At 44.1% G+C, this 72,089-nt stretch overlaps 1 protein-coding gene across 2 annotated transcripts; it reads left to right on the forward strand.

The window, feature by feature from the left end:
- Nucleotides 1-24,591: 24,591 nt before the first annotated feature.
- On the forward strand, nucleotides 24,592-58,192 carry ETAA1 (ETAA1 activator of ATR kinase). 2 transcript variants are annotated; one of them, XM_040351254.1, is made up of 6 exons: nucleotides 24,592-24,919; nucleotides 30,845-30,979; nucleotides 36,063-36,136; nucleotides 38,245-38,351; nucleotides 44,823-46,648; nucleotides 57,862-58,192. In XM_040351254.1, exons 1-6 carry the CDS (start codon nucleotides 24,727-24,729, stop codon nucleotides 57,984-57,986), a joined length of 2,460 nt encoding a protein of 819 aa, XP_040207188.1. In that variant the 5' UTR covers nucleotides 24,592-24,726; the 3' UTR covers nucleotides 57,987-58,192. The 2 variants fall into 2 exon arrangements, with proteins under 2 accessions (XP_040207188.1, XP_040207189.1); XM_040351255.1 differs by lacking the exons at nucleotides 24,592-24,919; nucleotides 30,845-30,979; nucleotides 36,063-36,136 and adding an exon at nucleotides 36,560-36,662.
- Nucleotides 58,193-72,089: the final 13,897 nt, after the last annotated feature.

Consider the following 72,089-nt stretch of genomic DNA (forward strand, 5'->3'; position numbering starts at 1 on the left):
CGCAATAAATATCGCATTCGCATGTTGCGATATTTCGATAAAATATCACGAATATTCTGAGCCAATCAGAGCGCTCCTCCAGCATATCTCGAAATTGCGCAATAAATATCGCATTCGCATGTTGCGATATTTCGATAAAATATCACGAATATTCTGAGCCAATCAGAGCGCTCCTCCAGCATATCTCGAAATTGCGCAATAAATATCGCATTCGCATGTTGCGATATTTCGATAAAATATCACGAATATTCTGAGCCAATCAGAGCGCTCCTACCGCAGTTATTAAAAAAATCGCAATTATTTTCGCATTCGCAATAGCGAAAAATCGCAATCAATTAATTTCGATAAAATATCACGAATATTCGAATTTAGCGAATATATCTCGAATATTCGAATATATATTCGAGATATATCGCGAAATCGAATATGGCATATTCTGCTCAACACTATATATAAGTACCTGAAATAAAAAAATAAACAAAAAAAACAGGAACATGGCTCATATTATTTAGAAGGGGCAGAGGTATACAAAAGTAATGTTATATTACAAAGGAGTTCTCCTTTCTCACACACACAAGATGAGCAGCAATCATTAAATCTAAAGCTAACAGCAGTAGCAGGAAATGAAAACAAATATAACAATTGTACAAAACACAGAATGATGGAAAATCAAAGTGCTAGCATAGCATGCACATTGCTAAACCGATATCAAGCAAGACCAAGGATACACTAATTTGTCATACTACATAAAAGCCCATCACATCCCCCTCATGGGGGTGACGAGACATAGCCACTCTCTATGGGATAGCGTTGATTTGGCCTCCAGTCATCCCACAATACCTTGCTCTCCTCCCTTTGCAATCCTTCATTCTATCCGGCCTGGTCCTCCCTGTCCTTGTTGTTCTCTGCTTGGTCTGCAGCAGGCCTGTTTTGAGCCCACAAATTCTTTACGTCTACTTCTTTTAAGTCTTTTATGACACTATGTGAGTCCTATGGTTCTTCCCTCCTCAGAAATGTTTAGATACTTGCAAATTAAACACTTTCTTACCTCATGTACCCTTCTGACTCCACAACCCTAGATTTCACACATTTTAAACAAACTTGCAAATCTGATCCCCACAGACGCATATTAATCTCTGAGCTATACACCCACCCACCCAACAGCGATGCCCCTGTCTTACGTTAGTAAGAGGGAAAGAGATCTTAACCTTACTATAGACCCAGCTTATTGGACCTACATCTGGCAGGCTACTAAATCCTCCTCTCCCAATATTACCACTTTGGAGACAAACTACAAAGTACTTACCAGGTGGTATCTGGTCCCCATCATAATTGCCAAATTCCTCACGTAATACCCACCAGATGGGCACACACCTCCACATTTGGTGGGAATGTCCTGTAGTGTGCTCCTTCTGGTTAAAGTTTTTTGTGATCCTAGCAAAAGTATTCGCAACACACTTACTGCCAAACCCAACTGTAGCTCTCCTGAAGAGCAAACCCAAGGCTTTGGTCCACCGCCAATTCAAACTCCTTCTCCACATCACCACAGCAGCCAAACAGACCATTGCTCAGGCCTGGAAATCCCCATCCCCTATGCATACTCACTGCTCCCATAATTCTCTATGCGTAAGCTCTGTGTCCTAACCCTGCATTAATTATTGATGCCCAAGCCTCCCCTGGGCAGCACTGTGGGATGTTAAGGGGCACTGTGGAGACTGAGCGCTCTCAGGGGGCCTTGGAGCACTGTAGGCTATTATGGGAGGTTGGAGGGCACTATGGGAGTTGAGAGGCACGGTGGGAGGTTAAGGGATCTACAGCTGACTGGAGGCATGGGAGATGGGAGGCCTTGGCCCAAGGGTTGAGAACCATTGCTTTAAAGCGGGGGTTCACCCTATCAACGCAAAAAAAATTTTTTTTTTCTTTTACCATAAAATCAGGCATTGTAGCGCGAGCTACAGTATGCCTGTCCCGATTTTTTTACCCCCGTACTCACCTTGTAATCGTAGATCGAAGATACCGGGGAATGGGCGTGCCTATGGAGACGGAGGATGATTGACGGCCGGCTCTGGCGCGTCACGCTTCTCCGGAAATAGCCGAAATAGGCTTGGCTCTTCACGGCGCCTGCGCATAGCCTGTGCGCAGGCGCCGTGAAGAGCCGAGACCTACTCCGGCTGTCTTCGGGGAGAGTGACGTGCCAGGGCCGGCCGTCAATCATCCTCCCTCTCCATAGGCACGCCCATTCCCCGCGGGAGCCGAAATCTACGATGTCCGATTACAAGGTGAGTCCGGGGTTAAAAAAATCGGGACAGGCATACTGTAGCTCGCGCTACAATGCCTGTCTCGATGGTAAAATCAAGTCAGTGAGGGTGAACTACCGCTTTAAATTTATATTTGGAGACAAATTAGGGTAATGCCCAGACATACACTTTAAAATAAATCTGTGGATATAACAAAAAGGCAAAACTGTTAACAATATATGTTGTCAGAACATACCCGATGGAGAAGTAGTTCAATCACAGAGTTTCCTGCAGGTTCTTTATTCCCTTATCGTGGACATTAGGCACACCCTATGTATATACAATACAATGCCCTATGTGACCTATCAGCCAGCCCAAGCTTTTATGTGGAGGGTCTGCTCCTTTGCTAATGCAAATGGCAACCTTTGAAAATTCCATATTCACTTAGCTAACTCAAACAGGTGCTGAGCAGGAGTGAGTTTAGTACCAACAGGTATGTGCTGATAGCTTATGCTGTTAGCTCCTTGCCGCTGCTGTCAGCTTTGTCATTTTATTTTATCCACATAATCACTTTGAATCAAACCTGTGGGAACAATGAAACCAGCAAACTGCAGCTGCAGCAAATAATTGACAGCCTAAACTGTCAGGAAATACATTTTGGATTAGGATTTGGCCCTCCTGACTTTCTGATAACCATCATTACATTTTGGTTTGGTCTACTTATTGCTCAGATCACACAGTCGGTTTATGTTTAGAGCCCCAGTAGCATGGCCCTAAACATGCACATAAATCCCTGTTGCAAGCAGGCTTATATAATATGACAAATATGACAAATCACATTTTGTAGGTAAACAGTTCATACAGCATTTGCAAATGTGGAGAATCCTTCAGCTTTCCAGTCTTGTACTGCAGTATCGTCCCCCCTGACCTCTATACTTCTGTTAGCCAAGACAATCCCTGCTAAGCCAAAGTGTCCCACTCTTGCCTGTCCTATTTCTCGTATGAATAAAATCATTATATTTAATTCCTAGCATTTTATTAAATACGGTATATAGATTTTTGCTTCTCACACCAGAGACATTAATGTAAAGCCAGAAGGTGCTGTGGACCTGAATGGCCAGGGACCCAGAATAATCTGAGATGATCAAATCAGTGAGTTGTTGAAAAATGACTTCTACATATAGATCTGATCGTTCTATAGAAAATAATGCAGTTCTGGAATCCAGATAATCACGCGTTGAATGGACAATTTTTTTAAGCATACTATCTTTTTGGTAGCAATTTAAAGCAGTTGTAAACTTCGCACGCATGCCCAGAATCACGTCGCATATACTCCCTAAGAAACGTCGGCGCAATGCTTTCAACGTGAACGTAACCTACGCACAGCCCCATTCACGTACCACTTACGTAAACGACGTAACATTCGACGGCTGTTCTGACGTCCATACCTTAACATTGGCTGCGCCTCATATAGCAGCGGTAACATTACACCAGACGTAAGCCTTACGTAAACCGAGTAGCGGCCGCAAGTACGTTCGTGAATCAGCGTATCTAGGTCATTTACATATTCTATGCGTAAATCTACAGAAGCGCCCCTAGCGGGCAGCGTAAATATGCACCATAGATATGACGGCGTACTAACACTTACGTCGGTCGGAGGAAGCTGAAATTCAGGCGTATCTAGCTCCATGAATACCGCGCATAGATACGACGGCGCATCCTCTAACTGCCCGCTAGGGGCGCTCGCGAGCATAGACTGCCTGTTTAGTTTAGATGAATGGTACCATTCCTAGGTTTAAATATCGCTTATTTACATTAATTGCTTATTCTTGCAAGAGCCCTTGCGAATCAGACTGAGTCATTACTTGCCAGTTGTGTTTATGTCTAAAACCTATGCTTGTCTTCCTTAAGTTTCTATACAGTAAACTTACTCCCTTATATTTAAATATATTCACTGTGTGGAGTGTCTTGTCTGGAGGGACCATCCATAACAGCAGGTAATTCATTGTTATATTGTCACTGCATATTGTATGCTTGCTATTGTGACCCCAGCCCAGCAGAGGTCACAATATCCCACTTACCAGACTTCTGATGTGTCAAGGGAGGGTTCGAGCTAGTTAAACAGGGGTGAGCTGAGCCAAAAGAGAGTAGATCCCAAATCAACCAGCGGCTCCTTCGGGGGTAGCGCTACACGTGGGGGCTCGTCTGGGATTTCTACTTCTCAAATCATCTATTATCCCCTAAGACTGAACCCTGCCCTTATCAAGATCAGCCATGGATACAGCCACTGCAACCAAGTGGTGCAAAGGTGAAGGTGTCCCATTAGAGAGAGGCTTAGTGGTTGAGGTACCGGGAGAAGTTTGGGACAAGAAAGAAGCATGCACCGTCCTAGAAACCATGTCCCAGGGCTGGAATTTCTGGGTGGTTCAAGTAGAGGTGGACAAGAATCACCCACACACCTATGCCTTATGTGAATGCGAGGTAAAGTCCCAGACTTCCTGAAAGTACCCAGTGTAAAGACCACCAACGGCAAAGAACTTTTCCTGATACAGCCTGAACAAGAATCAGATGACCCCTCCTCTTCTGGCACTCTAGCCCCCAGTGGGGCCCCCGGAAAAACTGTAAAAGGGCCAGCCAAGACACCCCTTAAAGACCTCAACCCAGAGTTATGTGCTGTTTTAGGAGAGATCGTAGCCCAATGCAAAAAAGATTCTACAGACTGTTTGATTACAGGATATAGAAAACTCAGGGCCTTCTCAGGGAGACACCCTCTACCATCTTCAGAAGATGGTTTTGAAGAATGGATGGACCAGGCCACCCAAGCTCTGGAAGAGTGGGGAATCCCAGAGAAAAATAAGAAACAGAGGATCATGGAGAGCCTCAGGGGGACAGCATTAGAGGCCATACGTAACCTCAAGCTCAGTAAAACTAATTGCACCATGAGTGACACAACCGCATACTCACCATACCGGTTGATGTTTGGCCAGTATATTTGGCATTCGGAATATCCTTGGATCACACCTCTGCAGCCTCCCACAAAGGCTATGTGGACCGCTTGAGAAGGAGCCTAAAGACGGCCTATGAGCAGGCGCACGCTAGCTCTGAAAAACAGGAACTAAGGAATAAAAGGAACTTTGACCTGAAAGTCCGGATCCAGGATCTGCAGCCAGGAGACCGAGTTCTGCTAAGAAACCTTGACATTCCAGGAAAACACAAATTGGCTGACCGCTGGAAGTCTCAGCCTTACATCATATGCAAGAAACTACCTGACCTTCCCGTGTACCAGGTCCGACCTGAAGGAAGTGTGGGCCCTCTAAAGACCTATCACAGGAATCATTTACTGCCCCTCACTGAAGCTGTTCGACTACCCTCGGTCTCTGACTCTCTGGATCTACCTTCCACATCCAGACCCTCTGGACCAGTTACTAGATCTCAAATAATACCTACAGGTTCAGAAGATGAAGAGTCCACAGATGAATGGACAGGGTCTGGTTATGGTCTTCTCAACAAACAGAACCTAGTACTTCATTCCTGCCCTCATCTGAAGTAAAAAGTAGTGGGACACTTCGGCCAGAGGCACCGGAATTCATACCCCAGAATGTGCTTGACGAAGAATTGGAGGATGCTATTGATTTGTACTCTACAGAAGAATTCATGGAGGCCCCAAGCCCACCAAATAGAGATTTAAACGACTCAGGAGATGAGGAGTCTGGTCTGTCAGAAACCGAGGATGATGCTGCTGCTCTTCAGAACATTGAAATAGACCCTGTTCTTCCTAACCCCTCAATGCCGGAAGAACCTAAGGAAAGAAGAGTCATCCATCCTCCCAAGAGACTGACCTATAGCCAATTAGGAGAGTGTTCTGAAGAAGCTATCCTCACCTCCAAAAGATCTAATGGCGCAGGAGGGTCCCTGAGCCACGCTGACCTCCTCTTGGGGTCCCAATAAATCATGTGCAGCCAATAAGAGTTCATCGTAGTTCAAGGATGTTCTGTGGAGTACCCCCGTGGCATCCTGAGAGACATCCTAGCAGGTGATCGGAACTCTGTAGTGGGGTCATAATTTGGAGGTGAGCAGGCATTCCAGCCAGAGGTGGTGGTCACTGAATTCACTGGATCACATTGTTTTTTTTAAATATTATCTTGAACTATCACTTTGCATTGCACAACATTGGAATTCATACACAAAACTGGGACCTTTTTACTGTAATATATTATCGATTGTACTTTATATTGGTTGCACTACACTGATTATGTTATACTGATTTTGGTTTGGAGAGTCACATGTGGACACACTCTGATAGGTGTTGGCAGCAATCACAATAGACCTCAATTTAAGTCCACTGAATATTAATTTGCACAGAATTTTTGCACAGAGTTTCTTCAATATTGTGCTAATTATATATTTTTTCACAGATCCCTAAGTAAGACAGAATCTAGGGTCCAGGCCTTCATCCATTTTACAGCACACAGGGTGTTAGACCCAAGAAAGCCCACCAAGAAAAAAACATGGGAAACACAATTAACCCCAACCTTCACATCCAGGGCAGCGGTAACCACTATCTTCCTACACGCTGCTGATAAAATGCTAGATTGTGAAGATTGCAACACTTTGTGGGAAGTTCACTGATTAATGCAGACTTGATGCTACCACGATCCACTTTTTACCTACTGTATGTTTCCACTGCCGATTAATGTTATATTATCGCTTGTTTTTTCACCACTTTTTTGCTTTGAATTGTCTTTCAAAACTTTAATAAAAAATAATGAAAGTAAATCTCGACGCATACGGTTTATTCAGATAAAAAATATGTGCTAATTCACCTGTGGATTTATGCGGTCTGTCTCCATTGAGGTGATTTCCACTCACTTTCTGTTACAGATACACAGCAAAAAAAAAGAGAAAACCACCCGAAGTGCCCAAAATCCGACCATTGACAACCATCTTCAGAACAGCTGTAAGGTTTAAAGGAGTTGTAAAGGCAGAAGTTTTTTGTTTATCCCAATGCATTCTATGCACCCCCCTAATTACCTACCTGAGCCCCATCTCTCTCCACCAATGTCCACGATCTCCTCAGCCATCCAGGACACTCCTCCTGATTGGCTGAGACAGAGCAGTGGTGCCATTGTCTCCCGCGGCTGTCAATCAAAGTCAGTCAGCCAATCAGGGGAGAGAGGGGGCAGGGCCAGGTTGGGACTCTGTGTCTGAATAGATACACGGAGCTCTGACTCGGCTTGGGTGCCTCCAGTAGTAAGCTTCTGGCTGAGGAGCACTCAAAGGAGGGAGGGGCTAGGAGCAGCAAAGAGGGACTAGAGAAGAGGAGAAGAGGATGCTCCAGGATGCTCTGTGCAAAACCAACTGCACAGATGAGGTAAGTACTGCATAACATGTTTGTTATTTTATTTAATTTTTTAAACAAGCCTTTACAATCACTTTAAGCTTTCTCCTCAATCGTGTCCTATTAACTGTGACCACTTGCATAGGAAACAAGCATAAACTTTCCCAATGGGTTGCAGATAGCAACAAAGAATAAAAATATAATATAATTGGGTAAGCCAATGCATTTCAAAAGGATATAGGGGGCATAGTGCTGGAGAAATAAGGATCAAGGGTGGAGAAATAAACGATTAGGGCTAGTAAAAGGACTAGGCTATAGGATCCGTGATATAAAAGGTTTTAACGACTGATGTATTGACTGTTCTAGCTAGAGTTCAGCAATGCAGTGGCACTTTTATTGTTCTTTATTTCCCTGGGGACTGCTTCTACGGGTCCCAAGAACCAAAACGATGTCCAGCATTTTCTAACACAAATTGCAAGATAAAAGACGCTTTCCCCGACTTGTTCATTCCCCGACTTGTTCATTCCCCGTCTTAGTTGGGGTAGGCGGTACACTTTGATTGGGGTGGGTCAGCCACGCCCTGTGACCTTTGACCTCTGGGAACCCGCCTTCTGACCTTTGACCTTTGGGGGAGGTCCCTGTTCCAATTCCTGAGTCCTAGCCATATTCTTCAATTGGAAACCCTAACCCTAACCCTAACCCCTAACCCTCTAACCCTAACCCCTAACCCTAACCCTAATTGCAGTAGCCCAGGCCCCTCTCTTCTCCCATGATTCAAGCAGCACAAATTACAGAGGTTCTAACCCAACCCTTAAATATCAAAATCTAGGAGGTTGATAAAAGAACAGTTTTTGGTAAAAGAAGGAATCTGTATTTTTATCTCTAATTATATGTTCACAAATAACTGTAATTTGCAGTTGGTAATGAAAATTATACTACTTGTTCCAATTGCTTACATTTCCATACAGCATTTGCAAATGTTACATCATTTGTAAGTAGAAAAGCAGAGAAGAAAATGGATTAAGATTGCTAAAACATAACAGGAAATGTATACAGTTCACCACAAGCTAGGTTTTCATGCAAGATGCTTTCAGACAACCTCACTTTTGTTCTCCTTCGCTTGTTACATTTCCGACCAATCACACTGATCATTTTACCGATTCTGCATGTAAATAGATGATAATAGCTGAACAGCAAAAAAAAAAGGTTCCCACAAATGAAGTCCATAAAAAAATCACACCAAAAAAGTTTGACTTCATTAGATGACCTGAATAGAATGTAATCTTGAGCCAAAGTTTGTAAAACTAAGAAAAAGAAGAAAAAAAATAAATAAAAGTGAATACTTGAAACATATGTTACTAAATGACTTAACTCCCCCATCCAATGGTTTCCTGTGCTTTACAATAAAAGTGGTTTGAAAAACACGCATGCAGCCAGCTGTGGGGTGGAATGCCCGACATATGTTCCTACAGGAAGACTTCCTTATTGTCCGTGTAAATATGAATCAACCCCAAAGAATGGTCCAACCTTTTGATGAGCTGTCCTTTGACTTTGTAATTTTTCTTTTTGTAGGAGCGAACACAGCTGTTATGTTCAAAGATGATGATGTTAAACGTTCAAAAGCAGAGGAGGGGAAATTCAGCACAAGGAAAGATAAAATAAATAACTAAAAAATGTAATGTGCATCCTAAGCAATAAAATAATAACCTTTTGGATCTCTTACATCTGCACATTTGTAGACAGTGTTTATGTCATCCCTTAACAGGCATGGATTTCTTTCAACGTGTATTTTACATTAACGCAATTGTAGCCAATAACCCGTACTGTTTGGCAAAGGTTAAGATTTTTTTTTTTTTTTTAATGAAACAAAAGTCCAATGTATGGAGTTTTTTTTCTTTACTTAAAAGACATGCAATGCAGAGCTCTGGGGTGTTGATTTACAGCCTATACATATTGCGGTTTAGTAACTGCTTTATCAGATTTTGGACCACGCTACTGAGATTTGAAGCTTTCGTACTTTGGCAGGAAAACCTAGCTTTGTCAATGGAGAAATGTTCTCATGCTAAGCTATACAGTCAACAACGTTCACCTTCTCTGAGCCCTTCTGGCACATGATACGGATAATCCACATCTTGTGCCAAAAGTTTGTTTTTCAAAAAAAAACTTAAAGGATGCTTGCTGGAACAATAGCTATGAAAAGGCCAAATTGCCAAATGTTGTATATATATATATATATATATATATATATATATATATATATATGTGTATCAAAGACTGATATAAAAAATAAAAAAATAGAAATAAAGAAAAGTCAAAGAATAAGAGGAGACTGCTCTGTAATAAGGTTACCAGATGGTTTAGGGCCATCAAAGACAGCTGAGCTTGTTATGGTTCATTAACTTCTCCTACTGAATTCTGGAACTTGATGTCCTTCTTGTCTTAGGGAGATAAAGAATGAGGGCTTAAAAGCATGAAAGTTAAAAAGTCATAACTGACTTGCTGATGATGCCGTGGAATTTCGGAGACAAACTCTTATCAATAGCGCACAAGGTTTATTTCAAATTTAACATGACTGCTTTCCAGATGTACATAGGTGGAGATTCAGTGACAGCTTTGAGATGGGAGGTGTATGGCAAACATATGTGTATTGGTAGCTTGATATGTAATCATTTTTAAATTGAGGGGGTCATACTTGCCATCCAGATCCTAAATAGCAAACACAGGATAGCTCAGGCAATGCATAGAAATACCTTGAGAATGCAATATTTTTTCATCTTAAAGGGGAGTTCCACCCACAATTTCACTTTTTAAATATAAATACCCCTGTAATACACAAGCTTAATGTATTCTAGTAAAGTTAGTCTGTAAACTAAGGTCAGTTTTGTTAGGTTGTTACCAAATTTAGATTTAGTTTATAATCTAGAAATAGACCGTGGCCATCTTAAGTGTGGGCATCATGAAGCCAGACTGTATGACTTCCTGGATTTCAGCTTTGCATATCTGGCACATGCTCAGTGCACAAGCAATGTAATAGGTTTCAGTCAGGTTTGCAAGGACTACTGGGAAACATGATGCCTATCCCAGAAACCCTTGCAAATAGCCTAGGCAAATAAGGAGGAGGAAGTAATGAAGGACTACAAAATAAAGGTATTTACAAGCAACAAATTAAATAAAATGGGTGGAACTCCACTTTAAATTACTGTACAAGGTAGGTGTACGTGAATTACTAAGAATCTGCTCCATTCAATAAATTTACCTAATTCACTGAACATCCAGTTTGATTGATTTTTTACTCCATAGCTTTCAAAAGAAAATCAGTATCTCCCACTCCATATTCACACCAGCACCAGAGGCATTATTTATCAATAATACACTGGATAAAAGCAGATTTTTGTACTCACTGTAAAAAAAAAAACTGAAGCAGTTTATTGGAGGACACAGCACCACCCACCTGGTATATGCCCTGTCTCTAGAAGTTTCAACACAAACCAAATCCATTCAAAAGGCACTGCTCCCCCTACTCCACTGGCTTCCACTCACCCAACAAATAAAATTCAAAGTACTAACAATAATTTACAAAGCCATCCGCAACTCGGCCCCCAGCTCCATCACTAACCTAGTCCCAAAATACCAACCAAGCCTCTCTCTTCAGTCCTCCCAAGACCTCCTGCTCTCTAGCTCCCTTGTCACCTCCTCCCATGCTCGCCTCCAGGATTTCTCCAGAGCTTCTCCCATCCCTTGGAACTCCCTACCTCAATCTGTACGACTGTCCCCTAATCTACCCATCTTTAGATGATCCCTGAAAACTCTTCTCTTTAAAGAAGCCTATCTTGCTTCTAACTAACACTGTTTTGCTTCCTCCATCAGCTTTTTCCCCACAGCTATTACCTTTTGTAACAATTGACCCTCCCTTTTTAGATTGTAAGCTCTATTGAGCAGGGCCCTCTGATTCCACTTGTATCAAATTGTAATGTAACTGTAATGTCTGCCTTTATTTTGTTAAGCACTGCACAAACCTGTATAATAATAATAATAATAATAATAATAATAATAATAATAATAATAAAAGTGGCTATACCCTTGCACATCCAGCAGTGAAAGAAAAAGACAGTGACACAACATAACCTTTCTGAAAAAAATATCTTACTATAGTAACATACCTAGCACACTAAAGAACCCAAAACAAATGGGTGGAAGCTACTGGAGAAACAGAATACAAAAATCAATGTCTCTCCTGGAATTTATTGAGGGACACAACAGACCTTTGAGGATTCTAAACCATTCCCCAAATGAGGAGAAGGAAAAATAACATCGAAAAACAACTCATCAGTATGTATGTGATGTGGGCCCCAGGCAGAGCATTGTGCACTCGTACTGTGGTACTAGTCCTGACTCCTGGTGAGGTGATACTAAAATCTGGGGGCCACAGGTCACCCTATCACCCTATCACCACTCTAAGTCTGTCCCTCTTATGTGGTCAGGCGCTCTCCAAGGAGATTGGTGAAGAGTTATGGGTGACTGCATCACGGGTCAGGTAGGGGGCCCCTTAGCAAATTTTGCTTAGGGCCCCAGGGAGGTCAGAATCGGCACTGAGTATCGTGGTGTGACTGAATTAGTCAGCTGCAGGTGAGACCTTGCACCCAAAACTGGCATCAACTGAAGTATTAAGATAGATAACTTCATAAGTATGTAAAATATTCCCCAGGTAGTGGCCCTGCATACCTGAAATGAAATGCCTGGTGTTAAAGGACCAAGGAAGGATCTATCAGTCTGGTAGAATGAGTAATGAAATGGTACTTGGGCGTCTGTCTCTCTCTATATATGCCTAGAATACAACCGGTTGAATCCAATGTTAAATAGTTGAGGATCTTTGTTGGGTGCTTCCAAGATAAAAAAAAAGGGAGTCTGTTTTATGGAAAGGAAGACAGAGACATTTTGGCTGCCCTCACAACATCCAGGGAATGATGAGAATAAGATGGTGAAAAAGACAGCAGTACAATATCCTCATTGAGTTGAAAGGATGATACTACCCTTTAAAAAAAAGAAAATGTTGTTAACCACTTAAGCCCCGGACCATATTGCTGCCTAAAGACCCAAGGGGTTTTTACAGTTCGGGACTGCGTCGCTTTAACAGACAATTGCGCGGTCGTGCGACGTGGCTCCCAAACAAAATTGGCGTCCTTTTTTCCCCACAAATAGAGCTTTCTTTTGGTGGTATTTGATCACCTCTGCGGTTTTAATTTTTTGCGCTATAAACAAAAATAGAGCGACAATTTTGAAAAAAATTCAATATTTTTTACTTTTTGCTGTAATAAATATCCCCCAAAAACATATATACATTTTTTTTTCTCAGTTTAGGCCGATACGTATTCTTCTACCTATTTTTGGTAAAAAAAAATGCAATAAACGTTTATCGGTTGGTTTGCGCAAAATTTATAGCGTTTACAAAATAGGGGATAGTTTTTTTGCATTTTTTTTTTAATTTTTTTTTACTACTAATGGTGGCGATCATGGATTTTTTTCGTGACTGCGACATTGTGGCGGACACTTCGGACAATTTTGACACATTTTTGGGACAATTGTCATTTTCACAGCAAAAAATGCATTTAAATTGCATTCTTTATTGTGAAAATGACAGTTGCAGTTTGGGAGTTAAACACAGGGGGCGCTGTAGGATTTAGGGATCACTGTGTGTGTGTGTTTACTAGTGTAGGGGGGTGTGGCTGTAAGATTGACAACATCGATCGAGTCTTCCCTATATAAGGGATCACTCGATCGATGCGCCGCCACAGTGAAGCACGGGGAAGCCGTGTTTACACACGGCTCTCCCCGTTCTTCAGCTCCGGGGAGCCCGGGGAGCGATCGCGACGGAGCGGCTAAAAACAAATAGCCATGCCGTCGTCCTGGATCGCATGTCCTCCGCATGTACCGGTGGGGGTCCCGATCGGACCCCCCACCCACATCTAGCAGAGGATGTACAGGTACTGTTACGTCTCTAGAACACTTCAATTAATGCCATTAGGCGTTCTTCTCGTGTGGGACCACTTATTCCAATGCTGGACAAACCTGAATTCACTTCTGGCCTCACTGCTTTCCTCCAGTTAATGGCCCAAAGCTCTTTTCTTATTTGTTTGCCTTTTACCACGGATGGCCTTGAATCCCTGGTCTAGCTTCTCGCTGATCATCAGTCCTACTCAGGACGATGGCTTCACTATTTATAATCATGACACATAAAGGCCCCATGCACACGAGACGCTGCTAAACTCGAGTTCAGAGGCATTTGGGCATTTTTTTCTACTGCCCCTGAACTCATTTAATGTTATCCTATGTGTCCATGCACACAATCACGTTTTTTGGCGTTTTAAAGCAGTTGGGTTTAGGGCCGTTTTTTCAGACGCAAAATTTTGGGTTCAGAAGCATTTTTTTTTTTGGCGTTTTAAACTTTGGGAGGGTCTACAATGTCTTTCAGATAAGCACTGACAGCCGCAAATGCGGTAAAACGCCGCTAATCGCGGCGCAATTCTCGGCAAAAACGGGCGTTTTAAACGCCGGTTTTTGCCTTTGAAAACGTGAGTTTAGAGGTGTTTGTAATTGCTTCTCGTGTGCATGGGGCCTTATGAGCATTTTAGAGCTCAGGGCCCGATACAAAGAGATTTAACTTCTTTTGAATCCAGTGTAAAAACTATTGATAACTCATGATTTTGCCAATTTCTACTAACCTATTCCATTCCTTGTTGGCTGCTCTACATTGCAGAATGGGAGATTGTGCCGGACTGTGCTCCCAAAGTGGAAGATTGGAATATCTGCTTTCTCTTCACTCACAAATCTTTGGTCTTTAGCACAAGGAAGGAACAAAATTTCCAATGTCTAAAGCCTCGCACACAAGATTGGGTTTCCCGGCAGGAAAACTGACAGGAGAGCATTTGGTCGGGAATCCCGGTCCTGTGTATGCTCCCTGGCAGTTTTCCCGTCAGGAAAAAATCAGAGAATCCCGACAGAAAAATAGAGAACCCTGCTCTCTATTTTCTCGTCGGGATTCCCGGCAGTGTTTCCTGCCAAGAAAACCGGTCGTCTGTATGCTTACCTGTCCCAGGTAAACCCGCGCATGCTTGATAAGAGTTTGACGCATGTGCGGTAGCATACAAGTTTAGTGTGGGGTGTAGCAAGATGGCGGCGACAGAATTGAATGTGAAGAGCGCCGGCTCGTCGTCAGGGCCGCCATCAGGGGGGTACAGGCAGTACACCTGTAAGGGGACCGGAGGTCCCCAGGGGCCCGGATGGCAACCCCCTTTAAAAAAAAAAAAATTCTTAGGGGTCCGGAGGCCCATAGGGCCTCATATGGCAACTCCCCTTTTTTTTATATTTTTTTTCTAATATATTTTTATTTTATTTTCTATTAAAGGGACATTTTTATTTATTTATTTGATAATATATACATTTATTATTATTATTATTATTATTATTATTATTAAAGGGCCCAGAGGTCCCCAGGGCCCCGGATGGCAACCCCCCTTTTTTTATAAATAAAAATAATTTTTTGTATATTATTTTATTTCTTTTTTTTCTTTTTTTTTATATATATATATATTTTTTTTTATTAAAGGGCTCAGAGGTCCCCAGGGCCCCATGTGGCAAACCCCCTTTTTTTATTTGTTATAAATGTTTATTTTTTTATTTTTGTTTTTATATATATATATATATATATATATATATATATATATATATATATATATATTATTTTTTTTATGTTTTTATTAAAGGGCCCAGAGGTCCCCAGGGCCCTGGATGGCAACCCCCCCCCCCTTATTTTTTATAAATGTTTATTTTTTTTTATATATATATATTATTTTTTTTATTAAAGGGCCCAGAGGTTTCTTTTTTTAATTATTATTATTAAAGGGCCCAGAGGTCCCGGATGGCAACCCCCCTTTTTTGTATTTTTTTTTTATAAAAAAATAATAATAATTTGTATATATATATATATATATATATATATATATATATTTATTTATTGTTTATTAAAGGGCCCAGAGGTCCTCAGGGCCCCGGATGGCTACCCCCCTTCTTTATATATATTTTTCTTTATTTCTTATTTTTTTTGTAAAGGCCCCCCCCCCCCGCTTCTCAATTTGCAGCAGCCCCCCCCCCCCACTTCACAATTTCAGGCGGCAGCACCCTCCCCCCCCCCCCTGGATCTCTGCTCCAGGGGGGCCCATGCCTAAAGCTGTGTAAGGGGCCCCATAATTCATGATGACTGCCCTGCTCATCGTAGTCGATGATGTGATTGCGTTCTTGCCATTCAGAACGGCGGTTCTTTTGAATGGCCGTCTGGAAGCCTGGCTTTGCAAGACAAGCTTGCCAAGAATCCCGTCAGGAAAACCAACGTTTTTTTCCTGACGGGATTCCCTGCCGTGTGTACAGGGCCTACCACTCAGGTATCGATTCCTGGTCATTCTTTATAAGATGTTCCCCTCAGTTCTTGATGTGTGCTGGTGATGCAGAGTGACTGTAGGTATGATGACACATATCTTTGGGCCTGCTGAGCAATCCAACAAGCCCCCACCTGAAATTGTCCTTCTTTCCATTCTATCAGGGGCACTCTCTGCCATTGGAAGAGGGAATCTTTAAATCTTATTGCTGCCGGGGCAAGTGCTGAGACCTAAACAATGGAATTAGATGTTGACCACCTCAATTAAAAAATAGGTAACAGGTGTTTCAAACACCTGATGTCTCTTTTTTGAGACAGAGAAAGGGACTGCCTTTGTCTGCAGCCTCAGCTGTACTGCAGATGAATGAATAGAAGTGATCTATATAGACTGGTTTCTATTTATTCAAACATTAAAGAATAGTAAATACAGTTTACTGTGCTTTAGGGATGAATGAACACAGGAGTCATTGATACTGATCTCTCACTGTGTTCATTCATGAAGGAGCTGGTAAACTTGAGATGTTTCCAAGCCCCCCCCCCCCTCCTCCATCCTGGTGCAGAGGCTGGAAGGGAGAGCAAGCAGGGCTGCTTCTGAATTTCTTGATGGAGCCCAGGACACAGCCATCTCGGGACAGCTTAATAAATAGCGTGACTGTCCCAGCAAATTTGGGATATTCGGGACAAGTATTTAGCTGCAAAGAAACAGTACTGTGTTCATGAGCATGGGCAAATGTGCCATGATTTCCAATGCATAGGGGTGCCATTAGCTCCTAATGGCACCCACTTGCCTGCTAAACAGCATTTTTGCATGAAATTTAAACAGTCCAGCGCCTGCAAAGATGTGAATCTAGCCTAATGACGCGTACACACGATCATTTTTCGGCATGTAAAAAACGCTGTTTTAAAAAAATGTCATTTAAAATGATAGTGTGTGGGCTTCACATCATTTTTCGGGTTCTGAAAAGCGACAAAAAAAATATTCAAATATGCTGCATTTTTTAACGACGTTTTGACCCAAGGGGTTTTTACAATTCGGCACTGCGTCGCTTTAACAGACAATTGCGCGGTCGTGCGACATGGCTCCCAAACAAAATTGGCGTCCTTTTTTCCCCACAAATAGAGCTTTCTTCTGGTGGTATTTGATCACCTCTGTGGTTTTTATTTTTTGCGCTATAAACAAAAATAGAGCGACAATTTTGAAAAAAATTAAATATTTTTTTTTTTACTACTAATGGCGGCGATCAGCGATTTTTGACTGCGACTTCGGACAATTTTGACACATTTTTGGGACCATTGTCATTTTCACAGCAAAAAGTGCATTTAAATTGCATTGTTTATTGTGAAAATGACAGTTGCAGTTTGGGAGTTAACCACAGGGGGTGCTGTAGGAGTTAGGGTTCACCTAGTGTGTGTTTACAACTGTAGGGGGGTGTGGCTGTAGGTCTGACGTCATCGATCGAGTCTCCCTATAAAAGGGATCACTCGATCGATGCAGCCGCCACAGTGAAGCACGGGGAAGCCGTGTTTACATACGGCTCTCCCCGTTCTTCAGCTCCGGGGAGCGATCGCTCCTGAAGCCACGGGAACCGCCGCATGTACCGGGGGGGGGGTCCCGATCGGACCCCCGACCCACGTCTAGGCAGGGACGTACAGGTACGCCAATGTGCCTGTCCGTGCCATTCTGCCGACGTATATGTACGGGTTGTAAAAAATGATCGTGTGTGGGCTAAAATGACGTGAAAAACCCGCGCATGCTCAGAAGCAAGTTATGAGACGTGAGCGTTCGTTCAGGTAAAACTAACGTTCGTAATGGAGTAAGCACATTCATCACGCTGTAACTGACAGAAAAGCACGAATCGTCTTTTACTAACACAAAATCAGCTTAACCACTTGCCGACCGCGCACCGCCGAAATACGTCCACAAGGTGGCTCTCCTAGGCAAAAGCACGTAATATGACGTCCTGCCTATTAGCCGCCACTAGGGGCGCACGCTCGCCCCCGACTCCCGTGCGTGTGCCCGGCGGGCGCGATCGCCGCCGGGCACACGCGATCGCTCAGTACAGAGCGGGGAACGGGAGCTGTGTGTGTAAACACACAGCTCTCGTTTCTGTCAGCAGGGGAAATGCTGATTTTCTGTTCATACAATGTATGAACCGAGGATCAGTGTTTCCCCTAGTGAGGCCACCCCCCCCCCACAGTAAGAACACACCCAGGCATACTTAACCCCTTCCCCGCCCCCAAGTGTTAACCCCTTCACTGCCAGTGGCATTTTTATAGTAATCCAATGCATTTTTATAGCACTGATCGCTATAAAAATGCCAATGGTCCCAAAAATGTGTCAAAAATGTCCGAAGTGTCCGCCATAATGTCGCAATACCGAAAAAAAAATCGCTGATCGCCGCCATTACTAGTAAAAAAAAATATTAATAAAAATGCCATAAAAATACCCCCTATTTTGTAAACGCTATAACTTTTGCGCAAACCAATCAATAAACGCTTATTGCGATTTTTTTTTACGAAAAATATGTAGAAGAATACGTATCGGCCTAAACTGAGGAAAAAAAATGTTTTTTTATATATTTTTGGGGGATATTTATTACAGCAAAAAGTAAAAAATATTCATTTTTTTCAAAATTGTCGTTCTATTTTTGTTTATAGCGCAAAAAATTAAAAACGCAGAGGTGATCAAATACCACCAAAAGAAAGCTCTATTTGTGGGAAAAAACGGACGCCAATTTTGTTTGGGAGCCACGTCGCACGACCGCGCAATTGTCTGTTAAAGCGACGCAGTCCCGAATCGCAAAAAGTACTCTGGTCTTTGGGCAGCAATATGGTCCGGGGGGTAAGTGGTTAAGCAGCCCAAAGGGTGGCGCCATTCGCATGGAACTTCCCCTTTATAGCGCCGTTGTAGTGCCGTTAATGATGAAGTTGGGAAAAAAACGCTGTTTTTTCTAGAGGCTGAAAAACGTCATTTTTTACAAGCAGAAAAATTATCGTGTGTACGCGGCATAAGGCCTGGTTCACACTGATGTGACAATCGCGCCGACTTTGGAGTATCCATTTCATTTAGGGATGTTGGTAACACATACAGTCTCTTTTTGATGTTATTTTATGACTTTGGAGCACTTGTCGCATCAGAAGTTGGACCCCATGCTGTGCAATGGAAGCGTTCTAATCGGTGCAACTTGAGTGGCTCCGACTAAGGAAAAGGTCCCTGCACTACTTTTGGTTCGACCTGCATTGACTTCTGTTAAAGAAGTTGCATGCAAGTCGTGCCGGAGTCGCACTGGGGTCTGACTTCGAAGTCGCAGGAAGCGTGAACCCAGGCTTACTGTGTGAATGGGCACAAAAACTCACCGGCCACTTTATTAGGTACACCTTGCTAGTACCATGTTGGACCCCCTTTTGCCTTCAGAACTGCCTTAATTCTTTGCGGCATAGATTCAACAAGGTGTTGGAAACATTCCTCCGAGATTTTGGTCTATATTGACATGATAGCCTCACGCAGTTGCTGCAGATTTGTCAGGTGCACATCCATGTGATTCTCCCATTCCACCACATCCCAAGGGTGCTATTGGATTGAGATCTGGTGACTGTGGAGGCCATTGGAGTGCGGTGACCTCATTGTCATGTTCAAAAACCAGTGATGAGATGATTTAAGCTTTGTGACATGGTGGATTATCCTGCTGGAGGAGCCATCAGAAGATGAGTACACTGTAGTCATAAAGGGAAGGACATGGTCAGCAAAAATACTCAGGTAGGCCGTGATGTTTAAACAAAGTTTAAAAGAAGAGTGTACTAAGTAGGGATGAGCTTCGAGTTCGAGTTAAACTCATGTTCGACTCGAACATTGCCTGTTCGCCTGTTTGGCGAACAACGAACAATTAGGGGTGTTCGCGGCAAATTCGAAAAGCCGCGGAACACCCTGTTAAAGTCTATGGGAGAAATCTAAAGTGTTAATTTTAAAGGCTAATATGCAATTTATTGTCCTAAAAAGTGTTTGGGGACCCGGGTCCTGCCCCAGGGGACATGTATCAATGCAAAAAAAAGTTTTAAAAACGGCCGTTTTTTCAGGAGCAGTGAATTTAATAATGCTAAAAGTGAAACAATAAAAGTGTAATATTAGTTTAAATTTCGTACCTAGGGGGGGGGGTGTAAAGTCAGCATAAAGTCAGTGTACCCCATTACCAATTCACATAGGGGGGGCCAGGATCTGGGGGTCCCCTTTGTTAAAGGGGTCTTCCAGATTCTGATAAGCCCCCCGCCCGCAGACCCCCACAACCACTGGGCAAGGGTTGTGGGGATGAGGCCCTTGTCCCCATCAACATGGGGACATCCTCCCCATGTTGAGGGCATGTGGCCTGGTGCGGTTCAGGAGAGGGGGGGCGCACTCTGTCCCCCCCTCTTTTCTGCGGCCGGCCAGGTTAACGTGCTCAGATAAGGGTCTGGTGTGGATTTTTGGGGGAACTCCTTTTTTTTTTTAATTTGGGGTAGAGTTCCACTTAAAATCAACACCAGACCTGAAGGGTCTGGTATGGATATTTGGGGGGAACACCACGTCATTTTTTTTCTTTTAATTGACGGCGGGGTTCCCCTTAATATCCATATCAGACCTGAAGGGCCTGTTAATAGAATTTGGGGGGACCCCCAGCTTTTTTATTTTTTATGAATGAATCATCTCTGTAATTGCCAGAGCCGACAATTCATTAGAGCCGCAAAGCCGGTTTTAAATGCCTTTTTTCCTTTCAGAAATGACACTTTGAGCAGAGACAGTTCTAAGTACGGGAAACATGCGCTTTTTCACATGCTGACTTTACACCCCCCCCCCCAGGTACGAAATTTAAAGTAATATTACACTTTTATTGTTTCACTTTTAGCATTATTAAATTCACTGCTCCTGAAAAAACGTCAGTTTTTAAAACTTTTCTTTGCATTGATACATGTCCCCTGGGGCAGGACCCGGGTCCCCAAACACTTTTTAGGACAATAACTTGCATATTAGCCTTTAAAATTAACACTTTAGATTTCAAATGTTCGAGTCCCATAGACTTTAACGGGGTTCTAAAGTTCACACGAACATTTGGTGTGTTCGCAAGTTCTGATGCGAACTGAACAGGGGGTGTTCGGCTCATCCTTAGTACTAAGGGGTCCAAAATATGCCAACAAAATATCCCTCACACCATTACACCACCACCAGCCTGAACTGTTGGATACAAGGCAGGATGGATCCATGCTTTCATGTTGTTTACACCAAATTCTGACCCTACCATCTGAAAGTTGCAGCTGAAATATAGACTCATCAGACCAGGCAACGTTTTTCCAATCTTCTATTGTTCAATTTTGGTGAGCCTGTGCGACTTGTAGCCTCAGTTTCCTGTTCTTAGCTGACAGACGTGGCACCTGGTGTGGTCTTCTGCTGATGTAGCCCATCTGCTTCAAGGTTTGATGTGTTGTGCCTTCAGAGATGGCATTCTGCATACATGGGTTGTAACGAGTGGTTATTTGAATTATATTTTCCTTTCCATCATCTTGAACCAGTCTGCCCATTCTCCTCTGACATCAACAAGGCATTTTTCTCCACAAAACTGCCGCTCACTGGATATTTTCTCTTTTTTGGACCATTTTCTGTAAACCCTAGAGAAGGTTGTGCGTAAAAATCCCCTTTTTTCCCTATTCTGATGCTCAGTTTGAACTTCAGCAAGTCGTCTTTACCACATCTAGATGCCTAAATGCATTGAGTTGCTGCCATGTGATACGCTGATTAGTAATTTGTGTTACCTAGAAATTGAACAGGTGTACCTAATAGATGGGCCGGTGAGTGTAGACAGTTGTTTTGAATGTGCTCTAGCAGTGAGCTGCGTTTAGCCACTTCAGAGAAATGCAGGTCACAGCAGATAGTGTATGGCTAGGATCACACATATGCGAATTGGATGCATTTTGAACTGCATCCAATTCGCATGACATATGAAAGAACATTGCTTGCTATCGTGCCTGTTCACATACGTCCGGTGCAGCCGAAGTGCGGATTCAGTGCTAGCCGCATCTTTGGGGTGGTGAAGGAGCTCCTTCCCATTGAAAGCAATGGGAAACCACGGCTACACCGCCGGTGACTTGTCCTTAAGGTTCCCCTAACGGGAAAGTTCCTTCAAGGACTGCGCAGGCGCAAACTTGCCAACGGAAATCTCCGAACCTCGCCCGGCATCCAGGCTCATTCTTTAACATCCCAGTGGATTGGAGGATGTTAAAAAAAGAGCCAGGAGGCCGAGCGAGCGGAGCGAGCCGTCCGAGCGAAGCGAGGACGTGAGGCCGACTGGCCACTTTCCTCGAAATCCACGTCGCCTTGAATGCCGGCCGAGGTTCGGAGATTTCCGTCGGCAAGTTTGCGCCTGCGCAGTCCTTAAAGGAACTTTCTCGTTAGCCGGAACCATATCGACAGATCACATTGCGCCTGCGCAGGAACTTTCACGATAGCCGGAACCATATCGGCAGATCAGATTGCGCCTGCGCAGGAACTTTCACGATAGCCGGAACCATATCGGCAGATCAGGGGCAATGCGCCTCTGCAGAGGCGCATTGACGGCGGTATTAACCCTTTCTCGCCCGCTAGCAGGGGGTAAAACCGCACCGCTAGCGGCCGAATACCGCAGCGAATTTAGCGGTAAAGCTAAAAATAGCGCCTATTTACCGCCGCTACCACCCCAGTGCGAAAGGGGCCTAAATGTAACCATATTGCTACACTTAGAGGCTCCTCTCTTCTTTTTTATACTCAGTTGTGACGTGACACTACTCTTATATCAAGACATCGCTTGTATATCAAGGCAAAAATGTATTAAAACATTTTGCTTGTCTTGCAAAACGCTCTCACACCAAGTTACTCTCAAACAAAGGTTTTACTGTATTTGCACCCACTTACGGGCATAGACTCCCACGGGAGTCACGCCCCTTCCCGTCCCGCTGTCTTCTAGGAAACACAGCAGGGACCAGTGAGGACGGCGCTGCGCGACTCGCACATGCGCAGTAGGGAACCGGGCAGTGAAGCCGCAACGCTTCACTTCCCAATTCCCTCACTGAGGATGGCGGCGGGGGCAGCCGAGAGATTGCTCACCCTCGTCTGCTGACATAGTGGGCACCCTGGACAGGTAAGTGTCCATTTATTTAAAGTCAGCAGCTGCAGTATTTGCATATTTGTAGCTGCTGGCTTTTAATATTTTTTTTTAGGTGGACCTTCGCTTTAACCACTTAAGGACCGCCTCCTGCACATATACGTCGGCAGAATGGCACGGCTGGGCACAAGCACGTACCTGTACGTCCTCTTTAAGTGCCCAGCCGTGGGTCATGGGTGCGCGCCCCGGTCCGAAGCTGCGGGACCCGCGGACCCGATCACCGCTGGAGTCCCGCGATCGGTCCCCGGAGCTGAAGAACGGGGAGAGCTGTATGAAAACACAGCTTTCCTGTTCTTCACTGTGGCGCTGTCATTGATCGTGTGTTCCCCGATATAGGGAAACACGATCAATGATGTCACACATTCAGCCCCGCCCCCTTACAGTTAGAAACACATATGAGGTCACACTTAACCCCTTCAGTGCCCCCTAGTGGTTAACTCACAAACTGCAATTGTCATTTTGACAGTAAACAGTGCATTTTTATAGCATTTTTTGCTGTGAAAATGACAATTGTCCCAAAAAAAATCAAAATTGTCCGATGTGTCTGCCATAATTTCGCGGTCATGAAAAAAATCGCTAATCGCTGCCATTAGTAGAAAAAAAATGTTTTTTTTTAATAAAAATGCAATAAAACTATCCCCTATTTTCTAAACACTATAAATTTTGCGCAAACCAATCGATAAACGCTTATTGCGATTTTCTTTACCAAACATAGGTAGAAGAATACGTATCGGCCTAAACTGAGGAAAACATTTTTTTATATATATTTTTGGGGGATATTTATTACAGCAAAAAGGAAAAAATATTGCATTTTTTTCAAAACTGTCGCTCTATTTTTGTTTATAGCGCAAAAAATAAAAACCGCAGAGGTGATCAAATACCACCAAAAGAAAGCTCTTTTTGTGGGAAAAAAAGGACGCCAATTTTGTTTGGGAGCCACGTCGCACGACCGCGCAATTGTCAGTTAAAGCGACGCAGTACCGAATCGCAAAAACTGGCCGGGTCCTTTACCTGCATTTTGGTCCGGGTCTTAAGTGGTTAAGAGCTTTTTTTCTTACTACTTTTCCTTTACATTGGCTTTTAAAATGTTCAAATGCAGCAATTTTGAATTTGGATGAAAGGTTTAGCGCTGGGAAACACTTTTTGAAAGATAGAAAAAGGGCATTTTATATACAACTTTATAGATCAGACCAAAATTAGGCACAAATGAGGAGGAAAGAGGGACATTGCTTCAAATCAGGGACAGTCCCTTGCGATATATGAAGCTCCTATGACATTTTATTGAACAGGTTTACTTTTCAGGGTGCATACACTCTGTTCTATGATGGCACAGACCATAGCGCGCGCCACACGTACTCAAACCAGCCGCGCACTGTACGCTGCATGACGTGACACGCTTTGCCCTTCCAGCTTCCAGCTAGAGACACTTCCGCCCGGTTTCTCCACCAATCAGCGCACGGCTCGCGGAAAAATGGCGGCGCCGTAGTAACGGGCTGGCATATTGTCGCTGGCTTGGGCCGTGTTACCGTATTACAGGCAAACCGTGTGTCCGGGGGTGCCATGGCGAGCCGGAGGAGGCAGGTCGCTGAGAAGGCCCGGCGGACGTGTGATGAGGAGGAAGAGAGAAAAGAACCGGGCAGCGGCGGCGGCAGGAGCAAGAGACTGAGCCGGGCCCGGAAAGCTGCCGCTGCCAGCCTGTCCAGCCCGGTGGCCTCCACCCCTGTCACCTCCAGGAGAGAGAAGGAGGAGGAGGGTAATGGCGGCCTGTGCTCATGTTGTGTACAATGTGGTGCTGGGAGGTCTACAGACAACACTGGGGATAAAGTGTTTCTGCAACAGATCTACAAGGACAGGATCACCAGGAATTCCACAGAAATCCCCCCGTCTTCATGCATCGCACCCCTTAGTCCGGTTTAATGATCCTGGTGGCAAACCCCCCGACAGGAACGCTAAACTGGGCTGAGAAATACGCATTCTGCGTGTCGCTAGATCGCTGTGGACGGCGTTCTGAAGATCGCTGGGGGCGGCGTTCTGAAGATCACTGAGGACGGCGTTCTGAAGATCGCTGGGGGCTGCGTTCTGAAGATCGCTGGGGGCGGCGTTCTGAAGATCGCTGAGGACGGCGTTCTGAAGATCGCTGGGGGGCGGCGTTCTGAAGATCGCTGGGGGCTGCGTTCTGAAGATCGCTGGGGGCTGCGTTCTGAAGATCGCTGGGGGCTGCGTTCTGAAGATCGCTGGGGGTTGCGTTCTGAAGATCGCTGTGGGCGGCGTTCTGAAGATCGCTGAGGACGGCGTTCTGAAGATCGTTGGGGGCGGCGTTCTGAAGATCGCTGTGGGCGGCGTTCTGAAGATAGCTGAGGGCGGCGTTCTGAAGATCGCCGGGGGCGGCGTTCTGAAGATCGCCGGGGGCGGCGTTCTGAAGATCGCCGGGGGCGGCGTTCTGAAGATCGCCGGGGGCGGCGTTCTGAAGATTTGCCATAAAAAAACGAGACGTGATCACTGGGGATGAGCTTAGATCTCAGTCCCAACCCACCAGAAAGATGTCGCCTTTAGGCCCCATACACGCAGAAGTGTTTTCTCAGCTCTACTAAACATCTTTCACCCCCTGTTCACACCAGGGTGACTTGTCATGTGATTTGACAGGTCCAAATCACATGACAGGTCGCACCCAATTGTCAGCAATGGAACCGTTGAAATCAGTGCAACGCCAAGTTTGCGGCGTCGCACCAATTCGAAATGGTTCCTGCACTATTTTTGGCAATTGCATAGACATCGGTGCATGAATGTCATACATTCAATACAGATGTCAGCCAAGTCACACTGACATGCAGCTTTAAAATCGTGCAATTTTATTTTATTTTTTTCAAAACCGCATTTAGTGTGAACCAGGGCTTTCTCCTGGCAGCAGCGTTTTGGCAGAAAAGACTTTTGTAAACATGTCAAGCACTCGGGTGTTGATTCATTTAATTGGTCAGAATAGAAAGTTATTCTGGACTTTGAAATTAAAGCCGAGTTCCACCCAATAGAAGTTCCGCTTTTAGTGTTTATTTTCTGTCACATTTGGCATGTCAGTTTTTCTGGGGGGAGGGAGCAGGTACCAAGTTTTGACAGGTTTCCGCTCATATTGCCTAGCCTAGGCAATCCAAGCAGAAGCCCTCCTCCCTGCAGTCTTCTGGGACACGTCAGAAGACTGCCGGACCATTTAGGAGGCGCAGTGCGCACCCAGCTTTGAAGCCGCAAGCTGTCACAGCTGGGTGCCCACAGTTGAAATGCTGGCACCAGGGATAGAAGCCCATGGGAAGGGACGGCTTGGGTGACCACATCACTGGATCATACATATATGCAGTGCGGCAAAGGCAGTGAATCCCATGCATCTCCTGCACCGCATTCATGCGAACCACAGCTGTTGTCAATGTTAACCACTTGCTTACTGGGCACATAAACCCCCTTCGTGCCCAGGCGAAATTTCAGCTTCCGGCACTGCGTCGCTTTAACTGACATTTGCGCGGTCGTGCGACGTGGCTCCCAAACAAAATTGGCGTCCTTTTTTCCCCACAAATAGAGCTTTATTTTGGTGGTATTTGATCACCTCTGCGGTTTTTATTTTTTGCGCTATAAACAAAAATAGAGCGACAATTTAAAAAAAATATATATATATTTTTTACTTGTTGCTATAATAAATATCCCAATTTTTTTTGGCCGATACGTATTTTTGTAAAAAAAAAAAAAATCGCAATAAGCGACTGGTTTGCGCAAAAGTTATAGCGCCTACAAAATGGGGGATAGATTTATGATTTTTTTTTTTTTTACTTGTAATGGCGGCGATTTGCGATTTTTTTTTTTTTTTGTCAGGGCTGCGATATTGCGGCGGACGTATCGGACACTTTTGACACAATTTTGTGATCATTCACATTTATACAGCGATCAGTGCTATAAAAATGCACTAATTACTGTATAAATGTGACTGGCAGTGAAGGGGTTAACACTAGGGGGTGAGGAAGGGGTTAAATGTATTCCCTGGGTGTGTTCTTACTGTGTGGGGGGAGGGGGGTGACTGGGGGAGGTGACCGATGCTGTGTCCCTATGTAAAGGGACACAGATCGGTCTCCTCTCTCCCTGACAGCACGTGGAGCTCTGTGTTTACACACAGAGCTCCACGTCCTGCTGTGTTACCGACGATCGCGAGTGTCCGGCGGACATCGCGGCCGCCAGGCACTCGCATCGGCTCCCGAACGATGCGCCGGGCACGTTGTTTCCCCGCGGCGCGCACAGGGAACAACAACAACAGGACGTCCAGGGACGTCCACCCGGCACTTGAGAGCCGCGCTGTGGACGTCTTTCGACCATAGCGCGGATCTCAAGTGGTTAAAGAGGAAGTCCAGCCTGGGTGAAAGAAATTTAAAGTCAGCCGCTACAAATACTGTATCTACTGACTTTTAATATTAGGGCACTTGCATGTCCAGGGAGCCCGCAATGTTGACACCCCAGTTGATCTTGGGATTGACTCCCGGGTGCTGCCACCGCTATTCCCGGTAAGAGAATGCGCCTTGCACTTTCTAATTGGTCCGTTGATGGGGGAAGGAGGAGGGGGGGACGAACTTCCGGGAGATCGGGCCACGGCCCTGTCTCCGTAGGTGGAGAAGGTGACCTGTCAAAAACAGGTCCTCTGTTGCCCCCACCCCCCTGCTGCCCACTTTCACCCATAAATACAAGATTTTTGTCTGATCCAGCTGACCTTGGCAGATGATCTTTACTTGCCTGTTTTCATCTTTAAAAGAAACATATCAAGGGAGGAATATGGAAACTGCCATTGTTGGCATACATATGGAAATGCTGATATGCTTGCCTGGTTTTTAGTTCTTTGAGTGACAGACCTGCTGCAAGTGTGGAAATGAGGAGTTTTGAAATAATTGGTCCTGGGCAGTGACATTTGGAAGTGCCACAAGTTACCGCTCTAGTGAAGACTATGCTATATCTGGATTGCTGCTGTTTACTATACAAATAAAAGCTTCATTTATGGTGGATACTACACACAGCACTGTTCTTCCATCACTGCGACTAAAGCAGGCCATAGATGACACGACTTTCTTTTCTATGGTTGCAGGAAAGAAAATGACTACATTCCCCCATCAACACAGTCGGTGTTGATGGGGGAATCCCCCCCCCCCCCCCCCAGAGCTATTGTGTTCTCCTGGCGGGGGAGCTGTTCCTGTTGGCAGAACACAGTGATTATTGCTAGCAGCTATAGCCACTGGCAATAATCGCATTCTAAAAATGTGACATGCTGGTTGTACCCAAGTTGATCAATGGATTGACTTGGGTACAATCAGCCTGCTCTTAGATGGTTGGAATCTCGGCCTGTCCCTGCTGAACCTGCCAAGATTCAAACAGTCTATGACCAGCCTAAGGGTTCTATCTCTCATACAGTGCTCAGTCATGCTGCGTGTATTATATGGCATTAAAGCGGAGCTCCACCTTAAAGTGGAACTCCCACTGATCGGAACCCCCCCCCTGCTGTCACATTTGACACCTTTCAGGGGGAGGGGGGTGCAGATTCCTGTCTAAAGACAGGTATTAGCACCCACTTCCGGCCACACAGTCTTGGGCAGACTGCGGGCATGACGTCACCTCCTGCCCCCCCTTGTTGTGTTCTGGGACAAGTACACAGCGGGAGCCAATCGGCAGGTGTAGCGCGACTCGCGCATGCGCCATAGGAACCGGGCAGTGAAGCTGGAGCGCTTCACTTCCTGGTTCCCGCACCGAGGATGGCAGGCAGCAGAGTGACGAGCGATCGCTCATCCTCTGCTGCGGATGGCGCTGGACTCCAGGACAGGTAAGTGTCCTAATATTAAAAGTCAGCAGCTGCAGTATTTGTAGCTGCTGGATTTTAATATTTTTTTCCAGCGGAGCTCCGCTTTAATAAAGCTGCTTGAAGTCATCGATAGAGGTAACCTATTTAATTTGTGGTGTTTAAAAAAAAAATGTTTTCCTGGAGTTCTGCTTTAAGTTGGGTCAACATGATTGCAAGGTGTAACTAGCATTATGGCAGCTCAATTGGTTCTTTCATGGGCAGTCATTGGTCTTCCTGCTAACAAAAATAACCAACATGCTGCCTGGGAATAAGTCCTAATACTTGCCCGCTGCCCGTGCCACCATTTGCCTTTGTATTTAAAGTGGAGTTCCACCCAAAAGTGGACCTTCTGCTTTGAGTACTCCTCGCCCCCTGACATGCCACATTTGGCATGTCATTTCTTTTTCTTGGGGGGGGGGGGGGGGTAGTGTGTACCAAGTTTAGAGTGGGACTTCCTGTCCCACTTCCTCCTTCCTGCTCCTGGCCTCCCTTTCTGCAATCTTCTGGAACACGTCACAGGTCCCAGAAGATTGCCTGGCAACTAGCAGAGTGCAGTGCGCGCCCGGCCATGAAGCCAAAAGCTGTCGCAGCCGGGTGCCCACAGTTGCTATGATGACGCCGGTGAAGAGGCAGGGGAGAGGAGCAACACTCTGGGTGGCCACATCACTGGACCGTGTGACAGGTGTCTGTTTTTTTTTAATAGTCGGCATCTACACTTTTTGTAGCTGCTGACTTTTAATAAAGGAAACAACTTGTGGAACTCCGCTTTTAAGTGATATTGCTGTGGTAGAATCTTCAGCTTCCAGCACTTATGGTTGTGTTGGATTCCCAACTTCTGCTGCACTCTGTTCTTTAAACTGGCCCCCATGTCACCATTGTGTTCTGCAGTGATGTGCCACAAAGCACAGATTGGTACTAGGCACCTGATGTACCTGGATGTGTTGGATGCTGAAAATTCTTGAAGCAGTGGTATTTGTGAATACAAAGGAGAGTGGAGGTGGAGACAGCAGGCCAGTTAATGTATTAAGACTTCATTTAAAGGGTCACTAAAGGATTTTTTTTTTTAGCTAAATAGCTTCCTTTACCTTACTGCAGTACTGGTTTCATGTCCTTATTGTTCGTTTTTGCTTTGAAGTAGCTGTAATTCTGCTGTGATCTCCACACTTCCTGGTTGCCTGTTTCCTTATAACCATCATACTGGGAGATTTTCACGGTGGTCTAAGCTGTCATTACTGTGTGTCTAAAACTCCTCAGAACCAATCAGATTCATTTTAAAAACAAAACACTGCCCTGGATTTGTTTGTTTTTGTTCTGTGAGTCTTCCTGACTCACCTCTCACCCGGAACTTCATGTAAGTACCTTTAAAACCGAACGTGAAACTAGAGGTACATTATATGATAGATTAAATTCAATTTTTAATCATTTTTAAAAGGAATCAGTTAACTTTTATGTCTCTATACCCTGTAAACAGTCATTTCAGCAAAAAAAAAGGTTTCCTTTAGTGACCCTTTAATGCAACTTTGCTTTAACAATGCTTTGCTTTACCCATGCAGTTCTGCCTTTTCCCCCAGCAGCTTATTACTCCTCTTTCCTTCACCAATTTGTTTGGTACAGCCAGTATCTCTAAGTATTAGGAGTGTGTGATGCACTCAGTGGCAGCAATGTTACATGGGGAGAGACCACATCCCTGCATGATCTTTACCTATAGTAACTTGGTGATTACACAGGATGGCTTCTGCCTCTGGGTATGAGGTTAATAATGTGAACATGTTGCTTTGCCCTGCAATTTGTATTTTTTCTGCACTAAATTTGTATTCTTTAAAACAGAAAACTGCACCAATAAGAGGACTCCACAGTTGCTGTCTAAGTGCAAAGCATGGGACTTTAATTCTCCATCCAGAGATGCAGAGCAACATCAAGAAATATTTTGGGATCCCAATTCACCGACTTGTTTTAAACTAGGTAGCACTGTGTTAATCATTTTTCTTTTATTACTCTGTATATTGTTTTTCAAAGAATTACTTATTTTGATACATTTTTACTAAGGCCCCTTTCAGACTGGGGCGGGAGCTGCGGTGGCGGTATAACGCCGCTAAAAATAGCGGCGCTATACCGCCGGAATTGCCGCGGGTATCAGCCGCTAGCGGTGCGGTATTAACCCCCGCTAGCGGCCGATAAAGAGTTAATACCGCCCGCAATGCCCCTCTATAGAGGCGCATTGCGGGCGGTATTGCCGCGGTTTCCCATTGTTTTCAATGGGAAGGAGCGGTAAAGGAGCGGTATACATGCCGCTCCTCTCACCGCTCCAAAGATGCTGCTGACAGGAGATTTTTTTGTCTCCCGCCAGCGCATCGCCTCAGTGTGAAAGCCCTCGGGCTTTCACATTGAGTCTGCAGTGAAGGAGTTTTTCAGGCGCGATAGCAGCGCTATTTTTAGCGCTGTACCGCCTGAAGAACTCCTCAATGTGAAAGGGGCCTAAAGCCTGTACATGCAGTCTTCAGTCTATTGCTAACCTGATCTGGGTCTTATGCCAGTTTTCAGCAGGATTAAAGAGGTTGTAAAGGTAAAAAAAAAATCCCTAAATAGCTTCCTTTACCTTAGTGCAGTCCTCCTTCACTTACCTCATCTTTTGATTTTGCTTTTGAATGTTCCTATTTCTTCTGAGAAATCCTCACTTCCTGTTCTTCTGTCTGTAACTCCACACAGTAATGCGAGGCTTTTTTCCTGGTGTGGAGAAAGCCTCTTGAGGGGGGAGGGGGCGAGCAGGCAAGTCAGGACACTCTCTACTTTGCAGATAGAGAAGGGAGCTGTGTGTTAGTGGGCGTCCTGACACTCCTGCTCGCCCCCTCAAGAGGCTTTCTCCACACAAGGGAGAAAGCCTTGCATTACTGTGTGGAGTTAGACAGAAGAACAGGAAGTGAGGATTTCTCAGAAGAAATAAGGACATTTAAAAGCAAAATCGAAGGGTGAGGTAAGTGAAGGAGGACTGCACTAAGGTAAAGGAAGCTATTTAGGGAATTTTTTTTTTACCTTTACAACCCCCTTAAATCATTGCAGCATGAACCCTGGGTGGCCAGTTGTTCATTCTGTGTAGCAGTAAAATTATTGGGAAAATCAAATAAAATTAACAGATTTAGTTGGAATTGGAAATGCTGAGGTGGTTAAGTGTAGGTCATGAGACTAATGGTGATGTCTTCTGAGTATTTTTTTGTCATGCTCGGTTATTGTTGTGTTTCAAGGGAGTAGACATTGCGGAGAATTCAATAAGGAAACGTTTTCATGGTTTGAGCATGATCTGCATTTAATTCACACGAAAGTTGTGCACCAGCTTTGACACCAGATTCTCATAGTCCTTTCAGAATATGTCTGTCTGCAACAGATTCTAAAATATTTACTGATGATCAAACTGGCATTGGTTAAAGGATAAATTCACCTTAAAAAAAAATGCAATTTTTTTAATTTATTATTTTATTTGCAGGTAAAAAAAAATAGCATTTACTGTTTTTTGTTTTTGTTTTGTTTTGTTTCTTAGAATCCTGTAAAGCACTGCAGGTGAAATGTCAGGCTTCTGCAGACTGCCAGTGTAGCTGTCTGCCCGTATCTCCGATATTGGAAGGCAGTTACTTCAGTCCAGGAAGCTCAATTGACTACGAGTGCACTCTCCAGCACCCCTGCAGTAAATTGAGACCTACAAGTTGTCAGCCACAAAGGCTGATGGTACTTGTAGGCATTCATTGACAGAACTATGTTGGTGAATGATGCAGCCATGTGTGGGGAAGTCCAAATTGTTCTCAAAGTTGTGACAGCGAGCATGGGGAGAACTGCAGGAGCGGGAACATGTAACATGTTCACAAAGGTGAACTTCCTTTAAGACCAACTTTTTGTACGGCTTTCTGCACATGGTTTGTGGGATGCTAGGATGTCAGCAGTCACCGGCTTCCTATGAACTTATGACTCCCCTATAGCCCCCTTCAGCTGCTGGCGGCGATATTCCCTTGCTGACAGATGAAAATAAAGGGATGGGATGCTGGCTTACAGCATTGGCCAAAATTTGGACAACTGAGCAGTCTTCTTTGTTTCCAATTCTTGCTGCCCATGCTGTAGCCGAAGAGAGAGAGAAATGGCATATTTTAACCTCCACTAGTCCCTACTCTCCCCATCTCCACCAGCATTTCTTCCAATGCTGACTGAGAGCAGTATGGCTGTCAGCTAATAGCCAGAAATTGAAGCTGCATGGGAGAGAGGGTATGTGTGGGAGAAATGGATGGTGCTGAACTGCAAACTTTGGAGACAGCAGGGCATGGAGCTGTAGACAGACAAGGAGCACAGCTCAGGGATGTGGATTTCTCTCTCGTTTCCCTTGGCTCTCCTGCAGGAAGTGTCCTGCAAAGAAGTGGATAGAATGGGGGAGACTGAACACAGCTGCGTATAATGTTGGCTGACATCATTGTTCAAATATGGCCATATTTGGGTAATTGCAAAAGCCAGCACCCCGCCCTTTTGTTTACTTTCAGCTATCGGCTGGGTAATCTAGCAGTTGGCAGCTGAATAGAGCCTTGGAAGTATGTTGTCCATTGCTAGGGCAGGGCTACAAAGTCAACAACATCCTCGTAGAAATGGGATAAACATGCACTGAGGACGGAGTGTTTGTGGTATATATACTTGAGCCCCAGAGCTGCCCCCTCCATGTGACAGATCTTTGTACCTGTTCTGACAGGGGGAAATCTGTAGCGCATTATGTACTCCTGGAATCTGTGCATGTTAACTATGATTATTCCAAAGAACAATTTTTTTAATTATTGGCTTTCTGTACCTATGCATCTGGAGTTCTGTGCGCAGACACAGAATTGTTCCCGATAAAGATGTATGGTTTACCAGTTGAGTACCAGCATGTTTTATATGCCAGGTTTTTTTTTAGTTTTCAGTGCTGTGATAGTTTGACATGGTGATGCAAAACTGTACCCAAATGAATTTTATAAAATGTATTATTTTTTTGCACAGAGCTTTCTTTTGGTGGTATTTGATAGTTACAAAATCAATCCCGCAGTCATTGGTGGTTAGTGGCACTTTGAAATCTCCTCCACCTTCACCTTTGATCTGCCATTCCCCCTTCCTGCTGTGTTTATAAACATTAAACCAATTCACAAAAAAATAGTTTTTTTTCTCCCTTGTGAATGAGTTGAATGTTTGTAAACACTACTAGTTTTTACATTTTGATGGCTGTAATTGGTTCACAACGATAACAAAGTGCAGAGCCACTCTGAGTGACTCTGTACATTGTAACTGATCTGAGCTATCCTGTGACAGCAAACAGCCATGTTTGTGTGGACTGACCACCTGAGTGTGATTTTAGAAATTCATGTCCACCTCCTGCTGGTGTGTTTTTTTTTTCTTTCACAAGACAACGGTAGAAATGTAGTTGAGCTATGACTAAGCATTAGTTGTTAATGCGAAACGCGTCAGCTGTCTATCCCACTGTATGCTGTTGTGTGCTGTGCATTTTTTCCTTTTTACAATAAAGGGCACGTCTTTTTTCAACAAGACTTTTTGGAGTGCGGCTGTCCATCCATTCTCCCACCTGCTTAGAAATGTGGTTAAAGATGAACCACTGGCATCTCCACTATTGATTGTCTGGAACATGTGGAGATGCGTCACATGACTCCTCCCAGCCTCTTGAACCCTGTAGAGCCCTTGACTATGTGTGTTCATGCATATGTACTGAAAGTCTCCACCAGACCCCGGGGGCTGCGTAGAGCCCTGTGTGTGCACCAATGCATGCTACCCTGCAGCACAGAAAACTTAAAAGGCAACTAAAACGCAAAAGAAAAAAGTACAGGCGCATAGAACATGCAGATTCTGGTGGTTTAGATCACAAACCTAAGTATACAGTTGTATGCAAAAGTTTTAGTATACAGTTGTATGCAAAAGTTTAGGAACCTCCCTCCCTCTCCGCAATCATCTTGGACACGTCAGGTCACAGGTGATTGCTCTGCCAATCACGGTGCGCGGCTCGCGCATGCGCAGTGCGTGTCCGGCTGTGAGGTCACAGCCGGGTATCCACAGTGACAATGCCGGCGCCATGGAGAGGAGGGGGAGACGAGAGGGGCTTCGTTCCCTCGCATCGCTGGAGCCTGGGACAGGCGAGTGCCCGATTATTAAAAGTCAGTAGCTGCAGTATTTGTAGCTGCTGACTTTTGGGTTTCATTTCCACTGGCGTTTTTACAGCCACTGTTGTTAGGCTTTTTTACAGCTTAAAAACGCCTGTCCATGTTTATTTTGTAAAAAAAAGAAAAGTTTTTTTTTGTGAGCTGCAGCTTTAAAAATGCCGCGGTCGCGTTTTTGAGCGTTTTTGCGCGTTTTTGAGCGTTTTTTAACGTCTGGCGATTTTACAGCTCTACTCTGGAGCTTCAGAACGCCCTGGTCCTGCGTTTTTTTTACAGCTCAAAAACGCCTATGCCATTTGCAGCTCAAAAACGTCTATGTGGGCATGATGCCATAGAATAACATGGACAGGCGTTTTTAAGCTGTAAAAAACGCTCAGAAAAGTGGCTGTAAAAACGCCAGTGGAAATGAAGCCTAAATTTTTTTTTTTTTCTTTTAGGCGGAACTCCCCTTTAAATACCTTTTCTCATGATTGGATGCACCTGTCTATGAAGTTCAAGGCTTAATGAGCTCACCAAACCAATTGTGTGTTCCAATTAATCAGTGCTAAGTAGTTGCAGGTATTCAAATCAACAAAATGACAAGGGTGCCCAAATATATGCACCTGTCTAATTTCGTTTTGATGCCTATTGCGCATTTTTTGTTAATCCAATAAACCTCATTTCACTACTGAAATTTTACTGTGTCCATTAGTTATTTAATAGATCAAAACAAAATTACTGATCCAAACACCCAAATATTTATAAATGACAATCATAAAAATTGTCAGGGGTTCCTAAACTTTTGCATACAACTGTAGCTCACACCTTTGCTCCCTTTTACCCCCAGCCTAGACATCTGGACTTCTCATTTACTGACAATATCCTTCTATATTTTTTCCCAGACAATGGAAAGAAAAAGACTGCAAGCAAATGTACTGTTGAGATTTCTGATATTGTTAACAGAATTGCGCCAAAGGTAACACAGTAAATGTAATTTGTAACCTCCAAAACTTTCCTTAATATTGGCTGGAAAAAGCACATGCTATTGTTTCCGGATTCAAAATTTTTAAAGTGGAAGTCCAGTCCAATTCAATATCGGCCTTATACACCTTGCTGCCCAGACCAATTTTCAGCTTTTAGCGCTGCCGCGTTTTGAATGACAATTGCGAGGTTATGCTACACTGTACCCAAACTAAATTTTTTATAATTTTTGTTCCCACAAATAGAGCTTTCTTTTGGTGGTATTTGATCACCTCTGGGATTTTTATTTACTGCTAAACAAATAAAAAAAAGATGGAACATTTTTTTTTTTTTTTCCTGTTACAAAACTTTGTAAATAAATAAGTTTTCTCCTTCACTAACAGGCACTGACGGGCACCAATGAGGTGGCACCGATGATAGGCACTAATTTGGAGACAGTCACATGACAAGTCGCAGCCCATTGATTTTAATCGTACCCGTTCCCATCCATGCGATTTTTGAAAATCAGCGACTTTGAAAAGGTACCTGCAATGCTTTGATGTGACTTTGATCCAGAGAGCAAAAAGTTGGATCAAAGCTGCATTTAAAGTCGCTCTCTAAATTGTGCAACTTTGGGGGTTGTAATACTGGAATCGTAGACTAAGACTCCGTTTCTACTAGTATAAATTGTCATGCGACTTTGGACACAAAGTCACATAAGTCACAGCCCATTGATTCAATGGCACCGTTCCCAACTATGTGACTTTGAAAATCAGCGACTTTGAAAAGGTACCTTGCAATGCTTTGATGCGACTTTTATCCAGAGTGTAAAGTTGCATCAAAGTCGCACTCTAGCAATAGGCTATGTTTCCACGAGTGTGACCCCAAAGCTGTGCGACTTTGCAGCTTTGATCCAACCTTACACTCTGGATCAAAAGTTGCATCAAAGTAGTGCAGGCACTTTTTCAAAGTCGCGTAGATGGGAACAATTGCCTTTGAAATCAATGGGCTGTGACTTGTCATGCGACTTTGTGTCCAAAGTCACACTAGTGGAAACGGAGCTTTAAACTCAATACTCGCATGTAGCTCCCTCAGCTGGGCATGTGCCACGCTATGCACACAGTGCCACACCATGCACACAGTGCCATTCAGAAACAACCACGTGGTTCTACGCTGTAGAAAATCTTAAGCATGTTGTATTGTAATCTATCTTACAATTTCTAACAATCAGAACATATTTCCAAAGCCCCTCTCCCTCCAAAACTAGGCTATGAAGACAGGAGGAGATCGGGGGTGGGGGTGGGCAGGTCTAGTCATGTCTGTCTAAAAAGGAGAGGAGGGATGGGGGTGTGTAGAAGAGAAGGACAACGTTTTTAGAAAGTGAGAGGCCCCCCATGAAGAATTCAGAAATAATTCTCTAAAGAGCAGGAAGAAACTGATCTTCTGGCTTTGATTAGACTTTCTAAGCTTGGCAATCGACTATACAGAAAATTAATAATGTCAAATAAAATAAATAAATATATTTTACATATAATTAATAGAACTTTTATTATTTTTGACTGGACTTCCACTTTAAAGTGGTTCTAAAGGCTGAAAGTTTTTTTTTTTTTTTTTTTTTTAAACCAGCCCCTACAGATAGTCACCTGAGCTCTATCGCTATCCAACGATGTGCATGAATGTCTCGGCTCTCTGGGTACTCTCCATTCTCATTGGCAGAGAGAGCCATTGGCTCCTGCTGCTGTCAATCACAGCCAGTGAGCCAATAGGAGGGGAGAGGAGGCAGGGCCGAGCCACGGCTCCATGTCTGAATAGACACGCAGAGCCAGTGGCTCAGGAGCACGCCTGCTTCCTGCTTGGGTGGCCCTAAAACAGGCAAGTTCACCTTTTGGGGGGAAAAAAATTATGAATGCCCATATTTATGCCAGGTTATGCGTACAGCTGTCTACCCACACCTCTCACTGTTTTTTTTCTTTTACTTTAAATGGCAGCGCGTAATGTGCGGCAGGAGGTAATTTTGGCATCCACTGAGTTCTGCTCCAAGTACTATACTTCTGCCTCTGCCTCATATGCTTTTCAGTGAATGAAATGTTGTCTGCAAAGTAATATGAAAAATATCTCTTCCAGGAAAAAAAGACCACCGATTCTGATGCTGCCTACTTTGGTGTCTGGATAGGGGATGATGCTATTCCATGCACTCCAGTAGTAACCCGAACTAGAACTAAATTGAATAGGTAAGTCTCTCTTTTCTTTTAAAATTAATCTTTTTCTTTTACATTTTTTGACGGACACATCTCTTCCTTTTTTCTTGACTGTGGGGTTATAGTGTCATCTTCACTGGTAGGACACATTGGTTCCACAGTTTTTTTTTATTTTTTTAAATTTTTTCCTGGGATTTCCCTCAGAAGATCTTTAACCAACAGCTGGGCTGCATGACAGACTGAATACTCCTGGATTCGGTAGTCGCCCCAGCTTGGCTAGCAAGTGCACACAGACCACCAGCTAAGTGCAGAGTCGTTTGTAAAAAGCCCCATCCTTGGGTGCAGTGGCAGGCTGCCTTTAAACTGTTTCTGCTCCTCCCATTGGTACTGAAAAGTGTATTTTTGATCACTTGACATCCTGTGCAACCCCTTCCCTCCTTTTCTTGGTTCCTGTCTGGTCGTGTGGTGCCCAGCAGCCTCCACTGATGTGCAGTGGCCATCTTGCCTGGGGTCGGCTTTTATCTAGGTGAACCTCCCTTCCCTTTTCATAGTTGTATGTGGGCTCTGGGGTTGTAGGGGTGAATAGATTGGGTCTTCTGCTCTGTTGGGATTACCTTATGCCTCTACTGCTATGGGCAGGGGGTGCTCTGTGGCTCCTGTGCATGGCAAGTGGATTCTGTTGGGCCTCATGCGGGTATGCACACCACATGGTCGAGCGGCTCACAAATTTAGAGTGCGGTTTGCGGCCTACTGGAGCAGGTAGCTGTGCCTGTCATTATGCATTAGGGCAGGGGTGTCAAACTCAATTTCATTGTAGGCCGTATCAGAATTATGATTGTTCTCAAAAGGGCCAGTTGTGTCTGTAAGATTAGATGTCCAGCGCATCCCCTTCCCTTACATTAGATGTCAAGAGCCACCCCACCATCCGAAGTTGAGTCCCCCACTCTCCCTTACATAACAGTGCATCCCCCTTTTCTTTATGCTGCTGCTGGAAAGAAGCTGGATGCATTGCTTAAAAGCAGAACGTAGGGGTCTAGAGGGAGGAACAGAGGAGGGCTGGAGCTCTCCTGCAGCTGCAAGAGAGGTGCGAGGGCCACATGAAATGGCCTGGAATGCTGGATTCGGCCCGCGGGCCTTGTGTTTGACACCTGTGCATTAGGGTGTTCATTCTTTGCTGACGTACCTTCCTCCCATGCCGTGTCTCTGGGCTGGTGGTGGAGGTGCAGGTCTGTATTCCTTTTGAAAGGCTGCATCCACCATTTTACTTGAGGGCATTCCCCCTTCTGCTGTGGTTACTCCTTCCTGCCTGCGCTTTGCCTCCTAGTTGGGGCAGAGTTGTGTTGTCCTGTGTACTTCCTCTGTATTGTCAGAGCATTGGAGGTGGTTGCTGTCTGTTGACTTCCTGCACATCGTCCACCTGGACATGCAGTGTGAATTTGTCTTACCAGCGGTGCAGAGTTCCCTGCACTGTGCCAACTGGGGGCCTATGTATTTACCCTCCATGCCACGTTTGAGCAATTTTTTGCCTGCTGAGGATCAATTGTATGTGAGCCTTCGAAGGCTGTTTTTCTTCTTACTCGTGCCGCCAAGGGTTTTCTTTCCCAGGCTTGTTTTGATACTTATGTACACAGAGTGGGTACGTCTGGAGCATCCTTTTGTAGTCCTCAGGCATTTTGCAGTACGTCTCCTTTTGAGAAGGCCCTTCTGGAGCAGTGGACCTCTCCTCATGTCATGGACTCTCCCTCTAGGTTTCTATTAATACCAGTGGGGGAGTTTCCTTCCTTTCAGGTCCCTAATGACAGAATCGGTCGCCTGCTCAATGTTTAAGGTGGCTGGCTTGGTCCTTTGAATGGGTTTGGCCATGGCCTTTGTATCACAGACTTCGTGTTGGTCTTTGAACCAAACATCTTAGAAGACCAGGTTTGAATTCCCCCTTCAGGGTGAACAGCTCCTCGGTGCCCCCCTTTTTTTTTTTGCATGCAAGTTCTGTTTCATGTGTTAGCCACCTTGGAGGCAGTCCCATATGTATAGCTGTATATGAGGGTCCTGCAGAAGAAAATCTTATCGAAGTGAGACAATCCCCTGGGCCCTTTGACTACCAGATAAATGTGGGACAATCTGTCAGAGCCTCTTTCAACTGGTGGCTTCCATCTCCTTTGCTTCAAGCCGGTAAATTATTTCTTCCTCTCAATTGGACAGATGTCTGACTGGAGGGGAAGGGGCAGGGGTCCTTTGTTGGCCCAGGGCTGTTGTATGCTGGAGGAGTCTGCTGCTTTGCAGGCACCCAGTCAATCACCACATCAGTGCTGGCCTATACCTGGCACCAGGGCAGGATGAGGAGCTTTGCTATGGCACTGGAGGCCTCGCATGCTTCGATAGGTAGATTTTTACATTCTGGCTCTACCTCCGCTGTTTCCATTTCAGATGTAGAAAGCTGGCAGTCAGACTACCTCAGCCGTCAAAATGCTGGATCAAGATTGGTCTCTGCACATAGATGTTTTTTATCAAAACTGTTGACACCCCAGACATGGATCTCCTGGCGTCCTGTTTCCACAAAAAGATGTCAGGATTTGTGGAAAGAGCAACAGATCCCTGGCAGATGCAACAGATGCTTTGTGGACACTGTGGAACCATAATTAAATCTTTTCCACCTTTTTCCACTCGGGCTTCTCCCTCCCTATGCTGCACAGGAGAAGGGCCATAGGGATCCTGGTCCTTCTGGTGGCTAAAGATTGGCCTCAGTGACCCTGGTCACTAATGCACCCTGGCAGATCTTCCTTCCCATGGCCCAATCTACCACCCTGTTTGGCATCTCTGGCTTGATGTTCTGGCTATGATAGCCAGGTTTTGAGAGACAGGGGTGGTTGGGCTCCATTTATTCCTCCCTTTTTGGGGGTGCATACATCCACCTCTCTGAGAATTTGCCACCGTACTTGGAAGGCTTACTTTCATAGTGCTTTTGCAGTCTCAGAATTTTTGGCCTATTTCTAATGGAGTGTTGATCAAGAGCTTGCCTATGTACTATTAGGTCCAGAGTTCTGCCCTTGCGGTTTCCTCCAACTTCACCCTTACTGCATAGTCCTTGATCGTACCTTTATTCAAGGGGTTTGATATGTAGCTCTAGAGCCATTTCCGTTGCTGCTGTGGAACCTTCACCTCCTTCTGTCAGTGTTTCTGAAGCCCCTCTTCAAGCCTGTTATGGATTTTCCCTTTGTGACTCTCTCCCAGGTGGTAGCTTTTTAGTTGCCATCTCTTTACACACGTGTTGGAGCTGGTCCTGTAGGTTTTCCTATTTGCTTTTACACAGTGGTGAGATTGTTCTCCGTCTGCGTCCCTCCTTTCTTCTGTAGGTGGTATCTGATTTTCAACTGATTACTTTGAGCACTTTGTCTGAGTACATTGTCCTTCATGCCCTGTGTCTGAGCCCTTTGCATTCCTCAGGTGGTTCAGGCTATTTGTGTGCATCTGTTTGCTATGGCCTCTTTCGGAGGTCGGAGTCTTTTTTTGTGATTACAGACGGCCCAAATTAAGGCGACTTACTCTGCCTTACTCCATGATGGATCAGGTAGACAACTATGCAATTAAGGGTCAGGATTCTCCCTTTCCACTTAAGGCGCACTCCACCAGGGTAATTGGTGCCTTTCGGCATCAGGCGGCTTTGTCAAGTTTGCTAGGCTGCTACCTGATCGTCTGTGCACACCTTACTTAGTTTCACAAATTAAGGTTTTTGGTTCCTCTTCTGGGGAGTGTTGGGTGAGTTTGCATGTCTTTCTCTGGTTGCCCACCTCTCAGTGAGGCACAGCTTTGGGATGTACCTACTATCGAGAATAAGTAAAAGCTGTGTCCATCAATTAGCATAACAGAAAACTTTTTTTTTTTTTTAATACTTACCATAAAATAAATTTCTTTGACAGACACAGCACCCACCCCTCGCATATGGTTCCTTGTACTGATTGTGACAAACTGAGCTGCCTATAGCGGGGGGGGGGGGGGGATTGACTACTTGTTCTTTCTTTTTTTTGCCTAGTGCCCCACTCCTGAATGTGGTACTATAACCCTACAGTCAAGCATAAGGAAGTGTCTGTCAGTGAACTCAGAGAAAGGGATTTTACGGGGAGTAACAAAAAAACTTTTTTTTTTTTTGTCAGCAGTCACAGATAGAAAATGACCATTCCCATTTCAAGATACTCAATCCCTCATAAATACTAGCTTAGTTTTATGAAGTTCTGAAAGGCTCATATAGGCAGTTCAATAACTGTCCCTGCTGTGAAGAAAAACTTTTGTTTAGAGATTATATGTGGGTTAATTGAGGTCTTAGCAACCGTTTTGGGAGCGTGCACTCGAGCGTATGATTGTATGGAGTGTCTAGTAGGCCTAGGAAAGGGGGTTCCTTTAAAGAGAGCCCACTGTCTTGGCTTGGTGTATAGAGACATTAGCCACTTACTAAATTCTGTCAAAGGTATGTAAAAGGGCAATGCATGCATCTTATTTGAATGGTTCTAATAGTACCTGTTGACAGAGTCCTTTATGGCACTGGTTCACCAAAATGTTGAATTTTTATTGAGTGGTGGAGAAAAGGAGCGGTTAGTGTTCTTGGTGTGTGCAATATATGAGGTGGGAAGGTTGGCAAATCCAACAAAGGGGGTGAAACGAGGTGAACGATGACGACTTTCTTTCCCAACACCCTTGCGACAATGATCTGCTATCGGAGCCCCAAGAATTCCCAAGAGGGAACATATTACATTCTGCACACAATACAGCTCTCATTGCCTGTTGCTAATCCCAAGCACAAGTGGGGCTATGGGAAATGCTGAATATTACACTGGAGTTTTTAAGAGTTATGGCCACTGGGGAGTGTTAAACATGTTAGATTCACAGCTATACACGGCTAAAGTTATAGAAGTCTTCCTGTACAAATTAGAAAAAGCTATGCTCCACAGTTTGTTCTTTAACCACTTAAGACCCGGACCAAAATGCAGCTAAAGGACCTTGCCCCTTTTTGCGATTCGGCACTGCGTCGCTTTAACTGACAATTGCGCGGTCGTGCGACGTGGCTCCCAAACAAAATTGGCGTCCTTTTTTTCCCACAAATAGAGCTTTCTTTTTGTGGTATTTGATCACCTCTGCGGTTTTTATTTTTTGCGCTATAAACAAAAATAGAGTGACAATTTTGAAAAAAATGCAATATTTTTTACTTGTTGCTGTAATAAATATCCCCCAAAAATATATAAAAAATGTTTTTTTTGTTTTACTCAGTTTAGGCCGATACGTATTCTTCTACCTATTTTTGGTAAAAAAAATCACAATAAGCATTTATCGGTTGGTTTGCGCAAAATTTATAGCGTTTACAAAATAGGGGATAGTTTTATTGCATTTTTATAATTTTTTTTTTTTTTTTTACTACTAAATATCAGCGATTTTTTTCGTGACTGCGACTACTAAATATCATCGATTTTTTTTCGTGACTGCGACATTATGGCGGACACTTCGGACAATTTTGACACATTTTTGGGACCATTGTCATTTTCACAGCAAAAAATGCATTTAAAGCGGGGGTTCACTCAAAAATAATGTTTTAACATTACATTCAGCCGAGTTGTCAGATTGACAATCGGCTGTTTTTTTTTAAATTTTATCCCCGTACATACCATATTTTCACCACCGCTTCCGGGTATGTCTTCTGCGGGACTGGGCGTTCCTAATTGATTGTCAGGCTTCCGGCCGTCACATACAGCGCGTCACGAGTTGCCGAAAGAAGCCGGACTGCGAGTCTGCTCTATACGGCGCCTGCGCACCGACATTCGGCTTCTTTCGGCAACTCGTGAAGCGCAGTATGCGACGGTCGGAAACCTGTCAATCAATTCGGAACGCCTAGTCCCGCAGAAGACATACCGGAAGTGGCGGTGAAAATACGGTATGTACGGGGATAAAATTTAAAAAAACAGCCGATTGTCATTCTGACAACTCGGCTAAATGTAATGTTAAATTTTTTTTTTTTTGGGTGAACCCCCGCTTTAAAATGCATTGTTTATTGTGAAAATGACAGTTGCAGTTTGGGAGTCAACCACAAGGGGGCACTGATGGGGTTATGTGTTCCCTGAAGTGTGTTTACAACTGTAGGGGGGTGTGGCTGTAGGTGTGATGTCATCGATTGTGTCCCCCTGGGTACTATTACAGGACATACCTGTACGTACATGTGCCCAGCCGTGCCATTCTGCCGACGTATATGTGCAGGAGGCGGTCCTCAAGTGGTTAATGGTATAGACAGGCCTCATTTACTAATCAGGAGGTGGCATTGGGCAGCACAATTTTTTTTTTTTTTTTTACAAATAACTTTAGCAAGCTATATCTTTTGAAGCACCTTTTCACTGAAAAAAAGCGTGCATGCATTTTATTGATATACTTGTTTTGGTTTGTGGCAGATTAATTGTGTGATCATGTTAATTTTACCAAACCGCTTGAATTGTGGGGCTTACTTTCCCATTTTGGTGTTTACTGTTGCAGATCTAGAATTCTGAAAACAGAAGAAAAGCTGATGGAATTGGCAAAGCAATTAGACAGGAATTTGGTTGAACATAAAGACCAGAATGATGACTTAATAGAAAAAGGTCTCAAAGCTGATAATGTTGGTAATGCTCAGGAGGATGAAGATAACGTGTCCATGGAGTACATCCCTGAAGAAGATGAAGTATCTCTAGCATTGAAATCTGTTAGCCAAAGCTCAGGAGTAGCAGCTGAAAAGAGCAGTCAGAAGCCTGTGGACCAGGAGGCTGAAGAAGAACTTAATGATTTGTTTGATTGTTCTACACAGAAATACAGCGGACGGTTAAGCCAAACTTTGTCACATGTTTCCACAAGCAGTATTCAAGAGTTGGTTTCTGATACAGGGAAAAATCAGGTACTGACAAAAAATACAGTTGCACCTGAAAGCAATAAAAGTTCAGATCTTTTTTCTTTCATTTCAGAAGAAAATTCAGATATGCTGCAGTGTGAAAAAAATTCCAAGCAAGCTGTGTCTAGTGGAAAGGAGCCCGTCCAATCCTCAGATATGGCTCATTCAGTATCAAATAGCCAGGATGACTTTGAAGATGAATGGGGAGATGACATTCTTGAAGACGATTCTTTTGTGATGCAGATTACTCAAAATCCTGAGTTAATTGCTACTCCAAAAAGTAACTTGTATTCAAAAACACCAAAAGGTGCCAATTCAGATACTGTAAGGGGGCAAGAAAGTGCTGGCTACGCAGCTAAGGTCATTACCTCTAATAAGCCAAATACTTTTAAATTTGTACCCCAAAAAGTAAACAACATTGAGGGGAGTAAAATGAAAACATCTGACTTAAAGAGAACTGAAACTTCAAATATGAGAACAGACAAAAGTACAAGAGACAAGACAATTACCAGCGCACATTCTCTAGGGTCATCGCAGGCCCAGGTTACAAAACAAAACGCCTCTGCCCTAAAATCTTCAACAAATCCTTCCTCTAACTTTGGAGTATCCAAAACGTACACCTTTTCATCAAAGCCCTTAAGCTCTAGAAAAGAAAAGGATGAACTAAGCAAAAAGGTTATCCAAGTTGTACAAAACACTCATGCTGGCTCTAAAAACAAGGAGTCTGGTTACTCTGATGAATGGGATGACCCTAAGTTTTCTGATGAGGTCTTGGATATGTTCTGTGAATCTGATAGTCTATGGGAAGAGAAGGACGACGACGATGATGACCTATTGTATCAGGTCTGCGATGATGTGGAAAAGTTAACTCAGGTTCAAGCATCTGAGGGAAATACTCAGTTCTCTAGTTCAAGTCATACGGTTTCCACCAAGAGCGTTGTCACAAATTATAAAGCTGAAGCCCATGTTACTACAAACTGTTCTTATGCTTCAAATAAATCCAGTGAGTACGCATTAAGTTCTAATACAATAACTGCCAAAAGTGTTTCTCCTGCATCTGTAAGTGGAAACTGTTTAACTACTTTCCAAAGGACAAACCAGGCTTCTGCGACATTCAGCAGGTCAAACTCTATGCCTTCTGTGGCGGACTCTAAAAATTATCATGAGCCTCACTCACAAAGTGTAAATAATCCACAGTCCACCACAACCAATGCAAAAACTTCCCAAGCACCTTCAAAGTACTCTTTTACAAGAACTAAGCCTTCTCAAGCACTGTCTGTCCACACAAATGAATTTCTCCCTGGAAATGAGAGCACTTCTAAAAGGCATCAAAATTATGTTGATGGTAATAACAGAAATCACTGTTTGCAGTCGCAAGTGCTTCCTAATCAACAGTTAAAACGGCATCTTTCAGAATCAACGATACAAACATCAAAAGGTATGGGAATTACTGTTAAGCGTTGTTCTCTGGCATTTAGGTGCTGCTGAAAAGTACAGGCACACCATCCAGTCCTGCTGCTAGCAGCCTGTTAAACCCTGAAAGGCTGACAGCTGTTGTGACTAGATGGTGCATTGAACAATACTTAATGTGGTTGTAAACCCTTACAGACCACTTTGACCTACAGGTAAGCCTAGAATTAAGGCTTACCTGTAGGTCCAAGAAATATCTCCTTAACCTACACGGTTAAGGAGATATTTTCAAGAAAGACGGCACCGATGTCTACGGCGCATGCGCCGTATACAACGGCACGCAGGCGCACTAAGCATGCCACTACTAACGGCATCATGACATCATCGCTGCTCCGGCCAGTCACAGCGTCGGAGCAGCGATACCTGGAAGTCCCTCTGGTTATCATGGCGGTGACAGAGGTGGTGTCCGAGGACCGCTGCGTGGGCATCGTTTTCAGGTAAGTAATGCATAATGAACTAGTATGCTGTGCATACTAGCTCATTATGCCTTTTGTCTTGCAGGGTTTTTTTTTTTTTTTTGAGAGAGGGTTTACTTCCTCTTTAAGTGCTTTAGTTTAATGCGATATGCGCCCAGGGCCAAATGCCCAGAATACAGACTGCTTGTATTCTGGGCATTCATCCCACTTGCTGCACTAAATGTAAGTACCACTCAGTGCCCCATCCAGCTGTAGCAAGTGTCAGCTTCTCATAGTTTGACAGGCAGCGGATAACAGGGCTTGTACATTCCACCCACTCCTAAATACTGGCGATTCATGCATCGGGGGCTACACGTCCAGTTTGCATAAGGCCTTAGTACAGTTCTTTGAAGACCCATATGAAGTCCAAGCTGCAGAATTATTCTGGCGCATACCCCGCTTGTATTGTTACCGTCATTGCTACTGTGTAGTTAAGATACAGAACTGGTCAGATTTAAATCCATCTATGGCATGGGTGCTCAACCTGTGGCTCTCCAGCTGTTGCAAAACTACAATTCCCATAATGCCTCAGCCTTTGGGAGACATGCTTGTACCTGTCAGCGGCTTGCAATGCCTCATGGGAATTGTAGTTCCGCAACAGCTGGAGAGCCACAGGTTGAGCACCCATGATCTATGGGCATGAATTCTGTAGTGACGTGATCATATTCAGGCATAATTGGGGCATAGCAGAATTCGCCTGGAAACGTAATGTCACCTTATATGATAGACTTGGTGTTATCCCCTGATATTTATTTATTCTCTAATTATAATGCTGGGGACTGGTCATGTGACTATACCAGAGAGATCATCCCAATCAGAAAGTGGAAAGTAAGAGTTTCAATGTGTGAAATTAAAAAGAAATGGCACTAGGTAAGACTTTGCATTGATGATTGTTGAAAGGTTTGCAAAGTACTGCTGACAAAAGAGTGGGGGGGGGGGGCACTTCAGAACGTAGTTTGTTGGCTGTCTGATCAGACACTTTAGTTTTTGGGAAACATTGACATTTCAATCTGAGTTTACAGTGACTGTAAAAAAAATAATAGATATAAAGTGCAGCCAGCTAGGCACACTTTCAGCAGCTGTCGTTCTCTTTGCTAAAACTGAATACTAACCATCCAGCACTTCCTGGCAGTGACTGTCTAACTGCCTATGCCCATCTCACACTTGGCTATCAGACAATCTGGCAACCTGTCATTATAACGGGCCAGTAAGAATGTGGGGAAATGAGAGGGAACAGTTAGAGTGAGAACTGCTGTAGGTACTCCTAGATGAGTTCACTTTATATCTGTAGTGCATCCAGAAAGTATTCACACCGCTTCACTTTTTCCACATTTTGTTGCCTTATTCCAAAATGGATTAAATTCATTATTTTCCACAAAGTTATACAAACAATACCCCATAATGACAATGTGAAAGAAGTTTGTTTGAAATCCTTGCAAATTTATTACATAAGTATTCACAGCCTTTGCTCAATACTTTGTTGTACCTTTGGCACAAATTGCAGCCTCAGGTCTTTTTGAGAGTGATGCTACAAGCTTGGCACACCTATATTTGGTCAGTTTCTCCCATTCTTCTTTGCAGGACCTGTCAAGCTCCATCAGGTTGGATGGGGATCGTCGGTGCACAACCATTTTCGGATCTCTTCAGAGATGTTCAATTCGAGATTTTCCTAGCTTGTGACGGAAAATATTGATTATATGAAGACAGGAGGCGAGTATCTTATGCATTAATCCTTCTTTATTAATGCTCACAGCAGAAGTGTAAAACCTTTAACGAATGTAATAAAAGAAAAAACTGGTAGAACCACACCTCCCAGCAGTCCCATGGCCTAAACCACTCCCATTCTAGTCTCTATAAATGGACTGCTCCCACTAGAATCTTCCTCTTTCTTTGCGTGAGTACGAGGTGTCGTTTCCTAATCTCCGATTACCGACTCTTCGGCCAGCCGGCCCACGATTTGTAACCGAAGACTTTCAAAGGAGGAAGGTCGTAGGCCCCGACTGTGTCGACCCACCGCACTTGTTGATTGAACCGAACAGGGGAACATCACCCTAACCATAGGTCAACCGAACGAACGAATCCAGGTAAACGAAAAATCAGTAGCCTGAAATAGAAGACCCAAAACATGAAAGGGTTGGGAAGGGAGGGAAGATACTCGCCTCCTGTCTTCATATAATCAATATTTTCCGTCACAAGCTAGGAAAATCTCGAATTATACATCAGACAGGAGGCTCATATCTTATGCAAGTTCAAAGCTAACACAGCATAAATGTATATACCAAGAAAAGGTCAAAACATACATAGCAATCAAACATCATAAAACAGACATGGCAACATGATCCTCCGGTCTGAAATAGAAAAAACGGAAGACTGATTCAGAAGACCAATCAGCCGCCATTAATAGCTCAGAGAGTGAGCCTCCGGTCGCCATCACCTTGGTAGCCATGGCCCCTCTGGCCGAGTGTGCTCCAAACAGCGTGATGTCTATACCCGCCAACGCCATGGTGGACCTAACCCAGCGCGCTAGAGTGGCGGTTGTGACCGGATGATGAGGTCTGATGTAAGAAACTAATAGTTGGGAGGAGTCCGGACTACGTAGATCCGCGGTGCTAGCTTCGTATGCTTGTAGGCATCTAACCACACAGAGTCGTGGGTGTGTAGGGAAAAAGGGATAAAAAACCGAGTGCAGGCCGGTCTTCGTCCTGCGGACTATCGTGAACTTGACGCCTTGAGGTGAAAATTGTCGCCTAGAGATGTCCAAGGCTCTAACGTCGGAAACGCGCTTTATAGAAATCAGACAAAGCAGGATAGTAAGTTTGAATGACAGCATCTTGAGAGACAGCGACTCGTTGTCTTCCCAGCTCGAGAGCATGGCAAGGACCCTGGAAACGTCCCAAGTGGACTGATACTTAGGCCGCGGGGGTCGTTTGAACCTGATACCTCGCAGGAGTCTGCAGATCAGGGGGTGTTTGCCGACAGGCCTGGAATCCACTGGATAGTGATAGGCCGATATGGCCGACCTGTAAACATTGATGGAACTGTAAGCCTTGCCAGAGGAAAAAGACTCCGCCAAGTAGTTCGCAATGATGGTTATAGGGGCACGCAAGGGATCAGCTTGCCGTTGGTCACACCAACGTACCCAAAGTAGCCAGGCTGATCGGTATGCCGACCGAGTCCCCGGGGCCCAGGCCATGGTGAGGAGGTCTCTAGCCGAGCTTGAAAGGCCGTCACCCGGGTCTGGCATCCAGAGACCAGCCATGCTAGGAGCATCAGATTGCCTTCTTCCACTAAGGGGTGAATGCCCTTGGTCGGGTGTAACAGGATACGAGGGAACTGGGGAAGGACTCTGGGGTGGTCGATGATCGAGTCCAGCAGCAGAGGGAACCAAGGTTGAGCTGGCCACCACGGTGTGATCAGAACCACCGTTGCTCCCTGATTGGCGATTTGCCGAAGGACCCTGGGGATCATTGAGAACGGGGGAAACGCATAATGTGTACCCCCTGTCCAGGAGTGGCGGAAAGCGTCCACTGCCGAGGACCCTGGGTCCGGTCTCCAACTGAAGAAGTGGGGCAGTTGGTGGTTGAGGCGAGAGGCGAAAAGGTCTATGCCCAAAGGTCCCCAAAGTAAATTTATCTGGGTGAAAACCGAACGGTCCAAGCCCCAGTCGCTGGAGTCTACCAGATATCGAGAGTTCCAGTCTGCTACTGTGTTGGAGACCCCCGGGATGTATTCTGCTAGCAGAGAGATGTCTCGAGACAGACAGAAATGCCAGATCTCCGCGGAGATGTCCGCTAGAATCTTGGATCTGGTACCTCCCAGGCGGTTGATGTATTGAACCGCTGAAATATTGTCCATGCGTAATAATACGCAACAGTTGGTCCGTGTTGCCAGGAAACTCGGAATGGCGAAGAGAGCCGCTGAGAGTTCCAAAGCGTTGATATGTAACAGGGATTCCTCCCTGGACCAGATCCCTCCTGTGGACAGTAGCCCCAAGCGGGCGCCCCAGCCATGTCGGCTTGCGTCCGACTCGATGACAACATCTGGTTGTGCATTGAAAATTGTCCGGCCGTTCCACTCGGTGGCGTGGCGGAGCCACCAGCGTAACTCGACCTGAGCTTCTGGGGATATGGACACTTCGTCCGCGTAGCGGAGGCCCCGTCGCAGGTGTAAGATTTTTAACCTCTGGAGGGCCCGGTAATGTAAGGGGGCCGGGAAGATGGCCTGGATGGATGCAGCTAGTAGGCCGACTATGCGTGCTAGAATGCGTAGGGATAGGAAACCCTTGCGCAGAACCGCCCTGATCTCTTTTCGGATTAGAGCCAATTTCTCGCTGGGAAGTCGCAGGATAGCGAGTTGGGTGTCTATTGAGAAACCCAGAAATTCCATCTCCTGTGCAGGGACGAGAACCGATTTTTCTCGGTTGATTACGAAGCCCAGGCTTTGTAACAGGTCGATGGTCCAGTTCATGTGACGATACGCCAGATTCCTGGAGTAAGTCATTATGAGGAGATCGTCCAGGTAAATGATCAGACAAACTCCCCTGCTCCTCAGCGCTGCCACGACCGGTTTCAGGAGCTTGGTAAAGCACCACGGGGCTGAGGACAGGCCGAACGGTAGGCACGTAAATTGCCAGATGCGACCCCACCATCTGAAGCGGAGGAGATGTTGAGACTCTGGATGCATGGGAACCGTGAGGTAGGCGTCCTTTAGGTCTACCTTCACTAACCAGTCCCCTGGGGTGAGTAGGTCCCGGAGGCAGTGAATGCCTTCCATCTTGAAATGCCGATAGGCGACATGTTGGTTCAAGTCCCGGAGATTTATGACCGGGCGATAACCCCCCCCCTTCTTCTTGACCAGGAAGAGGTTGCTGAGGAAGCCCGGGGATGGGGTGACGACTTCGGTGATCGCATGTTTGGCTAACAATTCCCGAAGTTCGGTGTCTATAAGGGTCACATTTTGTTCTGAAAAATGGATAGGAGGTGGTATTATCCCCAGAGTCGGTGGGGAAACCAGGTCTATTTGGAAACCCGTTACCGTGTTCAGAACCCAGGGATCTGCCGTAATCGCAGACCAGGCGTGCGTAAAAAACATTAGGCGGCCTCCCACCGGTATGAGGGGAAAGGGAAAGAGAGTGGTACTCACCGGAATACGGGCGTGAACGAGGGTATCCTCTTTGGCCGCGTCCTCTCCAGGGTCTTCCACGGGGGGGGAAGAATGGTGCCGGTTGCGCGGTGGTGGTATAGTGGGCGGGAGCCTGGTTATAGTGTGTTTGGGCAGAAGACCTCTGAAAGGATCTGCCCGTGTTGTATCGGCCGGCAGAACGGCCCCTGTTTCTGCCGGCCCGGGGAAAAACTCTGGCATTGTTGGTTTTCTTCAGGGATGTTTGTGCCTTGTCCAGGCTGTTGAACATGCCAACAAATTTATTAATGTCCTTTATTAAGGACTCGCCAAAAAGCATGCCCTCTGCTGAGGGGCCTGGCTCGGACTCTGCTAAATGGGCTAGTTGCGGGTCGAGGCGCATGAGAATTGAGCGCCTGCGCTCGACTGAACAGGCGGTGTTGGCGTTGCCCGTAAGGCATATGGCTCTTTGGGCCCAACCGCGCAGTTGAGTTAGGTCAACCCCTTGGCCAGTTGTTGCGGATTGTTCCGCCAGATTCAGAATCTTGGTCAGAGGCCCGAACAGGTCCAGGATACGATCCTGGATATTATTGAAGGACCGATCGATCCCTTTCTTAGGCATCTTTCCTGTTTTAAGCAGGTATTTCATTAGTATAGGGTCCACTGTAGGTGTGACAACCGCTTTCATAGGGATATGCGGGCGGGGGCACTCCGCTCTAAGTTTGTTGCGATTGGATTTATCCAATGGTCTCCGTGCCCAGAGCTCTACATACTGGGACACATGGGGCAGGGGAGACCAGTCCCCCGAGCGGGGATGTGAGATAGTGTCAGGATTGAAAAGGGGTTCCCCCATGGCGTCTAATACGTCTTTGCCCTGGTTGTCAGGGTTGGCATCCGGGAGGATTGCCGAAGCCCCCGCATCCTCTTCCTCATAACAATCAGACCCTGAGACCTCTGATTTATCCGACTCGGCGGATGAATCGTCGTCTGACTCTATGATGTAAGAGTCTGGTTTGGCTCTCTTAGCGGAACCATGCCTTTTTGTTGACTCTCTGAGGCTCAGAGGTTGAAAAGGGTCTGTAGGATGCGTGGGGTGGCAGTCCGTGGAAGGATCTGCTCGCAGCATATTGTTAGCTTCCCCTGCCGGGGAGTCATAAACCGTCACCACGTTCTTCCTTTTAAAGGAGGATTTTCCCTTCTTTGTGGCCGGTTCTGTGCCGAGTGGTACAGGCACAGGGGGATAGTTGGATTGGGAAGCTCCAGAAGCGGCAGTTACTGCTAGTGCTGCTTGGACAGACTGGTTAATAAGATCCTGTAATTGGGAAGTACTGAGAAGGTGAGTAGGTTCCAGGACCAATTCCTGCCCTGTGGGGGAGGGGGAGCCCTCTTCAGTCATGGTAATGAAAGAGAGAGGCAGCGGTGCAAGGGTTAATAGTGCACAGAAAGTTTGCAGATATCTGTGAAAATAATATATATATATGGCAGGCAAGCACACCTAAAGGTTCTGTGAGGATTTTGGGGTAATAGAATGTGGGCACAGGGTAAGGATGGGAATTAAATTCCCAGGAGAAAATGCGGTGAACAGACTATACCAGGCTCTCCCTCCGGTCACCAGCGCCGACTGGCACGCGACGGGAGGAGAGCCTGTGAGCGAATGCGCTCTGGGGGCGAAGTCTCGCGAGACTACGGCCCCCAGGCGTCTATTGGTTGGAAGGTGTGAGAGAGCACGTCTCCCGGGTCCAGCGCGCGAAGCGATAGGACGGCGGGGGCGGCTCTGCAGGAGTAGAGCGAGGGGAGGCTCCGCCTACTTGGCGACGCGCGTTCGTCCTATGGAGGGGAGAGAAGGGGGAGATCTGACAATATCAGCGGTGCCAGCGGAACGGAGGTAAGGAAAGATATAGAGAGGCACAGAAAAGTGCTAAGGATAAAGAGGTGTAAGGTACAGTACACTAAAGGTAAAAAGAGCTTGGAAAAAAGCTAGGTATCAAGGAGATATGGGATTTCTTCAAAATCGCACCACAATAGACATAGAAATATATATAATATATATAATAATAATATCAATATCTAATAATCCGTGTATACTTATCTATGCTCCGCCGTGAGCAGAAAGAAAGAGGAAGATTCTAGTGGGAGCAGTCCATTTATAGAGACTAGAATGGGAGTGGTTTAGGCCATGGGACTGCTGGGAGGTGTGGTTCTACCAGTTTTTTCTTTTATTACATTCGTTAAAGGTTTTACACTTCTGCTGTGAGCATTAATAAAGAAGGATTAATGCATAAGATATGAGCCTCCTGTCTGATGTATAATCGGGTTTATGGCTGGGCCACTGAAGAACATTCAGAGTTGTCCCGTAGCCACTCATTTGTTATCTTGGCTGTGTGCTTAGCAGGGCTGTGGAGTCGGAGTCGAGGAGTCGGAGTCGGGGGAAATTTTGGGTACCTGGAGTCGGAGTCGGCAAACAATGCACCGACTCCGACTCCTACTAAATTTAGATTGGAATAATAAAAAAAAAAGCAAGTTTAAATGTCCCAATTCACAAAAAGTTATAATTAATGACTTCTCTACTGTAAGAATAAAGACCAATGCATGCAGTGCCTCACGTAACCGCAAAACGAACACGTTAAGTGACCGTGAAGAAGCATGCTTTTCATGTGCTTCACTATATGGCACGCAACGCACAATTAGGAGCTGCAATACTTATACTTTCCATAGTTTTGTGTTCTGCTTTTACAGGGAATGCAGCGTCCATGTGTAACCTAGCCTCTCACTGATGAGGGATTAAATAAATATGTTTTTTGCAGGACTAGAGAGTGAGACACTTGTATAAGTGAAGGGAATGGAGGGCCAATAGTTCAAGACTGAAGCTGTAAACCAGGGGTCCTCAAACTATGGCCCTCCAGTTGTAAAGGAACTACAATTCCCATCATGCCTTGTCATGTCAGTGAATGTCAGACTTTACAATGCCTCATGGGATGTGTAGTTCTGCAACAGCTGGAGGGCCGTAGTTTGAAGATCCCTGCTGTAAACCATTGGAAAAACTGCTGTCATTTAGCTAAGGCTATAAAAACTTGTAAACTCCGATTGTTAGCTTAAACTTTAAACATGACTATGGGATTCTCCTAGGAAAATCATGTTTTAGAATAAATGCCCCTTCCTGGATCCTCCCACTGCCCTATCTTCAGCAGCAGATAAGCACACAAAGGAGAAAGCAGCAGCCCAACTACCTCTCTAAGATTATTTTCAGCCCTAAAAATAATAAAGTCTGACTTAAGAGCCTCTATGAAAGAGGATCTGGCAGAGGCAATTCTCTTCCTTAGAACTCTACATTGAATTGATTTGCATTTGCTAAGCCTATAACTACATTTCAAGATTAATATAAACCATTTCTAGGTTTTACAGATTTTGTTTTTGGTTCATTATAGATAAGCTTTGTTTTTGTTCTAAAACAACCAAATAATGTGGTTTGTATTTTTGAACTGGTAAAGATCCTGTTCCCGATGTTTATGCCTGCTGCTACTATCCAGCCACTTGGTTGATTAATATTTTTTTTTTTATAAAACTTTGTTTTCATTGTGTTTGTCTTTTGCTTAAACTGTGCAATACAGTAGACTGTTGGCTTCCCAGCCAGTAGTCCTGTGGTAGGTTGCGTTTCTTTCCCTCAAGGAATGTATAAAATACATTTGCATATTAATACAGAGGAGTCGGAGTCGAGGAGTCGGGAGTACATAAAACTGAGGAGTCGGAGTCGGAACATTTATCTACCGACTCCACAGCCCTGGTGCTTAGGGTCATTGTCCTGTTGGAAGATGAACCTTCGCCCCAGTCTGAATTCCAGGGCGCTCTGGAGCAGGTTTTCTTCAAGGATGTCTCTGTACATTGCTGCATTTATCTTTCCCTTGATCCTGACTAGTTTCCCAGTTCCTGACGCTGAAAAACTTCCCCACAGCATAATGCTTCCACCACCATGCTTCACTGTAGATACGATATTGGTCAGGTGATGAGCGGTTCCTGGTTTCCTTCAGACATGACGCTTGCCTTTCAGGCCAGAGAATTCCACCTTTGCTTCACCAGACCAGAGAATTTTGTTTCTCATGGTCTGAGAGTCCTTCAGGTGCCTTTTCACAAATTCCAGGCGGGTTGTCATGTGCCTTTTACTGAAGCGTGGCTTTCATCTGGCCACTCTACCATACAGGCCTTATTGGTGGAGTGCTGCAGAGATGGTGGTTCTTCTGGAAGGTTCTCCTCTCTCCACAGAGAAACATTGGATCTTAGAGAGGTGACCAAGAACCCATTGGTCACTGACAGACTAAAGCCCTTCTCCCCAATCACTCAGTTTGGCCGGGGTGCCCAGCTCTAGGAAGAGTCCTGGTTGTTCCAACCTTCTATTTAAAGATGGTGGAGGCCACTGTGCTCATTGGGACCTTCAATCCTGCAGAAAATTTTCTGTACCCTACCCCAGATCTGTACCTCCATACAATCCTGTCTCGGAGGTCTACAGACAATTCCTTGGCTGGTTTGTGCTCTGACATGCACTGTTAACTGTGGGACTTTTTTATAGACAGGTGTGTGCCTTTCCAAATTATGTCCAATCAACTAAATGTGCCACAGGTGGACTCCAAGTTGTAGAAGCTAGTGGTCAACTGATATGGGTTTTTCTCTCTGGCTGATGTCAATATTTAGAAATAGGGGAGGCCGATACATGATGCCGATTTTTGCAGCCGATATTTTAGGCTGATTCCCCCCCCCTTCATCTCATAAACTCAGCCACTCCCACTCCACTACCCCCGGTTTGCTTTTGTCACTCTACCACACACTTGATGTCCTCAGTACAGTACACTGATTGGAAGCACTGGCACTGGTATGTGGCGCTGATTAGAAACACTGGCACTGATAGGCGGTATTGGCTGGCACAGATGTTAGGTGGCACTGATTGGAAACACTGATTAGCACTGACTGGTACTGGCAGGTGGTACTGATTGCCACTGACAGATGGCACTGACTGGCACTGGCAGGTTTCACACTGAGCCCATATAGTATAACTGTGTGTGACTGAATGCAGAGACCAGCTGTTAAAACTCATCTGTGATGTTGGGGTGGGCGGGACCCAGCAGCTATCAAACACCAGCCAGTGATTGGCCTACCCCCGACATCACGGAATTTTGGCAGCTGGTCTCTCTCGACATTCAGTTACATGTCAGTTTCACACAATTATCGGCTCATCGATGCAGATTTCTTTTAAAAAAAAAAGGCCAAATATCGGCCGATATATCAGTCAGCCTCTAGTAGAAACATCTCAAGGATGATCAGTGGAAACAGGTTGCACCCAAGCTCAATTTTGAGTGTACTGGCAAAGACTTCTTATATACATGTGTTTTTTTTTTTTTTATCATTCTTTGCAACGATTTCAAACAAACTTCTTTCACTTTGTAGAGTTTTGATGAAAATTATTAATTTGATCCATACAACAAAATGTGGTAAAAGTGAAGCACGTGAATATTTTCTGGATGCACTGTACTAGTAACTTTTGCTTTTGGTTTTTATATTTTAGGTTTTCAACCTATTGAGGTCATTAGTGTTTATGATCTGTCCTCTGTTTCTGTTCTAGTCTTTGTCTCAGAAGACAGAAGTAAGAAGTGCTCAATGGAAGAGATTGAGCGGAAAAAACGGGAAGCTTTGGCTAGAAGAAAAAACAAAGAACGAGTGTGTTCCAATGACAACGCACCTACATAGTGATCCGTTAACATCCACTGTTAATTTTTCACAAAAACTAACCTTTTTGTTGGATGTTAAAGTTTCTCTGTGAGAAAATAATTCACAGCAAACACTGTTATAGTTTGTTTTATAAATGTTTACAATGTCAAACTTTTTTGGTATAAGTATTCTAATATGATTAGGAATAAAATCTGCGGATTTGTATTCATCATGCTTTCTTAAAACACTGTCTCCGAGTCTATTTTCACTACACAACAAAGTTGAAAACTTTTCTTCCAAGTTTTTCTAAAAAAACATTTTCATATGTGTTTTGTTGGTGTTACATTTGCTTAATAAATATAATTGTAACTCATTCTTCTTGTATATCTGATAATACCACACATGATTTGACATTCCATTTATGCCTGTCCTGCTCATAGACTTTTTTTCAAACCCCTTTTTTTTTTTGTAAATATATCTTTCTTGGCCAGGTTTAGCAGGTAACCGCATTAAAGTTGGTTACCACTTACTAATTGAGAAGGGGAAATAAAGAGTTTAGAAAGTGTAAACTGTATAAGTATTATGCCCAGATGCCCTTTAAAGCAGAAACGTGTGCAAAAACAAAATTATTTTTTTGGATCCTGACTCCATGGCCGTGATGATGCTGTGCCTGGACTGATAGTGATGTCAGCAGAGAGCAGACTTCAGCCCGCTCTCTGCTGATAACGGATTACAGGAGTGCAAAAAAAATTGCACTCCTTTGATCCATAGGAGAAGTCCAGCCAAATGAGCTTTGGCTAGACTTTTCCTTTTTAATCTTGGACACTACTAAAGCACTGAATTTCTACAGGATACAAGACGTTTTGTAAATGGAAGAGGTCATAATCCACTATCATTCACTGTGCTAGAGCTGGAGAAAATAATGGTTGTGGACAAATATCACTATATCCAAGCACCTCGTCCCAAAAATTTATCACAGAGGAAAAAATGGAAAGGGTACCTGAGGAACCCAGGGACTATTAATCGGTGCTAGTAGGAAATCAACAACAAGGAAGTATAGAAAAATATTTTATTTTTAACAATTAGATATATGTAAAACAACATCAATCAAGATGAATAAATAAGATCTCCGATAAAGTATAGAAGGAAGATCAATTGACGCATTGGCTTGTATACTTGTGCTAGAGCTGGAACTGTACAGTATTGTAAGGGATGAATGAAGCTATAAGTTTTCTTAATTGTACATCACAGGGCACGGTATGGTATGCATGGTCTCTGCATATTCATGACCTATTTAGGTTATATTGCCACCTACCGGTGAATGGACAATAAAAAGAAAAAAGCAGGGTTCTCTGCCCAGGCATAACCCCTCGCAGCACAGCCTCAGTTTTGTGCTAGTGTCCTCGGCTGATGGATGTGCCTGTAAGGTAAATTTTAAAGTCTTTAGAGAGACTTATGAAATTACTGCCTGTTTCCATACATCCCTCATGGAGAGACTTTATGCAGGTTGGTCACCTATGACTCTGGGGCCAAGAGGGGGCGCCTCTCAAACCCCACTACAAAGGAACATTGTGCATGGTCTGTAATGATGCTGGTCAGCACTGGATCCTGTGGACAGTGCTCACAAGGGCACTTGGCATCCAGTAATGTCACAGGCAGGGTGCTTTACTGGTCTAAAACTTTGATTCCCCATGAGGAAGTCATGTCCCTAAAGGCCTCTTTGGGGGGGTATGCCCACTATGGTTGTGAAGATTGGACTTTTACATATAGCCTTGTTTCCTAGATTAATGTCTCCTTGTGTGGATGTCCCCATAGTTATAGCTGTACACACTCCCTACTACAGTGTTTCTTGGACAGCGTGCTGGTGATGGAGGGGCAGCTGTGTCTGGGAAGCCTGTGTTGAGAGTACTGCTGTGTATGCAGGCTGCACCGAGTGGAGTGATATACTGCAGGAACCTTATTAAAAAGGCAGTACTGGCACATGGGCAATGATGTCATTGGGTGCACAGGCAGCCACCTTTTTGGATCCCCCCTGCCACCGATTTATACTCATGAGGATCACTCTACAGGTCCGAAGTTTGCAAGAAGATCTCTCTCCACAAGATTAACACTGAAACTGGGGTAGCACTCCCTTCCTTGGTTCTGTCCTTGCAATTAATTGGGCAGGCTGTACTGTGGGTACGCTAAGCCACTTGCTTTGAGCAGACACTCCTATCAGGGGTAATGCCTGGTAACTGTCAGAAAGCTATGGCAGAATGCAGAGCGTTGGAGAAGGACAAAGGGGTGGGGGTTACAAATCTCTTGTGGACAGGGCTCCTTGTATAATTTGCACTGTAATAGCTCACCTAGGGGCAGGTCAGATCTGAATCCCTGCCCCTATCTGTTTTTTTCAATGTTTCAGGAGCACATTCCTCCAGTTCATTTGTATCAAGGGAGTCATTTTCAGCAGCCATTTTTTGTCCCGTGTTTTTTTGAAAAGCCTTTTCTATAAGAGGCTTAGGGTCCCGCTCTGCCACAGGCACAAAGGACCACAGTTGTCCTTAACTAAGATTGAGAACTAATTCATAGGTGTAGCTTCTAGAATCGACTCCAAAAGTTTTGGCTCCAGCAGCCACGAAAAAAAGGGTTCTTTTGAGAAGCACAATTAATCGCTAAAGAATCAGATTGCTATTCTTCCCCCCTCGCGTTCTTAAAGCATTTCTCAGATTCTATGCAGGGTTCTCTGCTCACAGCTGACCGCTGTCAAAAAAAAAAAAAACATGCAGCCTGCCAAGTTCATGACAACATCGCTTGGAGGTCAGGAGAAACATTGTAACATTTCGTCCTTTTAGATCAAAGGAATGAACTTCGGTCTGTAAATGAAGGACGTTTAACCACTTAAAGACTAAAACTTTTTCTGTATTTTATGCTAGAAAATTACTTCGAACCCCCAAACATATATATTTTTAGCAGAGACCCTATAGAATAAAATGGCGGTTGTTGCAATATTTTATGTCACACATGCATCTTTCAAATGCATTGTTTTTGTGGATAAAATACACTTTAATGAATTAATAAAAAAAAAAACGTAAAGTTGGCCCAATTTTTTTTGTATAATGTGAAAGAGTATGTTACGCCGAGAGAATCGTGATCTTCATTCTAAGCAAAAAAAAATGTGATTCTCATTTTGGCCAGAATCGTGGAGCTTTAAGCTTCTTGTCTCCAAAGGAGTTCACTTAGCAGTACCCTTCAGCTGTTGCAGAACTACAAGTTCTATGAGGCATAGGAAGACTGACAGGCATAAGCATAACACCCAGAGGCATGATGGAACTTGGTAGTTTTTTTCAACAGCTGGAGGTCTGCTAATTGCACTTCCCTGCTATAGAGGAATTCTTTAAACTTTGGTTTTCTCCACACATTGATTTTGCTTTTTCCTACCTGAACAAGATACTGACGTCCAGTGGATAAGGTTCTGTTTAAGGATCCTATGGATAAGAGGCTGGAACCCCTCTTTAAAGTGTATGTAAACCCGATTCATGAAATTTGAGCTGGGCACAAAGATCTGTAGTGTTTTCTTATGTTTCTTCAAAGCGTAGCTGTCTTCTGCTCCATTCTTCTGTTCTCAGCCTGATAACTTCTGACAAGTTCTCTGTCAACTGAGATAAAAGCAGCCAGAGTTGTGTGTTTGGAAGGATGCTATAAATAGATTAGCAGAGTGCTGAACTCCTCAATGAACAGATCTGAAAGTCTCTACCTATGAGGTGGGGGGGTGTGTGCCTTTCCTCCAATCAGCTGTCTTAGCTGTATGCCCAGGCTTCACTGCAGTGCTGAACAGGAAGATAAAAATCGAACACAATCTGAACTTTCTAAAGAATATATAAAGCTCAAGACAGCAGTAAAATTCTATTTCCATCCTAACTAGTTTTAAAAATGCTCTCTCCCCCTCCTGACACCTAGGCTAACCAACTGCAGGGCCTGCACCTGAACACGGCACCTCTGCTGTGTCTGGCAGTAACTCTTCTCGCTGAGCCACCTGAAATGTTGGACAACTTTCTGGACTGATTGAATCACCTCCTAGTAGGACGATCCTGACCTGGTACTAACACACAGCAAAACCAATCTCCACCATCAGGAGCTCTGGTAAACACTCATAAGTGCTTAGACTCCGCACTTCAGGTGAGCCTGTGTCATCCTCCAGAGTGACCTACTCGTATACTTATCCGTCTGGTAAGTGGGAGCCTTTCTACTGCTATAGCTACAGGTCTCTGACCCCTGACTGTGACACTAACATGTAAAGACATATAGACTGATAGTCCCCTGTCCTGTGGAGTCCCTCAAGGGTCGGCGTTATCGCCGCTCCTGTTCAACATCTATCTGAGGCCTCTGCTATATATCATCCGCCGCCACAACCTATCTTTTCATGTCTACGCTGACGACACCCAGTTCTACATTCCTCTGCCCAGGGATGGGGGGGCACAGATAACTCTGGCCACCTGCCTGGAGGAAATTCAAGCCTGGATGGGGGCCAATTATCTTATGCTCAATGGCTCCAAGACTGAGTGCATGGTTTTATGCAATCAGCCATGGTCGGGCGGTTTCCCTACCTGGCCGGACTCGTTTTCATCGGTCCCAGTGCCAGTCACCCAGGTCAGGGATTTGGGAATCATCTTGGACGAGAGATTGACACTACGACCACAGGTAAACCAGGTGGTGAGTTCTTGTCACTTCCACTTGAAACTCCTGAGGTCGACTTTTCGCTTCATTGAAGAATCGCATAAGATCTCCATGGTCAATGCCATTATTGGAAGTCGATTAGATTATTGTAATGCTTTGTACCTGGGTTTACCTAATAACATCATGCACAAATTACAGCTTATTCAGAATGCCGCTGCGAGGCTACTCACGGGTGTTGGTCGTCGTGACCACATCACGCCATCGCTGAGAGCCCTGCATTGGCTACCCGTGAAGGAACGGGTTCTGTTTAAGACTGGATGCATGGTGCACAGGGCTACCCATGGCAAGGGGCCAGTGTACCTGCAGGAAAAATTCACCAAGTATGTGCCCAACCGTACCTTAAGGTCGGCTAATTTGGAAACTTTGGTGATTCCTAAATTTCGTAAGAAAAAATGCGGAGGGAGGACGAGTGCGGTCCAGGGAGCACAGTTTTGGAACTCCCTGCCTCTAAAATTAAGGCTTGAGAATGATCTTTTTAAGTTCAGGAAGCTTTTAAAAACTGAGCTTTTCAGTCTAGCCTATGGAATTACATAGGTTTTTATAGTTCTTTGATCTGCTACTATTTTAAATTTGATCTGTTCCGCTGCCTGTGTGTGTTTTTTTGGTTGTTGCTGTATTGTTGTTCTCGGCGCATCGAGGCCTACGGGTAACTGACTGCGTTTTGTACTTTTTTGTACTTTTAAGAATTTTAATAAATAAATAAATAAATAATATATACTTACCTATTTTCAGCCCAGTTGAGTAATCCCCTGTGGTGGCTGCAGGGGAGAAGAGAGATTGCTCAACATAGGAATGCCTAAGAGTGGTGACGTCACCCATAGGCCCCAAGGCACATTTGCTGTTGGCACTTCCTCCTGTCCCCTGCAGCCGCCACTGACAGACATAGGGGAGCCAGATCAGGTGACCAGAGCGGGCTGAAAATGGGTAAATATAATATACATGTCTTTCTTACGCAGATTATTCAGCATAGGTGTTATGATGGGGGAGAGAGCATTTTTTTAAATTAGGTTTAGCCTAGAATTCCACTTTAATATTCCAAGATGAAAAAAATCACATACATAGTTTATGTGCCTTAATAGAGGAAACAGCAATTTGAGTGTTAATTCTTTAAAGGCTGTTTAGCAATTACGATTTCTCCCTTTGCATACAGTAGACATTAAATGAGAAAAACGAAACCTTGAAATGCCATCAAAGCAAATGGTCTGTGAATGTTGTTTCAAAGCTTATCATTAGTTGCCTGGATATTTTGCCACAGAGCTTGTTAAAGATTTCTTTTCTCCTGAAGGGGAAGGTATGACAAAATGCAGTTCCTGGCACAATGAAATATGATGAAACTGAAAGGCACATTAATTCTTGCTTGATACATAGAATTAATTACAGGATTAACATCCGTTATGAATTTTTGCCAAAGACTTTTTTCTCTTTACCAGGAATAGACCCCGGGCTTATTTTTATACACTAATGAATTTGCAAATTGAGTTCTGTTCAAATGATGCTTGACTAAAATGAACAATTAAAAATGTATTGGTCTCAATGAAAGAGATCAACTGATCATTTTAAGGATTAATTAGTCTCAAGAATCATCTTCATTATGAGGCATCCATGAGACAAAATGCTTAGCTCTGCCTTGTTTTCCTGATTATCTGTTTATACATTACTGTGAAACGAAAGACAAAAGACGGAAATGCGTTTATCGCAACTCTTTTTAAAACACATTTGTTTGCTCTTTTTGAATGGATGCTTTTTATCTAGGTATTATTTTTACAGCTTTAACTCAACACTATGACACTGTTTTATTGTCAAATGATTAACAATTTTATGTGTAGTTTAGTCAAAAAGTGGACTTGAGTTTGCACAGCAGTGGTTCATGAGGTTTGGAAAAACCCAGCTTTCGAAAGGTCCAACAGGACAGCTGGTTGACATGACTGTCACCTAGACAGGCAGTCCAAAGGCTAGATAGTTTCTTTGCCTTTTTTTTTTTACGTTTTATAGATTTTATATGCAAAGTAACATCAAAAGGGAAACCTATATGTGTTACCAACACCCCTGTATGGAATAGAAAAGGAAAAAATCCCCTAGGGTGGGGCTTTAACGGTAACAACTAAATTAATCAAGAAAAGTAGTAATAGTAGTAAAAGTTTATTACACAGTAAATACAAAAATATAAATATTAAAATCAAAGTTAATAGATAGGTGCATGACTTGTCCACAGTGGTTCATTCAGGCCCTACGCGTTTCGAGACCTTGTCCCTTCATCAGGGGCCAATGTTCGCGTGGAGTCACACTGTATATAACACAAATTAACATGTTTCAAAATATTGCATAATTACTTTGGATTACATATCTATACAAAACAGGAGAACATAGAAACTGCACAGCACACATATCTCATACCCGTGACCATATATATGAACTCATGGCTGAGACGGCAAGCATCCAGGCAGTGGAAAACGAGGCCCCTTAACAGAAGAAAAATGGGGCACACAGTGGGATAGGATCACCTCCCTTCTTCCAAGCAAGCCCAAGGTTGCCAAAACAGGGCACAAAACATACGTGTCAAACCTAAATAAGCAAAAAAGTGGATGTATAAATAGGCATATTTCTGATTATCTCGGGAACATTCATTGTATCAATTGTATATTACAGGATTCAGAAAAAGAATCCCATCTAGATAACTGTGTAGATTGTATAAAAATATATAATGTAAAAAGAGAAAAAAATGTGTTCTTTTGAGACATAAACATACTTATAGACTTTTCAGAAATGGGTGTAATATTGGATTATAGCCAAAGATGTCACTAGTGAGCGTATGGATCCACTGTGTAAAAACCAAACTGGTATTAGTATCCAGCAAAGCAAGCCTACAAGGCCCCCCCCCCATCGTACAGGATATCTAAGTGATGGCATGAAGGGTAAACAATACCTTTCCACTGGTTGTCCCGAATATGTTATATCACCGCCGTCAGCCATGACAGACATGCTAGGCGGCGGTGATCTTTTATAGGGAAGGGCCGAGAGGCGGGGCGGGGAAATGCGCACCGCGTCATACCGTGGCAACGCACCGCATTTCCTGGTATCTAGGGAAACATGAGTTCATATATATGGTGACGGGTATGAGATATGTGTGCTGTGCAGTTTCTATGTTCTCCTGTTTGTATAGATATGTAATCCAAAGTAATTATGCAATATTTTGAAACATGTTAATTTGTGTTATATACAGTGTGACTCCACGCAGATATTGGTCCCTGATGAAAGGGACAAGGTCTCGAAACACGTAGGGCCTGAATGAACAACTGTGGACAAGTCATGCACCTATCCATTAACTTTGATTTTAATATTTATATTTTTGTATTTACTGTGTAATAAACTTTTACTACTATTACTACTTTTCTTGATTAATTTAGTTGTTACCGTTAAAGCCCCACCCTGGGGGATTTTCTCCTTTTCTATAGATTTTATATGGTTTACTAATAGGATAGCCTCCGCCCAATAGATGATTTTTGCTGCATGGCCAAATTTCAATGCTGAATGTCTTGCCTCACACCATTTCATTGCAGTAACCTTACTGGTGCATTTGATGCCATTAATTGCAAATGGCACTCAAAACACTCCTTCACAATGCACTTGGGTTGCAATGTAATGCAGCTGCATATTTTCTGCATCTAGCATCATCTAGCCCCTTCCTACCCTTGTCTTCCACTTTTCCTTTAAGGCAACCATAGAAAATAAACTCAGAAATTTTTAAATTGTCAGATTAATGGAATATCAAACATCTGGTACGGTATGTTAAATGGGCTTGAGTTAGATAAAAAAAAGCATTGTGCTTCAGAGATAAATCTTGTATATCGGGATACAAAGAACAGCAAGCAAAGGTACATTCTCTGTCTCTCCTACACATAGCAGGTAAACATCAGATTAAAAAAGACATTCAAGCTCCTGGTACTTAACCAAGACTCATGATAACATTCCAGCAAGCATAAAATATGTAATTTCTCTCTGCCTCCCTTAACTTTACTTCTTTATATTTCTCTAACCATGAGTACTATGGTAAAGATTTCATGTCATAATCAGTGAAGCAGAAATGTTAAAAAGTATGATGTAGCCTCACTCAATCCCTTCATAAAGCAATTGGAGCCCACTTTAGACCTTGTTTACCTGCTCAGGTCCCATTGCGCAACCTGTTTTGGCTGTGATACCTGCCTGTCAGGATTTACCTAACTGGTCTGAGGTCTTCTGTGGGGTTTTAGTGGCTATGCTAACTAATTTCTGGTCCTAGAGTGGCTGGGTTCTTGTTTGTGGCATTGATTTACCGTGTAAACAATTAGATAGAGATATATGTCTCTTGCCCCGCCAAGTTCCCTATCAGTGCAGTTAGGAAAAACCTTGGGATGCTGTATTCGGCTCAGGAATAAACTTGCTTGAAAACCCCATAAGGGGCAGTGTTTTTTCTGAGATACCCTGGACACCCGCTAATTGGTATCACTGGAGGTAACCATACCTTTTTTACTCTAGTGTCAGAAGCTTTGGGATTTACCTGAAAAAATGTCTTCTCAGAAGGCGAGCCAAGCTCTTAGGCCCCATACACACCATAGAATCTATCCGCAGATAAATCCCATCAAATGGGTTTCTGCGGATAGATCCTATGGTGTGTACACTCCGTCGGATATTTATCCGCAGATAAATCTCCCCTGGGATGGATTTCCAGCAGATGGATATTTGCTGACATGCTCAACAAATCCATCTGCTGGAATCCATTCCAACGTATGGATCCGCTCGTCTGTACAGACTTACCGGATCCATCCGTCCATAGGGATTCCCCGCACGCGTCGTAATGATTTGACGCATGCGTGGAATTCCTTATATGACAGCGTCGCGCCCGTCGCCGCGTCATAATAGCGGCGACGGCGCGACACGTCATCGGCAGAGGATTTCAGCGCGGATTTCAATGCGATGGTGTGTACACGCCATCGCATAGAAATCTTCTGAAATCCTCGAGAGGATTTATCCGCGGATACGGTCCGCTGGACCGTATCTGCGGATAAATCCTCTCGTGTGTATGGGGCCTTACTCTCAGGCCTCAGCCTCTTAAGCCACATCCCTAGCCTGGCCATTGGTTGCCTTCATTCCTTGGTCCTCAAGCGTTTAGCTGGATCTCCATAATGGGGGACGCTTTTACCTCCTAGGTGGGGGGCATCTGTTGACCTTGCAGGTCTTGAGCAGCTACTATTTTGAGTGCTTACTTTGTGGAGACAGTTCCTTCTGGCTAAGAGCTGGAATACCTCCCTCAGCCCCCTTTTTGGTCGACCTTCTTTTGGAAAATAGCAGACCTGAATGCTGCCCTTTCAGGTCTTATAAATGTGTTTTATGGAGTGAAAAATGCATTCGTTTTTTTTTTGCTTGTTTCGTCAAGGTATGGTAAACAAACAATTTCACTTAGACAGAATCTTTAGACCCAGGACCCAGGAACTTTAGGTATGGAATTAAATTTAAAGCGCTAGTAAAGGCATTTATTAGAATTAAATGATTAAAGATGTTATATTAACCTGCTCTGAACCTCCTTTTCTGGGCCCCCTGGTCCCCTGCTGGCACGTTTAAAACCTCCCCTTCTGTGGTTGACCCCAAAGCAAGCTGGGCTCTGTGTGTCCTTAAACACATAGATTGACTGGATGTTTTTATTTTATTTAATGCATTTTAATTAATGCATCCTCCCCTTCCTTCCCCTTCTCCCCCCCTTCCCTCTTTCCCCCCCTCCCCCCTGTTTTACCCTTCTCCCTTTTCCCACTCCCTTTCCCTTCTCTGCCTTTCCCCCCTTCCTCCCTCCTCCCCCTTCCCCCCGTTTCCCTCCTCAGGGCTGTCACCGTACCCTCACGTGGTGCTCCTTACTGGCACAATATATTTCTAAATTTGTACCTGTACTATTATCTAATTATTTTATCAGAGAGCGATACACATTCCCCCTTGTTCGCCACGGGGGGTTCCTTCTGTGCCGCTGCTTAGGCCATGGACCCAACTTGGTGAGCAGTTTTACACAATCCTTTTGAAATTGTACACAATATGTTAATTTACTGTATGTTCATATGTATCTTATTTGCTATGCTTTTGCTAGTTGATTGTACTGTATTATTTGTTATATAGATATCCCTCCTGAAGAAGCGGTCCATTCCGTGAAACCGGTTGAGGTTTTCGGCCCTCCTCCACTGCAACAGACACTTGACGGGTTCGCCCATCATTAACAATTACTGTTCTGAATGTGGGGTTTGGCTCAAGTGTTTTTAGTTTGTATAGTTTTATGTATAATAAATATTTTTTACATCAATCTTTGCGTTTTGTTATCAGTACCTAGAAAGTCCAATTAACATGTTCCCCCTAGGAGACAATTTATGGGCTTAGGCGGTACTAGCAGCCGCCACCTTATGCTCGCCTAGTCCAATTTTCTATAATCTATCATGGATGATGGTACTTGTTTATTTAATTACGAATTCGTTTTAATTTAGGCTATACTCATATTTTGGTATAGAATGCATTAAGGTGCAAAAACCTTAAGCCTTTAGAACCACTTTAATTTCACAAGATGGATTATAGCTACTATGTCCAGTAATACAGTAAGTCTAAAAATATATTTTGGAATTGTCAAAGTCAGCATCTTGACTTCAGTGCCCTTGAAATGCTGTGACATAAGATTCAGCAGACTATTGAAGCAGCATGCCATCCCAGAATATACATGTGTTGAAATTGTGTTGTGTACAGAAATGGGCAATTATATCTCCTAACCACTGTACAGGTCTGATCATTGGCAGAAGTTTGACTGAGACAAATTATATTAAAGAAGACAATTTAATTGATACATATAAAAGTTTTTAACATTTTTGCCATTAGTAACCTTGATCTTCAGTCCATTTATTCAATAAATATATGGCAGTTATGACTTTATTATTATGAACATTATATTTTAGAAGCCATTTGTTAATTAAGGGTTCACCAAACTTTTCCTCACAACTGTGCAATACCAGAAAAAAAACTCCTAAAGTATAAGAAAATCACTTAGCTGTCATGAGAAGTTATGCTGGGCACTTGTAACACATACCTGGTGCTTAAAGTGAACATGTGTCCATGGAAGGCAAAGCAACAGCTCTGCTGTCCCTCCTTCTTCTCCGCTTATAGGGTAACTCCACTTTTGTGGGGAAAAAATCAGCAAATAAAAAAAAATGAACATAGCATATACAATTGTGACACAAATCACATTGTAATGGAATGTGATTTAAAATGACCTTTCCTTTTCAATCTGCAGAGCTTTAATTCTGTAAAATTAAATTCAATATGGCTACCTGGAGGTGTTCTGTACACAACGCCCCTCAGATATGTCATTCCCTGCTTGTATGATTGGCTTACTGATTTTCCCAGAAGTCTGCACTAAAATACAAATTCGATTTTGAGCATCCCTTTCAACAAAAATGTCATTTTTGGTGAGATACTCCCAAAAATAAATCACATCTAAGGGGATGCAGGCTTTGCCACTTTCCTCATCAGAGCCCTGCAGGTGCAGCAGCTGATTCATAGTCATAAAACCCCTCCCTTTTTTTTGGATTCCTGAACACAGACTAACAGGTATTTCCTCAAAATAACAAAAGGTCGTAGCAGGGAGTGGAGGAAAGTTTGTGTTTAGGCTACTAGGAAAGGGGGGCATTCGAGTAGAACTGTTGCTTCACCCCACATGGGCAAAATGCACAGGTTTCCTGTAAGGGGTCGATGGAAGGCTACATTAATAAATACGAATAAACAGGATGCAAGCATTATTGGTTTTGCGTTATACAGTATATATATGTATATATTTTTTCCATATTTGACAGTGTTAATGGAAATAAAAACAAAACGAATATGACTATGAATATATATATATATATATATATATATATATATATATATATATATATATATACATACACACACAGTATTTCACAAAAGTGAGTACACCCCTCACATTTTTGTAAATATTTTATTATATCTTTTCATGTGACAACAGTGAAGAATTTACACTTTTCTACAATGTAAAGTAGTGAGTATACAGCTTGTATAACAGTGTAAATTTGTTGTCCCCTCAAAATAGCTCAACACACGCTGTCAACAAAAGTGAGTACACCCCTAAGTGAAAATGTCCAAATTGGGCCCAAAGTGTCAATATTTTGTGAAGCCACCATTATTTTCCAGCACTGCCTTAACCCTCTTGGGCATGGAGGTCACCAGAGCTTCACAGTTTGCCACTGGAGTCCTCTTCCACTCCTCCATGACGACATAACAGAGCTTGTGGATGTTAGAGACCTTGCGCTCCTTCCATTTGAAGATGCCCTACAGTTGCTCAATAGGGTTTAGGTCTGGAGATATGCCTGGCCAGTCTATCACCTATACCCTCAGCTTCTTTAGCAAGACAGTGGTTGTTTTGAAGGTGTGTTTGGGGTCGTTATAATGTTGGAATACTGCCCTGCAGCCCAGTCTGGCAAGGGAGGGGATTATGCTCTGCTTCAGTATGTCACAGTACATTTTGGCATTCATGGTTCTCTCATTGAACTGTAGCTCCACAGTTCCGGCAGCACTCATGCATCCCCAGACCATGACTCTCCCACCACCATGTTTGACTGTAGGCAAGACACACTTGTCTTTGTACTCCTCATCTGGTTGCCGGCACACACACTTGACACCATCTGAACAAAATAAGTTTATCTTGGTCTCATCAGACCACAGGACATGGTTCCAGTAATCCATGTCCTTAGTCTACTTGTCTTTAGCAAACTGGGCTTTCTTGTGCATCATCTTTAGAAGAGGCTTCCTTCTGGGATGACAGCCATGCAGATCAATCTGATGCAGTGTGCAGCGTATGGTCTGAGCACTGACAGGCTGACCCCCCACCCCTTCATCCTCTGCAGCAATGCTTGCAGCACTCATACGTCTATTTTCCAAGACAACCTCTGGATATGATGCTGAGCACGTGCACTCAACTTCTTTGGTCGACCATGGCGAGGCCTGTTCTGAGTGGAACCTGTCCTGTTAAACCGCTGTATGGTCTTGGTCACTTTGCTGCAGATCTGTTTCAGGGTCTTGGCAATCTTCTTATAGCCTAGGCTATCTTTATGTATAGCAACCATTCTTTTTTTAAGATCCTCAGAGAGTTATTTGCCATTAGGTGACATGTTGAACTTCCAGTGACCAGTATGAGAGAGTGAGAGCGATAACATCACATTTAACACACCTGCTCCCCATTCACACCTGAGACCTTGTAACACTAACGTGTCATGTGGCACTGGGGAGAGAAAAAGGCCAATTGGGCATTTTCACTTACTCATACTCACTTTTGTTGCCAGCGGTTTAGTCATGCACACTGGAGCTCATAAACGGGCGTTTTTTGGAGTTTGGGTGTTTTTTTTAAAAGCCCATAAA

This window comes from Rana temporaria, chromosome 4 (assembly GCF_905171775.1).
Source record: "Rana temporaria chromosome 4, aRanTem1.1, whole genome shotgun sequence".
Taxonomy (NCBI): Eukaryota; Metazoa; Chordata; class Amphibia; order Anura; family Ranidae; genus Rana; species Rana temporaria.

Excerpts from the sequence above, each read along its gene's own strand:
- ETAA1 (XM_040351254.1), top strand. The coding sequence starts at position 24,727 with ATGGCGAGCCGGAGGAGGCAGGTCGCTGAGAAGGCCCGGCGGACGTGT. Across the intron at positions 24,920-30,844 it reads GAGAGAGAAGGAGGAGGAGG|AAAACTGCACCAATAAGAGG; the intron begins GTAATGGCGGCC and ends TCTTTAAAACAG. Across the intron at positions 38,352-44,822 it reads ACTAGAACTAAATTGAATAG|ATCTAGAATTCTGAAAACAG; the intron begins GTAAGTCTCTCT and ends TTACTGTTGCAG.